The sequence below is a fragment of the Coregonus clupeaformis genome, chromosome 36 (assembly GCF_020615455.1).
Source record: "Coregonus clupeaformis isolate EN_2021a chromosome 36, ASM2061545v1, whole genome shotgun sequence".
Classification (NCBI taxonomy): Eukaryota; Metazoa; Chordata; class Actinopteri; order Salmoniformes; family Salmonidae; genus Coregonus; species Coregonus clupeaformis.
Genome location: NC_059227.1, coordinates 16,854,301 through 16,915,248, shown reverse-complemented (window position 1 = coordinate 16,915,248; position 60,948 = coordinate 16,854,301). Strand labels below are relative to the sequence as shown.

General features: G+C 41.4%; 4 protein-coding genes across 5 annotated transcripts in view; all 4 read left to right on the top strand.

The window, feature by feature from the left end:
- Positions 1 to 847: 847 nt before the first annotated feature.
- Positions 848 to 18,719, top strand: LOC121552382 (cAMP-dependent protein kinase inhibitor beta). Of its 2 annotated transcripts, none has more exons than XM_041865267.2 (3): positions 848 to 1,010; positions 15,772 to 15,931; positions 17,888 to 18,719. In XM_041865267.2, exons 2-3 carry the CDS (start codon positions 15,799 to 15,801, stop codon positions 17,974 to 17,976), a joined length of 222 nt encoding a protein of 73 aa, XP_041721201.1. In that variant the 5' UTR covers positions 848 to 1,010; positions 15,772 to 15,798; the 3' UTR covers positions 17,977 to 18,719. The 2 variants fall into 2 exon arrangements, with proteins under 2 accessions (XP_041721201.1, XP_041721202.1); XM_041865268.2 differs by lacking the exon at positions 848 to 1,010 and adding an exon at positions 8,655 to 8,846.
- A 1,140-nt stretch (positions 18,720 to 19,859) lies between these two features.
- LOC121552679 (fatty acid-binding protein, brain) lies at positions 19,860 to 21,672 on the top strand. Its single transcript, XM_041865689.2, has 4 exons — positions 19,860 to 20,027; positions 20,183 to 20,355; positions 20,805 to 20,906; positions 21,382 to 21,672. Exons 1-4 carry the CDS (start codon positions 19,955 to 19,957, stop codon positions 21,430 to 21,432), a joined length of 399 nt encoding a protein of 132 aa, XP_041721623.1. The 5' UTR covers positions 19,860 to 19,954; the 3' UTR covers positions 21,433 to 21,672.
- Positions 21,673 to 32,393: 10,721 nt separating this feature from the next.
- Positions 32,394 to 38,681, top strand: LOC121552338 (acid sphingomyelinase-like phosphodiesterase 3a). Its single transcript, XM_041865186.1, has 8 exons — positions 32,394 to 32,586; positions 32,936 to 33,149; positions 34,380 to 34,524; positions 34,793 to 34,889; positions 35,089 to 35,252; positions 35,474 to 35,654; positions 37,075 to 37,199; positions 37,875 to 38,681. Exons 1-8 carry the CDS (start codon positions 32,484 to 32,486, stop codon positions 38,175 to 38,177), a joined length of 1,332 nt encoding a protein of 443 aa, XP_041721120.1. The 5' UTR covers positions 32,394 to 32,483; the 3' UTR covers positions 38,178 to 38,681.
- A 17,164-nt stretch (positions 38,682 to 55,845) lies between these two features.
- The window catches only part of LOC121552381 (clavesin-2-like), a 20,780-nt gene continuing 15,677 nt past the window's right edge, over positions 55,846 to 60,948 (top strand). The window contains exons 1-2 of the mRNA XM_041865266.2: positions 55,846 to 57,179; positions 57,883 to 58,057. Coding sequence (XP_041721200.1) covers positions 56,791 to 57,179; positions 57,883 to 58,057 — 564 coding nt within the window. The 5' untranslated portion in view covers positions 55,846 to 56,790. The remainder of the gene's footprint in view (positions 57,180 to 57,882; positions 58,058 to 60,948) is intronic.

Sequence of the window (60,948 nt, the reverse complement as noted above, 5' to 3'; positions counted from 1 at the left end):
AGTCTAGGTCCATAAGGCTTCTTAACAGCTTCTACCCCCAAGCCAGAAGACTCCTGAACAGCTAATCATGGCTACCCGGACCATTTGCATTGTCCCCCCCCACCCCACCCCACCCACCCCTCTTTTACGCTGCTACTACTCTGTTTATTATCAATGCATAGTCACTTTAACTCTACCCACATGTACATATTACCTCAATTACCTCGACTAACCGGTGCACCCGCACATTGACTCTGTACTGGTACCCCCTGTATATAGCCTCCCTACTGTTATTTATTTTACTGCTGCTCTTTAATTATTTTTTACTTAACTTTATTTTTCCTAAAACTGCATTGTTGGTTAAGGGCTTGTAAGTAAGCATTTCACTGTTGTATTCGGCACATGTCATTTGGCAAATACAATTTGATTTGATTTTATCCTTACTCCCCCACTCCACTCACTGCAATGCAATACACGGTATATGGGATACTTATTGGTTTGTAGAGAAAACACTTTTCTACCTGTCTCAGCTAAAGTGGGGTGGGACATAGTAGGTAATCTACTAACCAAATCTGTGTAGTTTTGGAGGGGGACTGTGTCATACATATCCAGCAGCACGTGGTTCTCTACCACTTCCATAGCCCCCAATGAAATACACTGTAATAGACTGTACATGGGATACATATTAGCTTGTAGAGAGAAAACATTTCTAGCTGTCTCAGCTAAAGTGGGGTGGGAAATACTCAGTAGGGTCTCTACTAACCAAATATGGCTTTTATTTGGAAGGTTTCCTCATTACCGAAAGAACGTGACGTCATCATTTGTGCTGCTGGCAAAATACTAGTTCTATGTGATGTCATCGCTGCGGGGATAGTTATCCTCGCACTAGAATAAAAAGAGTAGAGGATATCACGATGAGGTCGGACTGTGCGCACGGAGTCCTGTCAATGGGTTATCGATGGTGAAATATCTATTTCGGTGGAGCGCAATTAAAAAACATTATCGTAACAACCATTTGTTCTACATATTGGGTAAGTAGGTGTCCCAATATTTCTTGTTTTGGCAGGCGTCGTCAGGTTGTTGCCAAATGCCGACAATTAGCCAATAAACTGCTGTAGCCTAATTTATGCGCAAATTATAGGCTACGGTTTTAAATTCAGCTAGTTATTATTGTCATTGCTTGTTGTTGAAACCTGCTGCCAAAAAATGTTAGTCATGTAAATTCAACACATGACCATGCTGTATGCAATGTAATGCATAAAGGCTACAATGCACAGATGTGTGAGAGCAACCTTTTTGTCAATCGATGGATCTGTTGTACATGTATTCCATTGTTATGGAAAAAACATGTTGTATATGATGCAGAAGAATATCAACGAATATCAGTCATACATATGCCACTTGGATTGATTGATTATCAGGATCATTAAAAGGCATATGTTATTAGTTGATCATAAAGGCGTTGTATTTGAATGACACATCCTCCTCTCCATTCATCCCGATGACATTTGCCTTTGATGACTATTGAATACTTGAAAACCCTGCATACCTATCTCCAATACAATGGTCTGTCCCTCTGTCTACCTGTCCATCTGCCTGGTTGTTTTTCTTTAAAGCCATAAATAGCTTATTTAAATTACCTGACTGCAGTACAATCACAAGGAACAAACATGATAATATTAATCAATGTTTCCTTATACCGTTTGTTGATATTCTCCCGCTGATTAAATAAAGCATGGTCATATAAACATGGGTCTTGTCTATTGAATGAGCTGTTTTCGATGAACGTGACAGTCAGCCAGCAGCTTTCTTATTACAAAATTCAACCCTATGGTTTATAATAGTGTTTGGCCTTCATGCATCATGCAGTAGGATGTTGTAGTTATGGTGATCTCCAAGCACTAGGTTTATTCCTGATTGCAGCATGCATTCCATGCCAGTGCTCTGACTGCCTAGTGCCTGCTGATTAGAGGGTAAGCACCATGCTATTCCCTCCACACCCACCATCAACACATCTACCAGTCAACACCTGCCCTAAGAGACCACATGCCTGGCAGAATAATGAGCCATCCTGGGGAAATGTGTTGATTATGAGATGGAGAACGAAGAGACTGCAGACACATTCTAATCTTAAATCTGTTGACTGCCTACTCTATTTAGAATCCTGTGTAACATGTAATTTCCAGACCCTCTTGTACAATCTGTCTGACCTTCTCCATCATACTGTAGTGTAGGTGTCATTTTACCATCCAAACAGTGCCACTCAGCTTGGACCAGGCTGTTGTTGTCTACTTACTGCTGTATTTTTTAAAGAGGATACTAAAAGTAGAAATGAGATGTTGTTAACACATATCCAGAGTGACATATTAAGTTGCAGGGGACATAGCATTACACCCCTCTGCTTCCTTTGGGCAGTACTTACTCAAATAGACTCAGCAGCGCGCCCCTTCACCTCACAACACTATATAGTTATTATTATTCTCTGGAAAGGTAAAGAGGAAGGTGAAGAACGCTGTTACCCTTTTAACTTTAGAGGTGGGGTTTGTCTGTTTCTAGCTGGCTGCTGCCTATAGGCTTATATTGCTGCTAATTGGAGGTTGTCCGGTGTTAGATATGCAGTTATTACTATTCATTGTTCATGTGTACTAGTGTCATACATCATCTGCCAGCCTGTCACTCAGGATCTAAATGTCACAGTAGGTAATTCCAATATGGTCAGTCGTGACTGTACTTTAAAAACATATATTCAGTTAATGAGCTTAGGAAGATCCAGGTGCCTCCCATTTGTATTATCCTGTTAATTGGCTGAGTTGATGACAGAGAATTAGTAATGGTGTCTACCTACTAGTATGTGTAATTGCACACATGGGAGTGAAAAGTGCAGTTTGGTACCACTTATTTTCCTGTTGTCACATTGTGTCTTGTCTACACATGAATTGTTTTTCTCAGGCATGTCTGTTAAAACAAATGTGGAGAGAAACTGTGCCTGTTATTGTATCAAACAAAGAAAGTGTAAGGTGTAAGCTAAATCAGTTTTGATCAGAGTCTCATCAGGAGTGTTTGATTGAAGACACCCCTACCTGAAAGCCCCAGAGACCAACATAGTCTTTTAAAGATTATGTCTGAAGGGATTAGTCAGGTGAACACTGACAATAGGTGGTATTTCAATTTGGCCATCCTTAACTACCCTCTGCCTGTGAGCTGCGACTCAGGAAATACTTTTTGTAACAGTTCTGGCTCATTCTGTTTGAAGTCATTTTTTTCATCAAGTGTCATCAAGGTGCCTGTGATTGCCTTTGACAGTTTCTGTGCTGGTATTTCCATGGTAATGCCCCAGGAGAGATCATTTTTCCCATCATTCCTCTTCTGCCCAGCTCTCTCTCAGCTCAGTCAGCACCACAGTAATTGGCTCTTGTGAAACCGGCTCAGTTTTAGCACATAGCCAAGCATGCTCTCGCTACTCTCACTGTTGAGTCAATAAAATTATCACAAATCTGGCCCTCTGTGGAAGACTAACAGGCCCTTGTGGGGGTGTGTATGTATCAACATCTATCACATTGTCACGAACGTTGAGAGACGGGTCGGACCAAGTTGCAGCGTGAAAAGCGTACATGTAATTCACCCAATAAACATACAAACCAAAACAAGAAACAACGTAACGTGAAGTCCAAAAGGCTATACACACACCAGCCTAACAGGAACAAGATCCCACAATACACAGTAGGCAATAGGCTACCTAAGTATGATCCCCAATCAGAGACAACGAGCGACAGCTGCCTCTGATTGGGAATCACACCCGGCCAAACATAGAAATAGAATAACTCGAACATAAACATAGAATATACAACATAGATACTCACGCCCTGACCAAACCAACTAAAGACAACCGGCCTCTCAAGGCCAGGGCGTGACACCCATTGGCATTCTGGACCACTCTGCCAGAGCCAGAACAGCTTGCAGAGACTGCTGCACACATATGTCCTCTCTGTGACATATTGAAAATAAGACAAAACTATTTTGGGATGTATTGCTTTATCCATGTTACTGGGTCACATTTGGCTCTTTTTAGCCCCTTAAACCCTCTGGCATTTTGGTAATGAAAGGAGCCATGGGTTATGTGGTTAAACAGCAAAGCAATAAAATCCCATATTGTTGTGCTTATTTTGCGTACTGTAGTAGAGTGTTAAGGTCATCCCCTAGATTAGGTTTTTGGAGTAAATCTATCTTTTGGGGATTAAAGCTCCACTACACTGTTGTTGCCACGCTGAATTAGAATCCAAATGTGCTGATTGGCCCATCGACCCACTGTGAACCGTGGTATTCCTCAGAGGTTCCTACCCTGTGGGTTTGTCCATGTTCATCCGTCTGTATCTAAGTCCCTTTGGGTCACCAGCTGCCAGTTTGTCACTGACAAGAGGACAGTGGAGTACTATAATGTTGCAGTGCCAGTATTGCATGACACACATGCAGGAACCCCACGAGTGTACTTAGCTCTCACTGGTAGTACACACAATTACGCTACTCTAGTCTACACAGTGCAGTGGCGCATCCCAGCAGAAGTCATTTTAAAACCACAACACAGGTTGCGTTCCTTGTTCCTAGGGCCACAGATGGCAATCCGTACCAGACATTGATTTTCATTAAAACACAGATAAACTACATTGTAAATCTGATTATTACCATACACATAATTCACAGAGCACACACGGTGACAGGTGACGAGCCCCACAGACACACAGCTCTGAGGCCTAATCCTTGTCTTTATCCAGCCTTGTGTAAAGTCTGAGTTTTGGGCCAATAAAACGACCAGGATCGTGTTATTTTAAATCACTGGATTTTAACCGAGTTATCACAGAGGCTAAAAATAAACCACTAGCAATCTAGGCTGTACTCCTTGCCCTGCTTTATATCCTGTGTTACACTGAAAATAAATCTGTGGTTGAACGAGAGACTGTACGAGGAATAACAAATATGAGACAGACCGCCAAGCTGCTATTGTTTGGCCACAACTGACCGCACAACTGCCTGGTAAACTCTTCAACAAGGCGGTTGTTTATTCTAGACTGCCCTATGTGTTTTGATGAAATAGCACTCTCATTTCCTGCTAAACAAACTGCCTGTCTGCTCATGTAGTCTGTGACACATATGGGCCGATATGAAGACAAGTGTTGCATTCACAAAGAGTTTGTTATCAATCTCTGGCAGGAACTCTCTCGGATGTGAAGAAACAAATGATTTATTAAAGCCCATAATTAATGGGGATGATTGTATGTGAAATAAACCTTGTTCATCTGGATTGTTTTAAACAACATTTCTGTGGAAATTGGAAAGATAAGTATTGATTGACTGATTATAAATGAGGGTATTTAGGCCTACTGCAAATGTACAATTTCACATGAAGCCAAATAGATACACTACATGGCCAAAATTATGTGGACACCTGCTCGTCGAACATCTAATTCCAAAATCATGGGCATTAATATGGAGTTGGTTCCCCCTTTGCTGCTATAACAGCCTCCACTCTTATGGGAAAGCTTTCCACTACATGTTGGAACATTGCTGCGGGGACTTGCTTCCATTCAGCCACAAGACCATTAGTGAGGTCTGGCACTGATGTTGGGTGATTAGGCCTGGCTCGCAGTCGACGTTCCAATTCATCCCAAAGGAGTGCTCGATGGGGTTGAGGTCAGGGGTCTGTGCAGGCCAGTCAAGTTCTTCCACACCGATCTTGACAAATCATTTCTGTATGGACCACGCTTTGTGCGTGGGAGCATTGTCATGCTGAAACAGGAAAGGGCCTTCCCAAAACTGTTCCCACAAAGTTGGAAGCACAGAATCATCTAGAATGTCATGTATGCTGTCACGTTAAGATTTCCCTTCACTGGAACTAAGGGGCCTAACCTGAACCATGAAAAACAACCCCAGACCATTTTTTCTTCTCCAACAAACTTTACAGTTGGCACTATGCATTCGGGCAGGGCTCTAGAATACATTTGATGAACTAACTTGTTGGAAAGGTGGCATCCTATGACGGCGCCACGTTGAAAGTCACTGAGCTCTTCAGTAAGGCTATTCTACTGCCAATGTTTGTCTATGGAGATTGCATGGCTGTATGCTTGATTTTATACACCTGTCAGCAACAGGTGTGGCTGAAATAGCTGAATCCACATACTTTTGGTCATGTAGTGTAGGTGAGTCATTATAACTCTTTGTAGAGAATGGCTGTGCATGTGTGTAAATATATGCAGTACAATATATGAAGATTTCCTTCAAATATGTTTATGTCATTAATTATGCAATTATATTCACTCTTGCGTGAGCAAAGAGAGCTGTTTTTATTTGATAGGGTCACTGTCAGTCAGAGCACTTAATGTTGAGGCCATCAGACCTGCCAGAGAGAGGATTTACAGTGTTGGGGTGCCTGCCTCTTCTGGCAGGTGTGTGTAATGAATCGGCTTTCAGGTGCATTTCCTCTCTCTGAGTCTTGGTCTCCCAAACATTAAACTCCTCATAAATCTTCTCAAGGTGATTTTTCAACAAAGCGTGGAGGGAGGAGGCCTTCTCAAAGTCATAGGCTGCTTCCTGAGGTAGAGGGCCATAACTTTAAAGCTGCCCTTGGCAACACGACGGGTCACAGCATCAACCAGCATCTAAGATATGCATTCATTGTAATTATAAACTGGGTGGTTTGAGCCCTGAATGCTGATTGGCTGAAAGCCGTGGTATATCAGACCGTATACCATGGGTATGACAAAACAATTTTCTTTACTGCTCTAATTACGTTGGTAACCGGTTAAAATAGCGATAAGGTACCTCAGGGGTTTGTGATATATGGCCAATATACCACGGCTAAGGGCTGTGTCTTAGCCCTCCGCGTTGCATCGTGCATAAGAAAGGCCCTTAGCCATGGTATATTGGCCATATACCACACCCCCTTGGACCTTATTGCTTAAATATAGCCTTGTTCAGTTTCAACCCAGCAAACCAAAATTGGTTCAGTGAACATTCCCAAAACATTCATTATGTTGCCCCAAAAGTTATAATAATACAAAAAATTCTGCTTGTGCTGATGATCATACAATGTTTGTATAAAACATTCACCTGATGTTGCAAGAACATTTTCCAGAACACATGTTGTTATTACATTACCTGGAAACCTAAACAACCTTAGGGGAATGTTCTGTGGTGGTTTTTACAGATGTTGTGCACAACATTTTAGTGAATGTTAGGAGAACATTCTAAGGATATTTAATTTAAAATATTTTCTGGGGGGAAAAAAAACATTATTTGAATGTTTTTGGGATGTCATCATCCTAATGTCAGATAAAATCATAACTAGACCTTAATGGGAATGTTAGTTAATGTCCTGGGAATGTTCCCGGTTTGCTGGGAACCCACTGGTGTGAGAGGAATTTTAATTGCTGATTAATGGTTTGGGTATTTATACATTTTGTGGGACTATTTTAGGCATCTAGGAGACTTTATAGATATAATGACTTTTACTGAAATATTAAGTGAAAAATGCATTTTGTTCTGCAAATGCTCAACTTCAATAAGATATCAATGTATTGTATGTATTCTATAAATTGCCAACTCAGCCATGTGCAGCTGTTTTCCAAGGCTCTGTTGTTGTAGAGTCTTATTTCAAAAGCAGATACTGGCTTTCTTCACTTCAAAGCACATAAGAAGATATCCAATTGACTATCCAGTTCAAAGGATTTTAGTAAAGCCTGGAGGGATTTGCTTTGACCAGCGCTTTGAGTGTGGATAACCATTTTATTTGTGCTATCAGGAAGATAACTGAATATGAAGGGGAATAAGACAATGATTTGGTCTGCATGGAAAATATACTTATCTGTTTATTGCGTTATTACGTTGCATTTTCTCTTCTATGGATGTTTTATGTGATGTTCTGATTACAGTATTTTAGTGGGTATGAATTATGAGTTATATCATTATAGCTGATTGTATTTGCTAGCTGTCTGAATTACTGGTGATTATAATCAGTCCTGATTGAGATATACTGTACGTCTGGCTTGGTCTGCGTCTTCAAAACAAAAGGAAAGCAAGATGCAATTTCCACCTCCGATTTAGTCTTCTACATTGTCTCAATAGGCGATAGGCTTCAACATGGCAATCGTTTTTAATAGCTTACATTATGTACTATGAATCATGGTGTGAGTCAGCACAATAGACGTGTGGTAGGCTACATGTTATGACTGAAAGATTTATATCATTACTGAAAATATGTTGTGGTTCACTTAGATGGTGCATGACTTCTATTCTTCATCTGCACTGTCAAATCCCTGGTAGCAATCCAGAGAGGGGATTTGGGGAAGAGGGACAGTGTCTCCCCAAACACTGCTGGATCCCACATATTCACTTTGGCATCTCCTGCCATTGAAACAACATCACTTCAACAGCACAGCCCATGCAGTCTTCTTGTGCACCATGATCATATGTGCATCCCAAATGGCACCATAGAGCCCTCCAAATGGCACCCTAGAGCCATATGGCCCCTGGTCAAATGTAGTGCACTGTATGTAGCCTATCAGGAGGATGTCTCATGTTTGTTTGATGAGGCAGGCTGCCAGCAGGACAGGCATTCTCTAAGGACGGCCTTTCTCCCTCCTTCTCTAAAGGGAGAACGACCGTGGTCCCTCCTCTCCAGTGGTCAGAAGAAGATAAATCACATCTAATCGGCTCATTGTCTTCTATGCAGCCCACTCGTGTGGTGTAGGCTTTGTCCCATTGCCTCTCTGCTCTGTCTCATTTCCATCTCTCCTCGCTCCTCTTGGCTATAAATAAGGAAAGATTAAAACCTCTCATCCGGCTAACCTGCACAACATCTTCAACTCGCCTGGCAAGTATGTTAATGGTTTTCTCTTTCTCCACTGCTTATAATATGTATTCTCTGAGCACTGGGGGTATTTATACAGATCGTTTATGAGTTCATATCAGTGGCTTTTAGAACTAATCTGTCTGAGCAGATGTGACACTATCTACACTAATGTAGGAGATTTATGAGAAATGGCAACAATAATTTACAGATGGGACTATGAACTGAAGAGATGATCAATCAGGCTTAAGAATCTCTCTATTGGAAATACATTGGAGGAGCCCTAATCAGCTATTTGAACAAAATATAAGCTTTTCTGCCTTTTGAGTGCACTGAAGTCACTTGTCAGTTTGGTGCTCTGACATTTGAACAACCCTGGGAGGTGTATCCTCTAAAGCCCATTCAGCAGGAGGTCGCCTATCCAAATATAGCCCTGTATGGAAGAGGGGAGCTCTCTTCTCATCCTGGCTGCTATGGGAGACATTTACTTAATTACCCTTCCTATGTTTTAAAAATATGGAGACCGCTTTGTAGGCTTTGTTTCAAATGTCGTCTTTCCAAAGCAAAAATACAAATAGCAGGAAAATGAGGTGGAAAAAACAAAGGAAATATTGTGGCCTCCCCCACTGGGATATATTTCTGGCTAGAAGAGGTCCAATGAGCAGTGTAACATGATCAAATGGGCATCTGCTGTCAGAAGCCTTTATAGTAACACATGAAATAACATTGTCTCTGCAAATACTGTACTGCCTGTGATTAATTTAATTGCAAGTTTTTGCAATATAATGTGTTTTCTTATCAGTTACGTCAACAAGCATTACGCTCCTGCAACATTGAAAGAGATTTTCTCCATAAATGGCTGTTACGAACGTGTTTGTGTTTTATTTATGTTCTGCAGTGCCATTGTCAGAGGTTATCACAGTATTTTTAGGTTATGTTTGGCAGGCGTCCCCGGTGCCTTGGTGGGGTCTCTCTGTGGTGGCCATCTTATCTGACCTCTCGCTCGGTCACATGCTGCCCTTTTGGACAAAGGGGTGCTGGGAAAAGCCTGTGAGCCTGCTGAGAGGGACAGACCGAGGACGGGCCAGCCTTCCACGCTGTCACTCACAGCGACGTCAACAGCTACCACTGGGTTGGATAAAGATCCCAAACGGGCAAGATACAATACTCTTGGATAGCCATCTCTCAGATATAAATAAGGCACTGTCTCTTGGATGGCCATTTCTCTTCTATGTAGAAGAGTATCTGGGATCTGTCATTTGTGGTAAATCATTGTTTTCAAGAATACCTCAGTGGACAATTAGATAATGGTGCCAGATCAATTATGTAATTTTATGCTTTGCACTGCTATATGACAGGGTAACAGTGGGAGTAACAGTGGGAGTGGAGAGGCAGGTAGATCCCTCTGCTCTGTGAGCAGGACTCTTGTGTTTGTGTGGGGCTACAGTTATGAGAGGCCCTGACCCACCAGGCCTTCCTGAATAGTGAACAGTCAACTGTTCATTCACAATGCTGCCATGTGACTTCATTCCTTGAAGTTTCCCACTGAACACGGCTCATTATCGGATTTTGGGAGCTCTCTCTTTTCTCAGTGGAGTGGAAGGAAGAGGAGGACCCAGGGACAGGGTCTTGGTTGGGCCATGGTGGAGTCGTCTCAGGCCTCTTTCTCTCTCCATGCGGACATACGTATACAGCCGGGTAAAAACGTATCACAACAACGGCCTTCATGACAGCTGGTTGAATGTAGTTTATGGTGGACTATTAGCTAACAAGAGAGGAAATACTATAGAAGGTTCTAGAAATAGTTGGTTGAAATAGAAAAGTATGCACTGAAGTTTTCTACGTTCCTTTATGAGCTCATGCACATGTTGACACTGCACCCCGTGTCTCATCTGAGCTGTTGTAACAGCTCCACTTTCCCTCACCTATCAAGCCTCTTACCACAGCCGGAGAACCCTTTTGTAACCCTTCTTTCAAATAGTGTGTAGATTAATAGGTGGAGGGGCTATTGAAAGCTTGTTAAATTCTCCATAGAATATGAGGCTATGAGGAGGATAAATTAACCTTGTGGCTGGCAGGGTGTGTGATGCTGGTGATGAGTGGTGGTGGCTGTTTGAGCTTGAAGGTCAGCCTAGCACAGAGTAATCAGCAATTTCACATGGCATGGTTCTCTTTCAAGCCATTGTCACTGAGTAAATTGGCTGGGGTGGCTCTGTGTGTTGTTTACTGTGCTGACACAGGAGGAGGAGCTTCCATGGCCGTTACCCTTATCACACTCAGCCAAGCTGCTCTAGGTCATCACTCCACATTGGTCCCACCAGCACTGATGGACAGAGGGAGACTCTATACCGTTTTAGCCATTAGTTCAAGTGACAATTCAAGCCACTAAAATGACAAAGATTTGATAACAAAGGTTGTGAGAGCAGACTACATGACACAGGGACGCAACTTTGGTTTTAGAAGTGTGGGGGGGGGGGGACATTATATATATACATATATTTTTTAATCCGGTCGGATAAACACTCTAAACAGCCTACCCGACCGCTCGGAGGCACCCGCATGGTCCACCATTGCCTCGTTTTGTATCACATTCCAATGATAAAACTGGGGGGACAAAAATGCAATTTCAGAAGTTGGGTGGGTGGGGGTGGGGGGGGGTTGCGCCCCAGTTGCGCCCCTGACATAACAAACTTCAATTACAAGGACAGATTTCCATTACAATGACAGTAAGATCATCCAGATATATAATGGGCACAAACGTCAATTCAGCGTCTATTCCATGTTGGTTCAACGTAATTTCATTGAAATTACATGGAAACAACATTGATTCAACCCGTGTGTGCCCAGTGGGTATTTTCCATCTCCTTATGTTGGAGTTCTGCATTGAAACATTCTCAGTAGCGGAGTAGCAAATCCTAGTTAGGTGTGTTTACTTTTGTGCAGAGTGTTAGTTTTAGTCTGTAAAGTGTCTCCTGGAAAATGCCATGTGAATGGAATGGCGTTGTGGCACAGTGGCTGTGCAGATCTCATCCCTGGTCCGTAGAGCAGCGATGATTCACTGAACTCAAACATGTTTTGCTTATCTTGTTTGTTGGAACGTAAATAGAACCGAAATGCCCTGAGGGTTCTACAGTATGTCCAATAAGGTTTAAACCTGATCATTATTTTCCCACAGTTTTATACACAGTATGTTTCTTTTCATGCTTCATAAAATGTTACATAAAGTAGAGTGGTCATACATCATAGATATTTCATCGTATGTACTGTATAAGTGTCATATAAATAAGCATCTGTATAGTCCTACTGTCTCTATAACCAATCCTATGTTTTAAAGGGACGGCTCATTTAGTCAATAAGATGGGCGGAGTATTTTAAAGCTTGTTTTTCAAATGGGTTTGAAGTAGTCAGTCCATTACAACTGATTGTATCTTTTCATACTTAAAGTAAGTTGCATAAAACATATTCAGAGTTTTAGCGTGTGATTGGTTCACTGTAAAGATCAAAGACAGGAAATGAATCACTCATCTCCCAGGGTCCATTCCAAAGTCAGCCATTTAGACAGAATTTTGCATATTTATGTACATTGATGTACTTCACATGTAGTGTTACCTTGTATAGTTAGCCTTGACGTCCCTGAAATGGAAGACAGCTCTCTCTGTTGTTGACTAAAATAATGTCATGTTTTTTAGAGATATTCCACATTTATGTTTGCAGTTTGTAGCCTAACTGTTAACTTTTTAAAATGTTTTTATCAAGATTGTCCATCTTTATCAAAATGTAGTTCTGGCCACCTCTGATGGAGAGATGTCAGTCATCTGGGCTGGGCTCAGTCAGTATATTTGTCCTATATTTGTCCCTTCAATCCCATCCCCCACTAATCACAGAAGAGATCATTGAGCATTCCTACAACTAGACATGAAAATAAATGCATTCGGGGAAGAGGGGATTTCTCTCCATTAACAACTTCTTGTTGTCCTAAGTGGAAAGTTGTTGAGTATTAGAAGGAGGTAAGATGATGTGCTGCACCAATGTTATTTAGGATTAAGACAGATCAAGACTGGATTAACAGTCTTTGTTTTAGAGGGGTTGTTATTAGGTAATGTCTGTGTTGAAGTGTTGACTTCAAGATATTTGACTTCCTTTGCATACTTTCGAGGGGAATATGTTTGCTAATTAACTAGGATATTTTAGTCTTTAGTGGTCTTAACTGTGATCCTTTCTGATTGTGATAACAACACCTACACCTTTCAACCCACATATGCACATGATGCTTTACGAAACCCTCCTTGCTGCAGTGTGTGATCAAGCTCAACCGTACGGAGACAAGCTTGTGTTTCTAACAGCAATGGGCGGGTGATGTTCTCAGTCAAACACACACAAGCTGATGCCTCCCTCTTGCCTTCTGGCACTGGGCTCTCTCTCTCGTTGGCTGCTTGGAACAGGGGCCTGCTGGCCTGCTGGCAATGCACACAGCTCCTTTTATTCCAGTGGACGTAGATGAGTGGAAGACTACAAGGAGGAGAATGCCAACACCAGTTCCTGCTGCTCCCACTCTGCGAGGGCACTGTTGGTTCCACTGCTACCAAGAGCCTTCTGTTGTACGGAGCCAAGTCCAAATACAGCAGTCTCTCTGTAGTCACACACAGTTATGGATGCATGTGTTTAGCAGTGGGCCTTTAAACATGCACTCCTCAGGGCATCTCAGCACACACAGGGCCTTTAGGGCCACACTGCTTAACCAGCACAACGCATCTTCTAAAGCTGGCCACAGATAAAGGAGAAGGAGCAATGAGGATTAGAGGGCCCATTTTATAATTGTTGTTCACCTAGTAAATGTTAACATAACACCAAGTCAAGACAATTCAATGTTTTGTCTAAATGGCCCTGCTTGGCTCTGGCCCTGCTTCCATCTTTCACCGGTGCCCCAGGTGTTATGCTGGAGCCCTGGTACAAATAGCCACAAAGCTAATCCAAGAATAGCCTGTGTTGACTAAGGGGTTTTTGATTAAATTCTAAATGTTGTGACATCCAGCGGGTGCTTATCATCTACGGGACTGATACTCCCATTGGAGGCGATGCACCATCTGTTGAATGATGGCTAGTTTTTTAGGCACTATCTGTGTGTGTGTGTGCGCGTGTGCATGTGTGTGTTGTGTTCTTGGAGGTAGGATATGTTTCCTTTGGAAATGTATAGGCTGTCTAAATGTGTATAGTATTGTAGCAAATTTAAGGGGTAGCCCCAACCGGGACTCGAACCCGGGTCAAGCGACTGGCAATATTATTTCTGGTATTAAAAACAATTTGTAATCCAATTAAAGAAAGTGAATAGCCAGGAGAGACTATGATCCAATGAAAGACAGTGAATAGGCCAGGAGACTGTAATTCAATCTCTGAGTATGTTTTCTTAGCATTAATAAAGCTTCAAGATGGAAGGAGTTACTCCCTGTTTAACATGCACGTCTGCTAAATGACGTAAATGTAAATGTAAAATGCACAGTAGATTAGTAATTTAGTCCTACAGTACTGTACCACTGTGAAATGAGCCCTCTGCTGGTCAAATTGTACACTACATTGCATAATATTTTGACTCTTACTGGTTGTCTGTCTGTTACTACATGGGGTCTCATAATGTAAAAGGCAGGGTTGTATATTTAAAGGGGAAATAGAGCTGCAGTAATGACATGCAGGAAAGGTTGCATAACACATGGTTAAGTATTGATCACATGTGTACTAATGTCCCTGTAGTAATACATTAGTACCAATCAACAGCCATTAGGCCAAGGTAACCAAGATCCTGGATATTTAGACTAGAACTAAGGGACCAAATGTCCTTAGAGCAGGGTATTGAGGCAAGCAGTGTTCTTAGTGAAAGCACTATGGTCTGTTATAGTGCTCATATTATGATTCTGTTTGTAGAGTTTACAATACCAGGGTTGAGGAGAAATTGACTACCTCTTCTAGTCTTTAAGAAACGTGTGTTGAAAATCCCTATCCACTTGCATAATTTATTTGCATACACTTCAAACAGACATACATATCCCACCAGACACGCCACTATGGGTTTCTTCACGGTACCCAAACCAAAAACAGATTTAATGCATCGCTCAGTTATGTATAGATCCATGTCATCGTGGAATGCTCTGCCACCAGAGGATACTCAGGATAAAAGCAAGTTTAGCTTTAAAAAACGGATTAAAAAAACATATTATTATATTATATTATTAAATATCTATTTTTACTGTACTGTATATAACAATAAGAATATGTATATATTCATATTGTGTAAATAATATTTTTGTTGTCTTGGTGTCATTCAGATAACTCTTATTGAATTTAATTTTTTGGAATTTAATGTAATATCTTGTGTTGTTCTTGTCTATTACTGTTCTGTACTTTGTCATGTATTTGTACGTTTTATGTGGACCCCAGGAAGACTAGCTGCTGCATGTGCAGTAGCTAATGAGGATCCTAATAAACCAAACCATACCATACCAGATAGATTTAGTTAAAAGCATGACACTTTCTCAGACAAAAAATGATGCACTGATTTGTTCTGATCATTATCATTAATAAAATAGACCTATTACTGCTTATTATTATACGTACTGTACATGTATGTCTTGCAGCATACACAATACATTGATTACCTCTGTAATGTGCACAGATATATTCTGTTGGATCGTAATATCTGACGGAGAGAGAGTGAAAGCCGTGTTATAGTATACCATGGGTATGACAAAACATTTGTTTTTACTGTTCTAATTACGTTGGTAACCAGTATATAATAGCAATAAGGCACGTTGAGGGTTTGCGTCGTGCCTAAGAACAGCCCTTAGCCGTGGTATATTGGCCATATACCACATCTCCTCTGGCCTTATTGCTTAAATATGACACAGTTATCAACCATGTACAATATGTTTAGACATAAATTACACTGTGTTGTTGTGTTCCAGAATATGCTATGAGGACAGGGCCCAGCGATGACTGATGTGGAGCCTGTTGTCACTGACTTTGTAGCCACGGGGAGGACTGGCCGGAGGAACGCTGTACCTGATATCGCTGGGGCAGGGCCTGCTGACCTGTCAGACAAACTAGCAGAGCTCTCTGTTGTAGGTAGGTAGTGAAATTTACTATCAATTACATACAGTACTTCATTGCAAATTTTCTGCGATATTTACAATCATTTACATAGGCCTACAGTGCATGATTGCATGCTTTCACTCTGTTATGGATTAAGATGAATTGTACAATTGAAGGTATTTTCATCTCAACATTTCATTTCAGAAACAGTATTTTGTGAATATTAAAGATGGTACTCTGTCTGTTTTTTATTTTATTACCATAGTCATGCAATTTTCCATAACAATACAATATCCGAATCTAGCCATTATGGAAAAAGCGTGGTGGAGCAACACTTAATAAAGCACTCTGTCATTAAAGAAACACTACTCAGATGGTTGAGTGCTTTTGTGAGGCCCTGCCAGCCCAGTACCCATCACCATTATCAAGTGTCTGTCTGGACAGACAGTTTTTCTTTAATCAAGCAGGGTTTAGTGGAAAGGGCATCTGGACGTTAACAGTATGGAAAATGAACCACAGCTTTAACTGTTTAAATGGAAACAAATGAAGGGAACAGCCATCTTTCTCTTTTGGTAACAGCTCAAAGGCTGTGAGGGTAGTTTGGTAAGGGCTAACTATCTATCAGTGAGGGAAAGGCCAGGAAGTTTGGACTCCAGGAAGAGAAGCTGCTGTCTTGGCTATATACTAAAGCCGATACACATATTGCTTCATAGGGAGGAGGGGAAGTCATTGTTAGTTGGAGGCCTCTGTTGATGTATAACTTTTTTACTCAGCATTGCTCCCTTTCACTTCGTGGCTGCACTGCAGTGTTACAACCTTCAACTATAACGACTTGTCCATTGAGCATTAATGTATGGGTCAATAACAAGATTATGCTTTTCAAAACACGCACACGCACACACGCACACACACACACACACACACACACACACACACACACACACACACACACACACACACACACACACACACACACACACACACACACACACACACACACACACACACACACACACACACACACACAGACACACAGACAGACAACAGCATTGCTCAGCATTTCTCCCTTTCACTTCGTGGCTGCACTGCAGTGTTACACCCTTCAACTATAATGACTTGTCCATTGAGCATTAATGTATGGGTCAATAACAAGATTATGCTTTTCAAAACACGCACACGCACACGCACGCACACACACACATACACACACACACACACACACACACACACACACACACACACACACACACACACACACACACAGACACACAGACAGACAACAGCTTTGCTCAGCATTTTATTCCTTTCACTTCGTGGCTGCAGTGCAGTGTTACACCCTTCAACTATAACGACTTGCCCATTGAGCATTAATGTATGGGTACAATAACAAGATTACACACACGCTGCATGCACAAACACACACACACACAGACAGACAAACACACACACACAGAGAAACACAAACACACACACACAGACAGACAAACACACACAAACACACACACACAGAGAAACAAAAACACACACAGAAACACAAACACAAACACACACAAGGGGTCAAATGGTCAAACAACAGCTTTGATGAAAATACTCACATTGACCATTTTATGACTTGATGTAAGCAGATGTAACCAACCAGCAGCATATACTGTAGATCCTAATGTTATAGAGAGCATGAACCAGATATAGCACAGTTGCCTGCAATTTGCAATATAAATCCCTTATACAATATAGGAAGGAAGTGTCTGTTGATATTCAAGGTGTCAGCCAGCTATGTGCTGAGGTTGACAATCTCATATTCCCTTTATCTTGTAAATGCAAGATACTGTCTCTTCCATGTCTTACAAACCAACACAAAATAGGGGAAAGTATACACTGCAGTTTGGATTGTGAATGGAATGCAGACATTCTCAACTACATGGGCATTGAGGCATTTTCAATTAAATGTTCCTGACTGAAATGATGAATGTTGTTCTGTGTGTTACTCAGATGATGGAGGAGAAGGCGGAGAGGGCTCGTCCTCTGGAAGCCCACCGAAGAGCCCTATAGAGGGTGAGGAGAAGGACGAGGGGACGTAATGGGGCCGTAGTCTCTGGCTAACCGACTACAAGAGAAGATGGAGAACAAGAGAGAGACTGTCTCTACCATGGCCCACTTCTCCTCAAACAAACCCCATTGACCAGACAACTGTAATCGTCATGCACCGTGCTATGCAACATCAGGACACCTACGATGGAAACTTAAAGAGCTGGATGAGGAAGGGAGAGCTCTATAAACAGGAAAAGGCTGTTTCTTTATAAGTTAAGGGGGTATTCATTCAAGATTACCCATAATTCATTACATGTACAGAGAATGATCCTGCACTTATGTCCTGTTCATGTTAGCATATGCAGTGAACTGGTGAAGTGGCTGACAGTTGGGCATGACTCTGAAAAATGTCATTTCATATTTGAGCAAGAGGGACTTGTACATACGTTGCATACGGAGGTGTTCCAATGAAAGCATTTTTTCTAAGAATGTCAAAATGTAGTTGCAGGAATGTCTCTTTTTGCACAACAAAAGTATAAACATTCCATTTGGTGATGTAAGTAAAATGTGTATCTTAAAATTGTGGTTGATTAGAGTGCTACAGTGCAACCTCTACCTTGTGTGTTTTTTACTGTTAAAATATACATTGTTAACAACTGAGTTATTAGAAGTAAAACAAATATATATGTATTTTCGGTCTGTAAATAAAGTTTTACATTATATTTGCCACCCATTAAAGATGCATTTCAATGTCCACTGCAGCTAATAAACATAATGCTTTATGTACGGCATTGTTTTGTAGCTTTTCTTAACCATGGAACCAGAATATTGTTGTATGTTGTTTGCCACCAATGAAAGGCTACAGTGCCTTGAAAAATGTTGTTCGTTTTTGTAGATGTATGTCTCTCCTTATACTGTACCATAGTGTCTGGTGGGGACTGATTTGGCCAGAGGAGGGCACCAAACATGTATTTCACACCAACATTAATGGATCTTTTACAAACTCCACTGGGAAATATACATTCTGTTTTTTATAACACACTTTTTTATTGTCATGAAATATATAGCAAGTTATTAACTGAATATAGATATTAAAACAATACATCAAAGATACATATTTCTTCAAATATGAAGTATTCGTGTTACTGTAATAATACATCTACATTCTATTAGGCTACACATGTAACAAAAAAATTATCATAATAATCTAAAGCTCTGTATCAAATTTCTAAGCTCTTGGAAATAAAGCACTGAACATTATGTTGAAAATCTTTAGAGGGCCAAGTTAAAAAGATGATCGTCTCCTAATAGTATTCATACATGCATATCAAACGTTTTTATCATATATTGAATCAGAATAGTCAAAACCTGATCATATGGAATAATTACTGTAGCCATAGCCTACCCAAGACATAAATGTTCGATTTTTATTTTCCTTCAGATTTAGGATACTGAAAATGAAGAACTATCTTTGGCTGAAACAAATACATTGGTACTTGAATGCACACAGAGTGCATAATAACTGTCCTCAATGCAGAAAGCCCATGGGACTGTTAGAGTGGATTAATCCACTTAATGACAAAGAATTGTCAAACAAACTCTGATTCCAGTTGGGTGGTTTCTCAGCCCTAGATATGACACATTCCATTTACCGTCTGTCTTGCAGAGCAAGGACAGTGGTTAGTGTAGCGAATGCATATGTTTACTCTAAGTCACAACAAGACTGATCTGCAACTGCAATCAATGCACAAGCAGTTGATAAATAATATGTGTATTCTGCAATAGGTGCGTCAAATCATGGCATGTGTACGCTATGTAAAGTCAAAGCTTTACAAGCTCTCACCACCAATCAGAAGACAGAGAGAATCTCCTGAGCCAATGGGAAGTAAGTATCCGCCCCCTACGGGCATATTAATAAGCCCCAGACAAATAATGAAGGTGTAGGTGAAAAAGCTCATATTGACTCCAGCACAATCCGTATCAACTTTACCTCAGTTCTCTTATTGCACGGTCCTCTAACTCTTCATCATGGTTGATGCCTTCTGTGCCACCTGGAAACTGGTCGACAGTGACAACTTCGATGAGTACATGAAAGCACTTGGTGAGTTTTCATGACTTTACAATTATAACCTAATTATAAGAAAAGTTAGTTATTACCTGTAGATTTGTTCAATGACATAATGTACAGTAGTTCGCGTCAGGTGATTCGTTTTGCATGATCCCACGTCTCATTGCCTTTTTAAATTACTTTCACAGGTGTTGGTTTTGCAACAAGGCAGGTCGGAAATGTGACCAAACCAACCGTTATCATCGCAAAAGAGGGGGACAATGTGGTCGTAAAAACCCAGAGTACTTTCAAGAACACTGAAATATCCTTCAAACTGGGAGAGGAGTTTGATGAAGCCACTGCAGATGACAGAAACTGTAAAGTAAGTGCTACAGTATGGGATTTATGGAAGAAAATAAAATAAAAGGGATATATGCACTTGAATATAGGCTTTGTCAGTTAGAAAAGGTCTTATATATTTCACTGGGTTTGAGGAGCCTGTTACAGAGCCCAGTCCGAAGTTTTCATTTATTTTTTCCAGTGTTTAATAATGCATTGACTAACATGTTACTTGACCAATTTCATTGAATTTGTTTACATTTAGCCACATTATGAACATCATACATTTTGGTCCAAAATTACTTTAATACAAATATAGGCTATTTGTAAGAGTAATATGATCTGGATTATGTTTTGGATGTTGTATGGAAACATTGGAACTTTGGAAGTATTGCTTCTATTTCTTGATAGAAGGTACAATAATATATTGTAACTATATTTAACTTGATGTTGAGAGCAATAGTCTGACCTATTTGTCCCATCTGGTTGCAGTCCACTGTGAGCTTGGATGGAGATAAGCTTGTTCACGTTCAGAAGTGGGATGGCAAGGAGACCAAGTTTGTGAGAGAAATCAAGGATGGAAAATTGGTCATGGTAAGAGCCTTCCTAAATGTATTCTGTTAGAATTAGAATTCCTGGGTAATATGGATGTTGAAACAAGGCGATGGGGAAGCAAGGCTACGCCAGTACTAGTACTAGTACTGTCGGAGAGGGTATTTATATGCTGAAAGCCTTTATGCTGAAGCTGGTACTGCTGAGCATAGTAGCATAGTTCTCAGTGTAGAGATATGTGCAAATAAGTAAAGAAAATGTGCATGGTCCTCATCAGTTTAACATTATGACTCTAGTTTTACATTTCCCACAAATTGTAGGAGTGACCTCTAATAGTCCATATTATGCAATTATATGTTCCGGTCTGACCTGATGAGATATAGGAACTGGACTCTTATTTTAAGAGTCCAACAAGCAATATCTTACTTTTAATGATTATGACTGTTATTTATACTGTATTTCATGTTTGATGTCCTCATTGCACAGTGATTTATTTGTTATTTTGTCTCATTCACAGACTCTCACATTTGAAGACATTGTGGCAGTGCGTACCTATGAGAAGGCATGAGCTGGGAGACATCACTAGTTAAATCATTTGAGTCCATTTTACTGGACTACAGCCAATAAGTGTTTTTTTTTTTTTACTGTATGCTGACCTTTGCACTTCATCCTTCCAAATGTTTTACAACATGGGCTGGAAGTCTTTTTTGTAAGACATTTTTATATACATTTCTTTCGTGATAGCTCATCTGTTGTAAACCTGTGTGAAACAAACTCAAATAAAAAAACATGCACTCAAAAACAAAAATATGTTTTTACTCTATTATGTAAATGACTGTTTGATACCCATTGATTGTGCAATTTCCTCAAAGTCAACATATTCACTCAATCAAGGATTGGGTATGCCTAGGCTGGGTTAGTATATATCTCACAGAGAGTAAATCCTTAAACCACTAGATACTGTCATTTTTAGGCTTTTGTAGGCTACCTATCTGCAGTCCTACTGCACAATAATAGGAGATACATTAGTTCACACATTTAGTGTTAGTAAGTGTTATGTAACATGTTACATTGAGAAAATATGACCTAATCAATCCACTATAATGGTGTTACAAACTTGCATCGAGATTGAAACATTAATGTTCAGCCAAAGTAACAGGTGTCTGCCACAATGTATTCATGTTATGACTATTCGATACAATTTATCAGCAGAACTCAAGCTCCCATCCCTTGGAAGTCCATGTTGTAACAGTGTTGCGAAGGGGCATTTGTCTGTGCGGCTGTGTCTGCGTGTGCCAAATATTATTTTGTAGATCTGCGCAGGGTGAACTTAATAGAGCTCGCCAGCCTGTAGTCCTAAAAACCGTAAACGATTTACTTCTGTTTCGTCATCACATTCCTATGGGGAAAATAAATGGTGAAAGAATACGGTTTTGCGATAAATAAGGTTAACACAGGTTTGTTTAGGAGATCTTATACGTTTTCTTCTCTGAAATAATATCAGTCAGTTAACATGACCATTATAAATTATGAAGCCTTTATGTGCTTTGTGTGCTTTTTTTATTACATAAATGCCTCAACATTCAGCTGATGAAGATGAACTCATAGAACAAAACTTAGAAGATCCCCAGGCTAAGCCTTTGTTTACCGCAGACTTCATTTTCTGTGTTTATACAAAAACCCTACAAAAACTCAATTAATTCCCCCATAGGCTTTGGCCAAAGAGCCATGGAGTTAGTGCCCGCAAAAATACTCTAATGCTATTGCTCTCTATGGGCCCAATTCAGACAGAAAATGTATGCCTTTCCTACTTATGCTTTTCCTATGCACTTCTTATGCAGGTGCTTAACTGGCTCTGCATCTGTGGTTCCATTGCATGCGCTGGATAAATGTAATTCAACCCACTTGCTGGCCAACATATTTTCTCATGGTGTTTTCATTCAATAGCATTTTCAGTACATTTATTTAAAACCATACCTTTACATTTCCTGTACATTTAATTAGATTTTTTTGACACACTCGCAAGAATATATGGAGCGAATGTTTAGAATATTAGGGATCAATGAAAGAAAGCCGCAAATACACACATATCTCCTTTTCAGCACCAACTGGTAGATAAGAAAATACTCTGACCTTGTATATTATTTAGGATCAGGAAAGTATTTAGGAGAAAATAAAACAAAAACAGGTTTGGAGAGCCTTTATGCACTATATATACACACAACTTTTCAAAAGTTTGGAGTCACTTAGAAATGTCCTTGTTTTTCGACAGAAAAGCATTTTTTTTGGTCCATTAAAATAACATCAAATTGATCAGAAATACAGTGTAGACATTGTTAATGTTGTAAATGGCTATTGTTGCTGGAAACAGCTGATTTTTTATGGAATATCTACATAGGCGTACAGAGGCCCATTATCAGCAACCATCAGTCCTGTGTGCCAATGGCACGTTGTGTTTGCTAATCCAAGTTTATCATTTTAAAAGGCTAATTGATCATTAGAAAACCCTTTTGCAATTATGTTAGCACAGCTGAAAACTGTTGTGCTGATTAAAGAAGCAATAAAACTCTCCTGCTTGAGACTAGTTTAGTATCTGGAGCATCAGCAATTGTGGGTTCGATTACAGGCTCAAAATGGCCAAAAACAAATAACCTTCTGAAACTCGTCAGTCTATTCTTGTTCTGAGAAATGAAGGCTATTACATGCGAGAAATTGCCAAGAAACTGAAGATCTCGTACAATGCTGTGTACTACTCCCTTCACAGAACAGCGCAAACTGTCTCTAACCAGAATAGAAAGAGGAGTGGGAGGCCCCGGTGCACAACTGAGCAAGAGGACAAATACATTAGAGTTTCTAGTTTGAGAAACAGGCGCCTCACAGGTCCTCAACTGGCAGCTTCATTAAATAGTAGCCGCAAAACACCAGTCTCAACATCAACAGTGAAGAGGTGACTCCGGGATGCTGACCTTCTAGGCAGAGTTACAAATAAAAAGCCATATCTCAGACTGGCCAATAAAAAGAAAAGATTAAGAGGGGCAAAAGAACACAGACACTGGACAGAGGAAGATTGGAAAAAAAGTGTTATGACAGACAAATCGAAGTTTGAGGTGTTCGGATCACAAAGAACATTTGTGAGACGCAGATCAAATGAAAAGATGCTGGAGGAGTGCTTGATGCCATCTGTCAAGCACGGTGGAGGCAATGTGATGGTCTGGGGGTGCCGTACCGTGTGGACGGCGCTTGATTGGAGCCAATTTCCTCCTAAAACAGGACAATGACCCAAAGCCCAGCTCCAAACTATGCAATAACTATTTAGGGAAGAAGCAGTCAGCTGGTATTCTATCTATAATGGAGTGGCCAGCACAGTCACCGGATCTCAACCCTATTGAGATGTGGTGGGAGCAGCTTGACCGTACGGTATGTAAGAAGTGCCCATCAAGCCAATCCAACTTGTGGGAGGTGCTTCATGAAGCATGGGGTGAAATCTATTCAGATTACCTCAACAAATTGACAACTAGAATGCCAAAGGTCTGCAAGGCTGTAATTGCTGCAAATGGAGGATTCTTTGACGAAAGCAAAGTTTGAAGGACACAATTATTATTTATATTAAAAATCAATATTTCTAACCTTGTCAATGACTACATTTCCTATTAATTTGCTATATTTCCTATTCAAACTCATTTCATGTATGTTTTCATGGAAAACAAGGACATTTCTAAGTGACCCCAAACTTTTGAATGGTAGTGTATATATACAGTGGGGGAAAAAAGTATTTAGTCAGCCATCAATTATGCAAGTTCTCCCACTTAAAAAGATGAGAGAGGCCTGTCATTTTCATCATAGGTACACGTCAACTATGACAGATAAATTGAGAAAAAAAAATCCAGAAAATCACATTGTAGGATTTTGAATGAATTTATTTGCAAATTATGGTGGAAAATAAGTATTTGGTCACCTACAAACAAGCAAGATTTCTGGCTCTCACAGACCTGTAACTTCTTCTTTAAGAGGCTCCTCTGTCCTCCACTCGCTACCTGTATTAATGGCACCTGTTTGAACTTGTTATCAGTATAAAAAAAATCTGTCCACAACCTCAAACAGTCACACTCCAAACTCCACTATGGCCAAGACCAAAGAGCTGTCAAAGGACACCAGAAACAAAATGGTAGACCTGCACCAGGCTGGGAAGACTGAATCTGCAATAGGTATGCAGCTTGGTTTGAAGAAATCAACTGTGGGAGCAATTATTAGGAAATGGAAGACATACAAGACCACTGATAATCTCCCTCGATCTGGGGCTCCACGCAAGATCTCACCCTGTGGGGTCAAAATGATCACAAGAACGGTGAGCAAAAATCCCAGAACCACACGGGGGGACCTAGTGAATGACCTGCAGAGAGCTGGAACCAAAGTAACAAAGCCTACCATCAGTAACACACTACGCCGCCAGGGACTCAAATCCTGCAGTGCCAGACGTGTCCCCCTGCTTAAGCCAGTACATGTCCAGGCCCGTCTGAAGTTTGCTAGAGTGCATTTGGATGATCCAGAAGAGGATTGGGAGAATGTCATATGGTCAGAAACTCAACTCGTCGCGTTTGGAGGACAAAGAATGCTGAGTTGCATCCAAAGAACACCATACCTACTGTGAAGCATGGGGGTGGAAACATCATGCTTTGGGGCTGTTTTTCTGCAAAGGGACCAGGACGACTGATCCGTGTAAAGGAAAGAATGAATGGGGCCATGTATCGTGAGATTTTGAGTGAAAACCTCCTTCCATCAGCAAGGGCATTGAAGATGAAACGTGGCTGGGTCTTTCAGCATGACAATGATCCCAAACACACCGCCCGGGCAACGAAGGAGTGGCTTCGTAAGAAGCATTTCAAGGTCCTGGAGTGGCCTAGCCAGTCTCCAGATCTCAACCCCATAGAAAATCTTTGGAGGGAGTTGAAAGTCTGTGTTGCCCAGCGACAGCCCCAAAACATCACTGCTCTAGAGGAGATCTGCATGGAGGAATGGGCAAAATACCAGCAACAGTGTGTGAAAACCTTGTGAAGACTTACAGAAAACGTTTGACCTGTGTCATTGCCAACAAACGGTATATAACAAAGTATTGAGAAACATTTGTTATTGACCAAATACTTATTTTCCACCATAATTTGCAAATACATTCATAAAAAATCTTACAATGTGATTTTCTGGAAAAAAAACATCTCAATTTGTCTGTCATAGTTGACGTGTACCTATGATGAAAATTACAGGCCTCTCTCATCTTTTTAAGTGGGAGAACTTGCACAATTGGTGGCTGACTAAATACTTTTTTTCCCCACTGTATCTGCCTATTGGTGTCACCTGTGTCAATCTGATTCACTTGTGTATTTATGCCCTCACTTCCCTGTGTTCCCTTGCTCAGTTTTCTCTGCTAGTTCCTTGATGTCAAGCAGTACGTATCAGTGTCGGATCACGTGACGGAGTTACAGGTACTTGAGAAGTGTTCTCCCTGTGTCATTGTGTTTTTCCAGTCATAGTTAATAGTTCGTATTGTTTGCTGTCAGCCTGTTTTTTGGAGACCTATGTGCTCCTCATTTGTTTCGTGAAAAAAAAATATAAAAATATATATATATAAAAGGCAATGACACAGGTCAAACGTTTTCTGTAAGTCTTCACAAGGTTTTCACACACTGTTGCTGGTATTTTGGCCCATTCCTCCATGCAGATCTCCTCTAGAGCAGTGATGTTTTGGGGCTGTCGCTGGGCAACACAGACTTTCAACTCCCTCCAAAGATTTTCTATGGGGTTGAGATCTGGAGACTGGCTAGGCCACTCCAGGACCTTGAAATGCTTCTTACGAAGCCACTCCTTCGTTGCCCGGGCGGTGTGTTTGGGATCATTGTCATGCTGAAAGACCCAGCCACGTTTCATCTTCAATGCCCTTGCTGATGGAAGGAGGTTTTCACTCAAAATCTCACGATACATGGCCCCATTCATTCTTTCCTTTACACGGATCAGTCGTCCTGGTCCCTTTGCAGGAAAACAGCCCCAAAGCATGATGTTTCCACCCCCATGCTTCACAGTAGGTATGGTGTTCTTTGGATGCAGCTCAGCATTCTTTGTCCTCCAAACACGACGAGTTGAGTTTTTACCAAAAAGTTCTATTTTGGTTTCATCTGACCATGTCCTCTTCTGGATCATCCAAATGCACTCTAGCAAACTTCAGACGGGCCTGGACATGTACTGGCTTAAGCAGGGGGACACGTCTGGCACTGCAGGATTTGAGTCCCTGGCGGTGTAGTGTGTTACTGATGGTAGGCTTTGTTACTTTGGTCCCAGCTCTCTGCAGGTCATTCACTAGGTCCCCCCGTGTGGTTCTGGGATTTTTGCTCACCGTTCTTGTGATCATTTTGACCCCACGGGGTGAGATCTTGCGTGGAGCCCCAGATCGAGGGAGATTATCAGTGGTCTTGTATGTCTTCCATTTCCTAATAATTGCTCCCACAGTTGATTTCTTCAAACCAAGCTGCTTACCTATTGCAGATTCAGTCTTCCCAGCCTGGTGCAGGTCTACAATTTTGTTTCTGGTGTCCTTTGACAGCTCTTTGGTCTTGGCCATAGTGGAGTTTGGAGTGTGACAGTTTGAGGTTGTGGACAGGTGTCTTTTATACTGATAACAAGTTCAAACAGGTGCCATTAATACAGGTAACGAGTGGAGGACAGAGGAGCCTCTTAAAGAAGAAGTTACAGGTCTGTGAGAGCCAGAAATCTTGCTTGTTTGTAGGTGACCAAATACTTATTTTCCACCATAATTTGCAAATCAATTCATTAAAAATCCTACAATGTGATTTTCTGGAGAAAAAAATTCTCAATTTGTCTGTCATAGTTGACGTGTACCAATGATGAAAATTACAGGCCTATCTCTTCTTTTTAAGTGGGAGAACTTGCACAATTGGTGGCTGACTAAATACTTTTTTTCCCCACAGTAATTAGTCCCGACTGTGAGTGAGGAAGTGCCTATGGTTGTCAGAGGATGACACCTAGTGGGTCGCTCCGGAACTGCGACCCACTCCTGTCACACACACACACACACACATATATATATATACAGTGGGGAGAACAAGTATTTGATACACTGCCGATTTTGCAGGTTTTCCTACTTACAAAGCATGTAGAGGTCTGTAATTTTTATCATAGGTACACTTCAACTATGAGAGACGGAATCTAAAACAAAAATCCAGAAAATCACATTGTATGATTTTTCAGTAATTAATTTGCATTTTATTGCATGACATAAGTATTTGATCACCTACCAACCAGTAAGAATTCCGGCTCTCACTGACCTGTTAGTTTTTCTTTAAGAAGCCCTCCTGTTCTCCACTCATTACCTGTATTAACTGCACCTGTTTGAACTCGTTACCTGTATAAAAGACACCTGTCCACACACTCAATCAAACAGACTCCAACCTCTCCACAATGGCCAAGACCAGAGAGCTGTGTAAGGACATCAGGGATAAAATTGTAGACCTGCACAAGGCTGGGATGGGCTACAGGACAATAGGCAAGCAGCTTGGTGAGAAGGCAACAACTGTTGGCACAATTATTAGAAAATGGAAGAAGTTCAAGATGACGGTCAATCACCCTCGGTCTGGTGCTCAATGCAAGATCTCACCTCGTGGGGCATCAATGATCATGAGGAAGGTGAGGGATCAGCCCAGAACTACACGGCAGGACCTGGTCAATGACCTGAAGAGAGCTGGGACCACAGTCTCAAAGAAAACCATTAGAAACACACTACGCCGTCATGGATTAAAATCCTGCAGCGCACGCAAGGTCCCCCTGCTCAAGCCAGCGCATGTCCAGGCCCATCTGAAGTTTGCCAATGACCATCTGGATGATCCAGAGGAGGAATGGGAGAAGGTCATGTGGTCTGATGAGACAAAAATATAGCTTTTTGGTCTAAACTCCACTCGCCGTGTTTGGAGGAAGAAGAAGGATGAGTACAACCCCAAGAACACCATCCCAACCGTGAAGCATGGAGGTGGAAACATCATTGTTTGGGGATGCTTTTCTGCAAAGGGGACAGGACGACTGCACCGTATTGAGGGAGGATGGATGGGGCCATGTATCGCGAGATCTTGGCCAACAACCTCCTTCCCTCAGTAAGAGCATTGAAGATGGGTCGTGGCTGGGTCTTCCAGCATGACAACGACCCGAAACACACAGCCAGGGCAACTAAGGAGTGGCTCCGTCAGAAGCATCTCAAGGTCCTGGAGTGGCCTAGCCAGTCTCCAGACCTGAACCCAATAGAAAATCTTTGGAGGGAGCTGAAAGTCCGTATTGCCCAGCGACAGCCCCGAAACCTGAAGGATCTGGAGAAGGTCTGTATGGAGGAGTGGGCCAAAATCCCTGCTGCAGTGTGTGCAAACCTGGTCAAGACCTACAGGAAACGTATGATCTCTGTAATTGCAAACAAAGGTTTCTGTACCAAATACTAAGTTCTGCTTTTCTGATGTATCAAATACTTATGTCATGCAATAAAATGCAAATTAATTACTTAAAAATGTGATTTTCTGGATTTTTGTTTTAGATTCCGTCTCTCACAGTTGAAGTGTACCTATGATAAAAAATTACAGACCTCTACATGCTTTGTAGGTAGGAAAACCTGCAAAATCGGCAGTGTATCAAATACTTGTTCTCCCCACTGTATATAGTAACAGTCAAAGGTTTGGACACACCTACTCATTCAAGGGTTTTTCTTTATTTTTACTATTTTCTACATTGTAGAATAATAGTGAAGACATCAAAACTATGAAAAAACACATATAGTAGTAGTAACCAAAAAAGTGTTAAACAAATCAAAATATATTTTTGATTTTAGATTCTTCAAAGTAGTCACCCTTTGCCTTGATGACAGCTTTGCACACTCTTGGCATTCTCTCAACCAGCTTCATGAAGAATGCTTTTCCAACAGTCTTGAAGGAGTTCCCACATATGCTGAGCACTTGTTGGTTGCTTTTCCTTCACTCTGCGGTCCAACTCATTCCAAACCATCTCAATTGGGTTGAGGTTGGGTGATTGTGGAGGCCAGGTCATCTGATGCAGCACTTCATCACTCTCCTTCTTGGTCAAATAGCCCTTACACAGCCTGGAGGTGTGTTGTCCTGTTGAAAAACAAATTATTGTCCCACTAAGCGCAAACCAGTGGGACTGGTGTATCGCTGCAGAATGCTGTGGTAGCCATGCTGGTTATGTGTGCCTTGAATTCTAAGTAAATCAATGACAGTGTCACCAGCAAAGCACCCCCACACCATCACACTCACACCTCCTCCTTCATGCTTCACGGTGTGAACCACACATGCAGAGATCATCCTTTCACCTACTCTGCATCTCACAAAGACACGGCGGTTGGAACCAAAAATCAGACCAAAGGACAGATTTCCACCGGTCTAATATCCATTGCTCGTGTTTCTTGGCCCAAGCAAGTCTCTTCTTCTTATTGGTGTCCTTTAGTAGTGGTTTCTTTGCAGCAAGTCAACCATGAAGGCCTGATTCATGTAGTCTCATCTGAACAGCTGATGTTGAGATGTGTCTGTTACTTGAACTCTCTGAAGCATTTATTTGGGCTGCATTCTGAGGTTCAGTTAACTCTAATGAACTTATCCTCTGCAGCAGAGGTAACTCTGGGTCTTCCTTTCCTGTGGCGGTCCTATTGAGAGCTAGTTTCATCATAGCGCTTGATGGTTTTTGTGACTGCATTTGAAGAAACTTTCCAAATTCTTGAACTTTTCCGTATTTACTGACCTTCATGTATTAAAGTGATGATGGACTGTCGTTTCTCTTTGCTTATTTGAGCTGTGATTTTCATAATATGGAGTTGGTCTTCTACCAAATAGTACTATCTTCTGTATACCACCCCTACTTTGTCACAACACAACTGATTGGCTCAAAGAGGAAATAATTAAGAGGAAAGAAATTCCACAAATTAACTTTTAACAAGGCACACCTGTTAATTGAAATTCATTCCAGGTGACTACCTAATTTATACAATGTAGAAAATACAAAAAATAAAGAAAAACCCTTGAATGAGTAGGTGTGTCCAAACTTTTGACTGTATACAGTACCAGTCAAAAGTTTGGACACACCTACTCATTCAAGGGTTTTTCTTTATTTTTACTATTTTCAACTATTGTTCTACAAAAACCCTTGAATGAGTAGGTGTGTCCAAACTTTTGACTGGTACTGTATATATATACGCCATAAGAATGCTGAACAGTTCATGGCTACCAGGACTATTTACATTGACCCCCTTTATTATTGATTTATTTATCTTATTTGTTTTGCACTGACTCTCTTGCGCTGGCTCTATGCACACTCACTAGACTCTACCCACACACTCACACATACTACAATGACACTCCAACACACACACACACACATACATGCATATTGACGCCACACACACACACTCACACATTGACACACTTTCACACTTCACATATGCTGCTAGTTGTCATGAACCGTGCACCAGGTTTAAACTGCCACATATGGTCTGCATTCCATAATGATTCAAATAGTCTACATGTCCAAATTATTGCACAACTTGTAATACGTTAGCCTAATATGATCCACTATTGCTAGCGATCCTCAGGAACAACCACATGAACGTGACAGAGGAAAGAAAGGGAAACCAACGATGTAATGTAATGATGCAAAATATAAGGAAACTAGCACTAAAGTCAGTGACAGTTATTAATGTATGTAGGTATAACTGACGGTGGCTACCGATAGTGGCTAATATTTAACAAGATACAAACGGTAAGAAATACAGTGAAAAGTCCTGGCATATAATTAAAACGTTCAATAAATAAATCAGCTTGGTAGGTTTGTGCTATACTGTCATTTGCGCATGGCTACAGAAGCCTATAGCTTCACTGTGGAAAAGGTGATAGGCTATGTTGATATGCTTCAGTTTGCTGGCATTCATCTGGTTTCACATTTGTCACCAGTGATCATAAGGTAATATAGATCTAACAATTTTCATTTATATTTACAATCCCCTTATCCAAAGGTTTACTCATTTACCCAGCTCTATCAATAGCTCTTATCAATTTGTAAATTACAGTGCATAGAGAATGGTGTTATTTCAATTGGAAAAAATAAAGTAGATGTTGGTCCACTTCTAACCAACAGGTTGTTAGACCATATTGAACGTTTCATCTCGCAAAAAGATGGTGGAATTATGAGAGAATTAAATCAGGTCAGAATACAGCATATCTGTAGACACCTCTGCCACACCTTAATTTCTTTGATCTCCACCCGCAACGAATAGCGGGTGAATGGCATGCTATTCTCATGTTAAAATTCATGGTCATAATACAAGTAGAGAGAAAAGTGCATAAAAAGGGAATTAAGTTCCATTTATGCGCGTTTAACTCGGGACGGAATTCCCCCCTATGTGTTCTCTTGACTCGCTTTGGAATTTATCACGTGACCCTACTTATTGTTTCTGACCCCGACAAAGTAGTCACATGACCGCCGTACTTCCTGTGTGTATCAGTTGAGAAAACCTCAATGACATAACCAAACGATTGCATTTTCTCTCACAGTTTTTTTGTTTAATGTGACAATATGCGCGTCGTGTCCCATCTTCTAGTTGGGCAGCTCTTCAATGTGCTACTGATTTACGCTGCGCCTCTTGCACCTGTAAATAGTGTTCACCTGCCAAGCATAGGTAAGTTGTTTATATGCATTCATTGCACCCATTAATTATTTTTGAAGCAGATTGCTGAGCTGTCAAAATCATGTTGCTTAGAAAATGAAAGCGCATGCTGGTATTTGCCGTTTCTAATTTATTATGTTCCATTCTATTATATGTGTTTAACATCTAAACCAGGTTTTACTTCAGAAAAGTTGTATAACCTAACCTCCTGCACTTACATATTAAGTTGCAACAAAAAAAAATGATATAGTTACCTATAGTTAATAAGTCCTGGTCATTTGATGTGACTAGCTTGATGTACATCATCCCCTACATGTTATAAAGTAGATTGATAACATGCCCAATAATATTTCAATTTCAGGGAGATTCTGGCACATCTCTGACCTGCATTTGGACCCCACATACCATGTGACTGATGACCATACCAAAGTGTGTTTCTCCTCTAAGGGTGTCCCAGCCTTAAACCCTGGTCTGTTTGGAGATTTCATGTGTGACTCTCCCTACCAGCTCATCCTGTCAGCTTTCCAGCACATGAAACAAGTGGCCCCACAGCCAGAGTTTATGATTTGGACAGGGTTTGTAGCATTATATGTTATGAAGAACAATATGTAGTGTGCCTGCGAATTTGTATCCCTGTTTCATATACAACAAAATTGGAGAAGTACAGTTTGAGAGGGTTAAAAAAACGAACAATAGTATAATGCTTCCTCTTTCCTTTCATTGGATAACTAAAAATGATCTTGTCACAGATGGAATTGTTGTAAAATAAGCAACAAATCAGTGATCTGTTGGAGTTCAGTGAAGCGTAATCGATGTCTGTATAGCAGGGCTGCCCAATTCCGGTCCTGGAGGGCCTCTCCTTCTAATCAGGGACTAATTCAAACCAGGGACACCATGGGAGTGCAATTAACTACCAGGTAGAAACTAAAACCAGAAGCTTTTCAGCCCTCCAGGACCGGAATTGGGCAGCCCTTGTATAGTGTATCGTCTTGAACACTGGCGTAGCACACACTGCCGCAGCCTACGCAAGGCGAGCCCACGATTGCATATGAACACGTCATAAGCCATGATTTTTTTGGGGGGAATTACAGGAAATTAGCTTTAAAACATAATTTTTTTTTTATCTCAACCTCATGGCAAAATGTGTTGAATAGCACAAGTTAGTTCTAAAACAGCACCATTTTTTCTCAGCCTCATGGCAAAATGTATAACGAATGCTTGGACCTTGTGCTATGCCACTGGTCTTGAATCAGCTCTAGGCTGCGTCTCAATCCAAAATAAAATAAGTAATTTGCACATGCAGCCAAATAAACCATAAATCATCCATACAAGACCTTCTGCTGATATGAAAATAAAGTGGTATAAAGTCATTATGCCAACGTGCAACAGCATCAGATAGGTGTGCATACAGTATGATTAGAGTGAAGAGCAATGCATAGTAAAGGCTATTAAACATGGACTAAATGCTAAGCTTATGCCTGAAAATATGAATCATACATCACATGAAGGGATATGTACTGCATGTGCATGGTGCTATGTCAGTTCAACTCATACATCTCCAGTTAATCAGTTAAGCCTGACATTTTATTGGCATGTATAATGCGTGTTAAGCAGAATTAATATGCTTTTGTGAAAGGCCACTGCACCTATATTAAAATGTTTTTAAAAAGCCAACCCCTGGATTACAGGGATTTAGGGGTAATACATGAGCAGATCTTTGTTTTATTTGATTAATTCAGTCCTGGGTTGTAATAAGTTATTAGAACAGGCTTATTCCTCTCTTTCTCTCTTGCTCTCCTCCCCAGAGACAGCCCTCCACATGTCCCTGCAGGGGAGCTGTCCACGGACGTGGTGATCCAAGTCATCAGCAACATGACTCAAACCATCAGGGAGTTCTTTCCAGACATGCTAGTGTACCCCGCTCTCGGGAATCATGACTACTGGCCACAGGTATTTGATCTATTCCATCTATGGGGAGGTGATGGGGTGGAGAAGACCCGTGATGCATAGTCATCAGGGAGAGAGACTCTGGGTCAAACCAGAGATTGAGTCTGTACATCTGAAAGATGAATGTTTCCTTGAAATAAATGAATTTTTAGCATAAATGAAAGATGAGCAGCAGCGGTTTGTCATTTTCTCTCATAAGAATGTTTCTGTTTCATTTTTGTCAGTCTATATGCCTACTGTATTTCCATAATACAGTGAACATTCTTTTCAGGATCAACTTCCGACCGCCACTAATGATATTTACCAGGCTGCAGCCAAACTGTGGGAGCCTTGGTTAAAGCCAGAAGCACTTGTAACTCTCAGAGAAGGTAAGCTGCTTGTGTTTAGAACATGAGAACTAGTTTTAGGCCTGCTGATCAGGCCTCTTGGTACCTGGTATTACTCTGCAATTGCATTGTTTTTAATGTACATAAACATTACATATTGATAACCTTTGCAGAACTCAAAATACCTTGACACAACACACAATAACCTTACTTGACCCTGAATTTTGTGTCTTTTGTAAAGGTGGATTTTACTCTCAGTTGGTGCACCCCAAGCTACGACTGATAAGCCTGAACACTATCCTATACTATAGCCCCAATAAAGTGACAGTGAATATGAGTGACCCGGCAGGACAGTTCCAGTGGCTGCAGGACACCCTGGAAACATCTGCTCAGAGCATGGAGAAGGTAAATAGGTCATGGCCACATTACTCTGTAGAAGGAATATCTCTCTGTCTATCCAGGTGAGGATGGCTTCTGAATAGGCCTGCATGGATCCTAAGCACCCTTATACGGAAGACAGGATACTATACAGCATATAACATGGAAGACTGATTATATCTTTTTAAAAGCAATATTATTCTCTTATTGTGCCTTAACATGCTGTTCCTCCTGTCATCCCTCTGTAGGTCATTGTCATTGCTCATGTTCCAGTGGGTTACTTGCCCTTTGCCAGGAATACCACAGCCGTCAGAGAAGCCTACAATGAGAGACTTGTGAAGATCTTTCGTGACTACAGTGACATCATCTCAGGGCATTTCTATGGCCACACTCACAGAGACAGCATAATGGTCTTGCAGGACCAGCAAGGTGAGTCACTGGCTAGTGTCAAAGCTATGCGTTACTGTCATCAAGGGATAACTGACTGGGTCAGGACGAGGTTTGAACATAATTTTTTATCTGAGATCAAATGATTAAATCTCCATCCTACAAATCAGTTTTCTGACGACTCATACTGAATTTAATTCCACTGCTCTATCTATCACAACATACATTCAGTCTGAGACTGCCATCGTAGAAGTCCTTTCTACTGACATCAAATTGAGGGGCGTTTTACAAAACAAGTGATCAGCGATTGGATTGTCTTTAACCAATCAAAATAAAATAAAATAAACACTTGAGAGTTAAAATGGTAGAATACATAAGGTGCAATTTCAAAACTTTGTTGTGCATCAGCAGTTTTCCTCTTGTTATGTCACTCACTGACAGTCACTCAATTAGCCCTTGTCAGTTAAAATTTTTTAGATTGGTAAATTAGTCTAGCCAGCGATCTAAACTTGAAGTATTCATGGCTAAGTTACGTCCAATTACCTTGCCTCCAGGGGGCCCCCATTGATTTTGTTAGTCACTCTCACTCAGATATATCACATTAACATGGCATAAGTCATTGCAAAATGTGTAGAATTGAAGGAAATTAGCTTTTAAAACTGCAAAAATGTCTCCCTACCCCATGGCAAAATGTGTAGAATTTCAGGAAATTGGCTGTAAAACTGCAACAACAAAAAAGTTATGTAAACAAATGTATTTGTTTACCTTTTGTTAATAAAATACTTATTCTGCTAACAGATCCCTCTGTACGTTTTAAATGATAGGTTTTAATCCTGGTTCTGTGTTAATGTGTAGTGGCTAATTTTATTGCTTATAGGCTATGTGTTTGTAGATTGACTGAGGTGAATAAAGCTATAGCATCTAATGGGATAATGGCTGGGGTAATTTTTACTTGTTTTTGCTATTCTCCAAATAGCATTTTAGACCTCACTATAACTCAGACCCTGGCTACGGCCCTGGGCCCAACCCATTTGTTTCTGGGACCAATCCGATCGGCTTGAATGTGATCGCATTCGAGAAGTCGTCAGGGAGGAGAACAAATCCAGAATAATCGTGGAGAAGAAACGTTAGTGGGCGTGGCGTTTGGCCGGAGCAATGTGAATTGGTAGCCAGGCAAACATATCACCGTGTGAACGAGGCATCATACACTGAGTGACCTTTTGTACCTTTCCAGCTATAATGACACATTTAGATCATGTTAAACTCCACCTCAAGTTACTCAGACAATCCAAATCCACCTTTCATCTCCTGTGGGTTCAGTGTTACAATGACTGTCAGTGTTGGCTAGAATCCCCACAATGTTTGTCTAACTAGCTTAATGCAATGGAGGAGGAACTGAGGACGGAATGCTTTTAGCCATGTATTTATTGACACAAATCATCCTCATTTGTTTGCTTTGAAGGGGAACCGGTTAATTCCCTGTTTGTCACACCGGCTGTTACTCCAATCAAGAGTGCAGAAGAGGCGTACTCCAACAACCCAGCCTTCCGCATGTACCACTATGACCCACAGGACTACGGGCTGCTGGTAAGTACAACCACCATTATCCAGGGGTTTTGGACAATTCCCTTTCATTTGAATATGTTTGGAATGATCCATTCATAATGTATTATCATCCTCATGTCTAACATTATTAACACTCTCAAGGTGATGTAGGTAGCCAGAACAATTTTTGTCATTCCCATGCAGAGGCTAATTCAGTTCTGCATTTTCACTTTCCCTCTTATTATTAAGGTCCACACTGATATGTCCTTGTCTTGGTTTATCAAAGTACAGAAATCCCAATGTGATTCACGCTCATACAGCATAGAGCTCAGAGTAGCTTACAGGTGATTTCAGCATCCCCCTTAGACGGGAGCTGGAACATGTTAGCACCGCAGTAAGTTCCACAGTCAACATTGGGGAGGGCTTAGCCCTTGAAAATCTCTAGTAGCTCTACTTCCTGGGGTAATCTGTTAAGAAAAGGCCAGGTGGAAAATAAGAGAGAGTCAGAAACATCTTGACTACACTTGTTAAAATGTGGAGCATTCAGGTCAACGTCATTAAGGTAAGTTAACTCTCAACCGCTTAACCAGACCCTAGACCCACAGCAATGATGTTCCTTAATGATTAATGGTGCTGTCACACATCACTACTTCTAATCAAGGTACTCTCTGAGCGGGGGTTTAACATGGTTTTGAAATAGTCTATCTCTCTCTGAAGGATATTTGGCAGTACTACTTGAATCTCACCGAAGCCAACCAAGAAAAAAGATCTGACTGGAAACTTGAATATGTAATGACTGAAGCGTTTGGATTAAAGGACATTCAACCACACAGCCTGTTTAAACTTGTCTTGAGTTTTGAAATGCAGCAAAGCAAAGCATTTCAGAAGTATTTTAGCCATTTTATGGTGAGCTATGATGATACCATTGTGTGTGATGGGGCCTGCAAGCTGACTCAGGTCTGTGCGGTGCAGTTCTTGGACCATGCCTCCTATTCCAAATGTATTGAAAAGGGACACTAAAACAAGGGGCATTTTTTGTGTGTGAGTTAATCTGAAAATTCAGGGATTTTATTCATGTTGTAGGGATATTTCTTATGTTTTCACATGACCATGAAATGTAAATGTATTTTTTTAAATACTTTCAATTTAATGATTACAATTGAAGCAACTCTGAGGTCGAAATATGTATACGATACCTTGAAATGTTGATGATTATATAATTGCAAAAGGCCAGATATTTTGACAAACTTTTGTACTTTGTATTGATCTCTCTGTGAAATGTGGAAATCAAAGGGATATATATAACTAACTGCTATGCACATTGTATGTTTATTGCTTTGAAAATATCTGGCAGTTATTGAATAAACTCTAAATTGTGAATTGCCTTGCTTGCAGTACAAAGCAAATTAGCTCTAAGTGAAACTGTTGCATAGAAAGTGAGGGCATTCATGAGAAAGATGCTTTTTTATTTCAATGCACAGCTTGTTTATTTTTTTAACAAATAAAAGATGGCACAACAATTTACTCTGCATTTGTAAGTTGTTGTGATGTTATTTATCTGAGACACTATCAGTTTCTCATGTTACTGAGATCAAACGCTCTGGATCAAAGGGGCCCTAGTTCAGAAATTGTTTTCTCAGCTGTAATGCTGCAGTTCTTCTCCCCCTCTATAGCTGTACTGTGAGAGAGGTTAACGCATGACCTTGCTGGAGAAAATGAGAAGCTGGGAAACGCCTCTCTAGACCAAACCACTCCTCTTCCCTCTCCTCCCTCCTCTTCTCTCTTCTCTTCCCCCCCTCTCCCTCTCCACACACAATCTACTCCATGATGACTATCTGCCCTTGCCTTTTGGAATTGGGGACAAAATCTTTGCACTCATATGCCCTCGACTGAGTTTAGTCATTAGCATTCAGGGGCAGAGAGTCTGGAGGAGCCACAATACCCGGTGGAAGGGACTGTGGAAATGAAGTTAGCGGTTGACATGGTGATAAAGACGACTCCGGGGTAACTGCAGCAGAACTCTGGCAGGCCTCATTAATGACTGTGAGATCCACTAATGAGCGTGAATCACTGGGCTGCCAATCAGACAGGCTGGTTCCTCTCAAAGAACCAGCCACTGATGGCGCGAGAAAGAGAGAGAGAGGTCAATATTTTCCCCGTCGTTGTGACTCCATTTGAGAGTAGAATAATAGGTCTCTTGCTCTTCAGTCTTCACTCCCCCGCTAGCCACCCAGGGTTGTCCTGAGTTCAGGCCAGGCTTTAAACAACAATATAAATCTAGCAGGAGACAGTGACTGAGGGACCTCCTACGGTGGGCAGTAGTAGTGAATGCCTGGACTGGCCTCCTCCACACTGAAAGAGAGGCAACAATACCAGTTCTTATACACCTTCTGAAAAAGGCTATGGGTAGGGTGGAACTGAGGTGAGATGGGGATATGGCTGAGCCCTTCAACTGTCAGCAGCATTCTAGGCAACTTATGAGAAGGGAGGCACGCTTTCTCAGAAAGCCTCCAAGCCTCTACATTTCAAACCAAGAATCCACACAGACAATAGCGACAGGCTGAGTTCTTAAGCCTAGGTGGACTTAATGCCATTATATGCCTCTCTGACCTTCATATTGCCTTACAGAGATACGAGGAACTCAACAGCCTGCCTTGCTTTACATCTTTTCAGTGATGTCATGTAAATAGTCTATGCTATAAAATGTACAAACCCTCAACAGAACACAAGTTCTATAGGTCCATGTTTCTCTATCTGAATTGGATTCTGTTCTGTACCTGTAGCCAATTAAGAAGGTAATAAGGCATGGTTAATGCTGTCACGTGTGCTTAGGCCTTGTAGAGTGCTCTTTGCTTCCTGAAAACCTTAATAGCTGTAGTTGTGAGGTCAACGTGAGGGACCCCAGCAGGTCAAGTCTATGCTAATTACCAGGCCTCATTATGGTCAAGCAGACTGTCATCAGTCGCCACTCCTCACAGCGCTTTTATTTCTGCTGGCTGGGCTTATGCCGCAGAACATTTAATCTGTGGATTACTGTCAAGATCGTGTACCTGGGCAGGCCCCTGAGGAACTGGAACCTTTGGAATATGACTGTTAATTTCAGGGGATGGAAGCAGAGCACAGAACACACTCAATACAGATTACACTGTGCCGCTTTGATCAGGGAGACTGTTACTTTAGAGGCTTTTATTCAACACGGAGAGCAATGACACAATGTTAGGTAAGGATGTCATACCCAGTCTTAATCACCTAGAGCATCTGTTCAGTTATTGAGGAGTCCCTATGGATTATTAAAAACGATTTAACATCCAAACATCCTCATGTCTCTAATAATAATAATAATAATAATGATACATGAGATTTTAAGTGCCTTTCAAAAAAAAAAGCAAGGACACAACAGCAAAGATTATAGAATAAGACAATCAATTGAATAAAAGCTACTTAGCTTAGCTAGGGCTGAGTGAGGGGGGAGCTAAACGGAGGAGAAAGCCAGACTGAACAGGTGGGTTTTAAAATAGTTTCAATTAGATTACCTCACCCTGCCCACAGTCTTTCCATCTATGGCCATGGCAACTGAAGTGTTATGTGTTAGAGCCAGCTGTGCATTGTTTTGCTGTCCCGTTTATCTTGGCTGTGTCTCCAAGACGCTCCAGGGTTGTGGAGGAGGCGTAGTAGCCAGTAATTAACTTGTTCAGGCATTAAAACTGCCACTGGATGTCTAGTAACCATTGCAGTGAGTGGTTGTAGTGTGCATGGTTATTATGTGGAGGTGGCGTGTGAACGGGTCTCATACCCCAGGTCAATATTTCACACCCTCAGTCTAATGAAGAGACAAGCCATAAGCCATCTTGGTGAAGACTAGTGCTTATCAGTGACCTGTCCTCGCTTACCCTCCTCTCTTTCACTTGATTTCAATATAAGAGAATCTGAAATTGGGGCCTGATCTCATTTTAAAAGAACTTACTTTGCATGCAGCGACTAAAACCTAACAGGGTGCCATTTAAAGTACAAAATAGCCTAAATACCAGTGGGTCTATTCCAGCAACAAGTACTTTGTGATTGTAGACAATAAATGATGTCTCAAATCAATGTTGCAAGTTGTAACATTGTTGAATGACTCAGCTATGACTTTACATTTTAGTCATTTAGCAGACGCTCTTATCCAGAGCAACTTACAGTTAGTGAGTGCATACATTTTTATTTTTTATACTGGAATCGAACCCACAACCCTGGCGTTGCAAATGCCATGCTCTACCAACTGAGCTAGATCCCTGCCGGCCATTCCCTCCCCTACCCTGGGCCAATTGTGCGCCGCCCCATGGGTCTCCCGGTCGCGGCCAGCTATGACAGAGCCTGGATTCGAACCAGGATCTCTAGTGGCACAGCTAGCACTGCGATGCAGTGCCTTAGACCACTGCGCCACTCAGGAGGACTTTACCACAAGATACCAGCCACTTCCAGTTAACTGTACAGTCAGCCTGTGGAGTCCCATTACAGCTAGTATAGCTGCAGGGACGGTTAAAATACGAACCCCTTGAATCCTATGAGTCATGAGAAGTATTGTATTACATACTGAGAGTGAGAGATGGTCTGGATAGATGGTCAGACCTTTTCATAGTCACACCTCTCTGTTGAGGTTCATCTTTAGGAGCTCTGTCATCAATGCATAGCCTTGGTGCTGAATCTGTCAGCAAGGACAAGAGAGGTCTGGTCTGTGACTGCTAAGTAACCTTTCTCTCCCCAGCCTGGCAATCCTCCTGTGGGAAATGCCTGTGGTTTGTAAATACTGCTTACAGTTCTGCTGAATGGCCAGTTCACTCTGTCCTGCTCCCAGCTTTGTGTTTTTTTCACCAGAAAGTAATTGATACTAGTATTGTTGGCCTACAACAAGGCTCAACACTGTTTAAGTGTTGCTTTGTTCCATTCAGTATGGACTTTGATTAATCACTTTTTACCTTAACTCACAGAAAGGTGAAGCATGGTCGTCTAATGATTTGTTTACATTACAGGAGGTTGGAAAATGTTGTAAATTCACAGGAATGGCAAGTGTTTTATTGTTTTTACATGGTGAAATGCAAGATAGCCATTGCAACTTCTACAAGCATTTAGTAAATCAAAAGTACATCTAAAGTCTAATATCTCTTCGCATAGCCAAATTCCCTTGTGGACAAACACAATATTCTATTCATAGAGTTAACCTCATGTGATGCTAGCTCTCACACCCTACTCCTTTGCATACAGAATATAAAGAGACTGAGTGAAACAGATTTTCAAAGCCAAACTTGGCACAGACCAGCCATTGAGAGGGAGGCATGGTGATTGTGCAATCCAGCCTGTTTCCCCAACGATGGGGGTAAGAGGGGGGGTCTTGAAGGGGGAAAGGGCCAGGGGTGAGAGAGAGCAGGGGAGCAGGCAGAAACCCGACCGGGGGGGTTCCTTTCGTCTCATGCGTCAGTGGCAATTTGTCAGCCTGCATGAATGGCCTCCTTTATGAACACACAAGACAGCAGTCGGGGTTCAGATCTGATTGAGCTCTAAGCCGATTGTACCCTGTTCCTTTGTGGGCCGAGCATAGCCCGTTCCGCCTCAGCCAATGGTCATCCAGCTAGGGCATTACCTCACAATCATATGATGTCTATGCCAATCACCCAGAAAAACACTCCCTCTTTTCACGTTTGAGAGGAAGAAAGGCACTCTGGGAAAAGAATGGAACTCCATCAGGCCTTCCATGAGAACCACTCTCTTCAGGAATACACTGACAACGGAGTGTAGAGAGAACAAAAGACAGATTTCGGCAGGGAAATATTTTACAGTGGCGTGTAGTCAGTGATGAATGAGGGAGTGTTTGGAAGTAGGCCAAACGTACAGGGAAGATCACCATTATGGAGACTACTCCCAATTAACATGTTCCCCACTGGGCTCGGGTTGGAGATTCCCATGTTACACTAGGGTTAAGCTATTGTCTTCAGACACAAAGCTCTGATTATGGAAGTGGGAGCTGTAGGTATGCGTGCAAGAGACAGTGGTCTGCAAGAGTGTACAAAAGTACACTGATGTGAATTTAAGTTGTTTCATTTGGAAATAATAAAACAGACATTATTTTTGCGTGACAGAGTGAAAATAAAACTAAGAGGTGTGACTGTAGTTCTCGAATCAATTTGTGGATTGTTTCTTGCTTCATTAACAGTAGGGTTTAGACAAAAGTGAATAAATGACATGACACTTACTACAGTATATTTCCAAAATATTTTGTGAGACTATGGACAGTAGCTGAATAGTTTTCAGCCTAACATCATCTGAGAACAACATGGTAGATATTAATTAATAAATGACCCATAGTAGGAATGACCAAATCCTTGATAAATGTATTCCTTGTTGTGATTTGCATCCATCTGGCGTCCTATGTTTATTTCCCTCACCAGAGGTGATTTTCCTAACAAACAGACTAACAATATATTGGATCATGCTCTACCTACCCCCCACCCTGTAGCTTCATCAAAATACAGTGCCTTCAGAAAGTGTTCACAGCCCTTTTTCCACATTTTGTTGTGTTACAGCCTGAATTTAAAATTGATTAAACTGAGATTTTCTGTCACTGGCCTATACACTGAGATTTTCTGTCACTGGCCTATACACAATAACCCATAATTTGACATTTTTACAAATTAATAAAAAATGAAAAGCTGAAATGTCTTGACTCAAGCATTCAACCCCTTTGTTATGGCAAGCCTAAATAAGTTCAGTAGTAAACATTTGCTTAACAAGTCACATAATACATTGCATGGACTCACTCTGTGTTTATTAATCGTGTTTAACACAGGGTTTCCCAAACTCCGTCCTCAGGACAAATAATAAACTAATCATCCAGCTTTGATAATTTGAATCAGCTGTGTAGTGTTAGGGCAAAAACCAAAACGTCCACCCCTTGGTGTCCCGAAGACCGAGTTTGGGAAACGCTAATTTAATATGATTTTTGAATGACTACCTCATCTCTGTACCCCACACCTACAATTATCTGTAAGGTCCCTCAGTCGACCAGTGAATTTCAAACACAGATTCAACCACAAAGACCAGGGAGGTTTTCCAATGCCTCACAAAGAAAGGCATCTATTGGTAAAAAAAGCAGAGATTGAACATCCCTTTGAGCATGGCAAGGTTTTTAATTACACTTTGGATGGTGTATCAATACAGCCAGTCACTACAAAGATACAGGCGTCCTTCCTAACTCAGTTGCTGGAGAGGTAGGAAACCGCTCAGGGATTTCACCATGAGGTCAATGGTGACTTTTAAACAGTTACAGAATTTAATGGCTGTGATAGGAGCAAACTAAGGATGGATCAACAACATTGTAGTTACTCCACAATACTAACCTAATTGACAGAGTGAAAAGAAGGAAGCCAGTACAGAATACAAATATTCCAAAACATATTGTTTGCAAAAAGGCACTATAGTAATACTGAAAGAAATGTGGCAAAGCAATTAACTTTTTGTACTGAATAAAAAGTGTTATGTTTGGGGCAAATCTAATACAACACATTACTGACTACCACTCTCCATATCTTCAAGCATATTGGTGGCTGCATCATGTTATGGGTATGCTTGTAATTGTTAAGGACTGGGGAGTTTTCCTGGATAAAAAATAAACGGAATGAAGCTAAAACAGGCAAAGTCCTAGAGGAAAACCTGGTTCAGTCTGCTTTCCACCAGACACTGGGAGATTAATTCACCTTTCAGCAGGACAATAGCCTAAAACACCAGGCCACATCTACACTGGAGTTGCTCACCAAGAAGACAGTGAATGTTCCTAGGTGTACGAGTTACAGTTTTGACTTAAATCTACTTGAAAATCTATGGCAAGACCTGAAAATGTTTGTCTAGCAATGATCAACAACCAATTTGATAGAGCTTGAAGAATTTAGAAAATAATAAAGGTCAAATGTTCCAGGAGTGGAAAGCTCTTAGAGACTTACCCAGAAAGACTCACAGCTGTTATCGCTGCCAAAGGTGTTTTTACAAAGTATTGACTCGGGTCTGTATTTAATTTTCAATGCATTTGCTAAAATGTCTAAAAACATGTTTTCACTTTGTGATTATGGGGTATTGTGTGTAGATGGGTGTGTCACGACTTCCTCCGAAGCTGCCTCCTCTCCTTTTTCGGGCAGGCTTCGGTGTTCGTCGTCACCGGCCTTCTAGCCACTGCCGCTCCTCATCTCATCATTCCATTTGTTTTGTCTTGTTTATTACACACACCTGGTTCATATCGCCTCATCAGTACCTGTATAAGTGTTCCCTCTGCCCCCTTGTCTTTGTGTGTGATTGTTTATTGTGGAGGTTAGATTAGCTCGGTGGAGCTCTTTGTATTTTGTATCGCCAGGATATTTCACCCATGTGCCTTGTTTCCCAGTGCTCCTGATTTACGCACTGGAGTGTTTGACGCATTGCTGCTTACCGCTGTGTTTTCGGAATAAACCCTTTTATTCTGTGATTAACCCTCCTGCGCCTGACTCCGTCAAAATCACTCACTACAGGGTGAGAAAAAAATCAAGTTAATCCATTTTGAATTCAGGCTGTAACATAACAAAATGTGGAAAAAGTCAAGGGGTAAATACTTTCTGAAGGCACTGTGGACAGAAGGACATATTTCCAAGTCAGTAATGATTTTCTAAAGACAGGCCTAAGCCGATTGTGTGCCTTTGCTGCAGGTTTCCTTCCTTGGCTTTATACTTGGTTTGTGGTGCGGCAGGGCCTCAGTAGGCAGCAGTGACTAGTTCAGGGTCAATGGTTTTGCCCAGGATGGAACATGTTGGCCAAGGTCTTTGATCATGGTGGAGCCTGGGGGTCGAGACCCCTTTTATTCCACATGATAACAACTGTACTGACCCATGATACTATGTTTGCGTTCCTAATGGCACCCTATTCCCTATGTAGTGCACTATGTTTGACCAGGGCCTGCACTATGTAGGGAATAGGGTGCCATTTGGAACACACATAGTCCAACAGATGACCCCGCCTGCAGCTTAGTGCACTGTCGGGGCACAGCGCTGGTTCATTTCTAAAGGCAGGTTTGCTCATTACATTTAGCCCCTGCTAACTGCCTTTTGAACTCTTGATGTTCACTATTGTTACATGCATTAACCAGGCTAGTTTGATATGGATATGAACAATTGCTCTGAGAAACACTGTTCAAATAGTACTTGAAATAATTCACAGTAGAAACACTATTCTGATAACCTCAATATTATCAATTTGACTTTGAATTCCCAAGATATTGTTACCCCACCTTTAGTTTACACAGTCCACTGTTGTATGCATGAAACACTATATTGCCATCTTCATTGCAATGTCCTGATGTGCTACAAAAAAATGGATGGAGATGAGGTGATGTGTGAAGGTTGCCAGGACAAACTTTAACACAATCAGACCTGACCCATGCATTCTGCTCATGTGGAAAATTGATGTCTGTTGACACCTCAGTTTTGACAGAGACAATCAATATGATGTGACTATGACCTTAGTCATTTGACCACTCAGTATTGACTGCACAGAGGGCAGATACAGGCCCACAAAACGAGTATTAATGTAGTTTGCTACTATCAACCCACAGGCTAGGTTTAGTTTTAAACGGACTATTCAATTGTTTAAAAGCACTCATTATGATCATCTTCTGTGTTATCATATTATCATTCAAACTGTGAAAGCTAGCCATAGCTGCTGACCAAAATGCAATAGGCTACGCTATGGCAAAGGGGTCTGAAAGGGTGGTAGACTGCAGATTAACTGCTACAACAGTGCCATCATCTGGCATTGTATGTTCATTGCATCCTTCTGAAGAAAATCCTGCTAACAGTTTTGCACTTTTGATTGTGGAGTGCATGGGTAATCTGAAAATATGGTGGTGTGCTTTTTACTGAATTAGGTAGTTTACCATTGGAAACTTGTGATGTGACCTGACTGAACATTTAAATGAATGGAATCATAAGAATAACAATAAACATGTCAGAATGGTATGTGTACCTTCATATAATTTAATTACATTCCTCATATCATATAAATCGTCTGTTGAATTATCTTATAGTTAATGTGACAAAGGAGGTCATAACAAGGCAAGTGCTTTTTCAATGAAAGGTATTTAAAGATATTAAAATAACTAATTGAAAAAGCTCTTCCCTCCCACATAAGATTATATAGGTGATTCTGAGGTAAATGTAGATAAAGTGATATATAACCTACATTTAATCCCTAATGTTCCACAGAGAAAACCATGGTATTCAAACATATTTGTATATTTTGTAACATAATCAGTGAACATAACATTATTGGTCTCCTGGGGCCTCATTTATCATTCATGTGTAGGCACAAATCTGTGTGTTAACAATGTGTGGGATCATTTCCACGCAAAGTGTGAGATGTATCAATATGAACATAGGCTTGAGAGTGTGCCATGACCATGCGTACAGTACCAAGGGGTAGAATAAGGGAACTGTTTGTCAAGCATAGAATGGGGAAAATGTATGTTCAAAATGTGTGAAACTGTGAGAGTAATCATTAAATCGTTTTTAAATGTAATTGTATCATATTTTGACATGCTATATAATTTGACGACATCAGTGCATTTGTTGCGATAGTACTCCATATAAAGTATAGGTAATTTGTTACATTAGAGGTAGGCCTACATGTGAAAGTGCACCCATTGTTGAAATACTATAAAATACTGAGATAATGGGAAATCAAATGAGAGATGGCTGATCTTGCTCCGGTGGGAGAATTGGCATCATGTATTTCGCAGAGAGCGCGTTTTTAGAGACAGGTGGGACTTTTTCTGCAGAAAGTACAGATTGGGTCATCAGATATCGTTTCCCAAAACCAATTTTATAAGATTTTTGCGAGGATTTAAGACCTACTTTAAAAAGGCAAATTCATGCCATTCCGGTGCACATCCAAGTGCTATCCACCTTCGGGCTTTTGGCAACCGGCACTTTTCAGCGGGAGCTTGCCGATCGGCATCTCACAACCCTCGATGTAACACATATAATTTCCATAAACCATCGCACAACAAGTTGACGTCAAGAGGGGTATATTTGCCATGATGCCATCAATGGGTTCCCAAACACGAACGGAGCAATAGACGGCACCCACCACATCGCCATAAAATCACCATCCCAAAACGATTTCAACAATGTGAACAGTAAAGGCTTCCACTCTTTATGTGCAGGTGATAGGTTATGCGATGCGCAAAAGACGCTGCTGAATGTTGTTGCAAGGTGGCCAGGTGAAACGCACGACTCGTTCATTCTAGTAAAGTAAAGTACAGATACCAAAAAAAACTACTTAAGTAGTACTTTAAAGTATTTTTACTTAAGTACTTTACACCGCTGTGTATAGGCTTACAGAAGGGAGCTGTTGAGGATGGAAGGCTTACGCAGTAACTATATTTTGCCATTGCTAAAGCATCTTGAATTGTCCTAATGGTCCTCTCTTTGTAGCTATGTTTTTATTTTTATTGGGCAAGCCACAACTGAGCGAAACAAATAAAACCTTTTGGTTGTACTCAATCTCTGACATTAGCACAATTTCAGTCTCGGAAAAGTTTTTTTTTTCTTAGCGTTTTTTTGGTTCCGCGGTTATATTTCATGGTAAGGAGTTGTATAATCCCCCACTGGTTAAGGGATGATTTTGACCACGTGGTTAATTAAGGGCGTTTCGAAAAATACAAACAACTAAAGTCGTGTACGAGCACTGAGGCTGAGAACAATTGGTATTTATTTATCAATGGTTATCTCCTACCGGTGTGCGTATGATGCTCCTAGGATTGTTTGATAAATACAATTAAATAAAATAAAAATTGTCACATGCGCCGAATACAACCGGTGTAGACATTTACATTTACATTTAAGTCATTTAGCAGACGCTCTTATCCAGAGCGACTTACATGAGCAATTAGGGTTTAGTGCCTTGCTCAAGGGCACATCGACAGATTTTTCACCTAGTCGGCTCGGGGATTAGAACCAGCGACCTTTCGGTTACTGGCACAATGCTCTTAACCACTAATAAAGTCAAAAATAAAATAAAAAGTAACACAATAACAGAACAATAACGAGGCTATATACGGGGGTACAGGGTAGTCGAGGTAATTTGTACATGTAGGTAGGGGTAAAGTGACTATGCATAGATAATAAACAGCCAGTAGCAGCAGTGTAAAAACAAATGGAGGGGATCAATGTAAATAGTCCAGATGAACATTTTATTAATTGTTCAGCAGTCTTATTGCTTGGGAGTAGAAACTGTTAAGGAGCCTTTCGGATCTAGACATGGCGCACTGGTACCACTTGCCTTGCAGTAGCAGAGAGAACAGTCTATGACTTGGGTGACTGGAGTTTGACAATTTTTGGGCCTTCCTCTGACACCGCCTAGTATATAGGTCCTGGATGGCAGGAAGCTTGGCCCCAGTGATGTACTGGGCCGTACGCACTACCCTCTGTAGCGCCATATGGTTGGATGCCGAGCAGTTGCCATACCAGGCGGTGATACAACCAGGAAGGATGCTCTCGATGGTGCAGCTGTAGAACTTTTTGAGGATCTGGGGACCCATGCCAAATCTTTTCAGTCTCCTGAGGGGGAATAGGCATTGTCATGCCCTCTTCACGATTGTCTTGGTGTGTTTGGACCATGATAGTTTGTTGGTGATGTGGACACCAAGGAACTTGAAACTCTCGACTCGCTCCACTACAGCCTGGTCGATGTGAATGGGAGTGTGTTCGGCCCTCCTTTTCCTGTAGTCCATGATCAGCTCCTTTGTCTTGCTCACGTTGAGGGAGAGGTTGTCATCCTGGCATCACACTGCCAGGTCTCTGACCTCCTCCCTATAGGCTGTCTCATTGTTGTTGGTGATCAGGCCTACCACTGTTGTGTCAATGATTTTGTAAAGTATAAAAATGAGCTGCAATTTTTCAATAAAAGAAACTGCTGTTCCAATTGTGTCCACTGGATGGCGCAATAGCAATTGTGTTAAGCAAGCAAACTGTTTATACCGGGGCAGAGCAAATAGGTCAAGCAAGTGCAGCCAGTCCGGATGAGCTACTTTGTTTTGCCCACGATATTTATTACGGCTTCTACTTTTAACATTATGTGCTTTGGCACCCTCATTGCCCCAATATGTCTCTGTCAAAAAAGAGAAAAGTGGACGCAGAGTGCAGAGTGTTCCAAGAAAAATTGTCATCCTTCTATTTATTCACGGAATTGAATGGGAAAGCTGTATGTTTGGTGTGTTCACAGCATGTTGCAGTGCTGAAAGAATATAACCTTCAGTCGCCACTATGTGAGTCTTCATGCCGACAAATATGACAACTTTCAAGGACAGCGGAGAAGAGAGAAGGTGAATGAACTGTTGGTGGGTCTGAAGAAACAGCAGTCTGTGTTTACTCACAGCCGAGACATCAGTGACGCTGCAGTGAAAGCTAGCTACCTCATTGCTAATGAAATCGCAGTGGCTTCAAAACCATTTAGTGAGGGTGAATTTGTAAAAACATGCATGATGAAGGCAGCAGAGATTGTGTGCCCTGAAAAGCACCAGGCTTTTGCAAATATCAGCCTGACAAGAAACAAAAAGAAGCAAAAAGTAAAGTCATTTATTGCGTTTTCGGTTGCAATTGATGAAAGCACGGACATTACAGATGTTGCACAACTGGCCATTTTCATCCGCGGAGTTGATGACACATTGACCGTCACCGAGGAGTTCGTGGAGTTGGTGCCGATGACAGATACAACGACAGCAGCTGATATTTTCACTGCACTCGTCGGTGCGCTGGACAGGGTCGGAGTGGACTGGTCTCGCGCTGTCAGCCTGGCTACAGATGGTGCGCCCTCAATTATCGGGAAAAAAGCAGGCGTTGTGACAAAGTTCAGAGAGAAAGTGCAATCTGCAAATGGAGGACGTGATTTTTGGACTTTTCACTGTATTTTGCACCAGGAGGCTTTGTGTTGCAAGTCATTAAAGATGGATAACGTCATGAAGGTGGTCATCCAAACTGTTAATTTCATCCGATCCAGAAGCCTGAATCACCGTCAGTTTGACAGCCTTCTCAGAGAGAAAGACCACATCTATGGCCTGCCATACCACACTGAGGTAAGATGGTTAAGCCGAGGTGCTGTGCTGAGGCGTTTCTTTGATTTACGAGAAGAAATTGAACAGTTAATGGAAGAAAATGGCAAATCAGTGTTAGAATTTAATTCCGCAGAATGGATGCAGGACCTTGCATTTATGGTGGATGTTACAGAGCACCTGAATAACTTGAACAAACAGCTGCAAGGGCGCAACAAAGTTGCCACGCAGTATTATGACAGCATACGTTCTTTCAAGTTGAAGCTGTCATTGTGGGAGACGCAACTCGCCGGTGGTGATGCAGCTCACTTCCCCTGTCTGAAAAATGTGTGCGCGACCCAACATGTGGCAGACATGAAGCGGTTCAAAGATAAAATAACGGAACTGTTAAGGGAGTTTGAGCAACGCTTTCAGATTTTTGGTGAACTGGAGAAAGACTTCAACGTTTTTTGTTTGCCATTCACCGTGAATCGCTCTGATCTGCCCGTCAGCATCCAACTTGAAATAATAGACTTGCAGTGTGACTCGGATTTGAAGGGCAAATTTGCCGCAGCTGGCTTGGACACATTTTATCAGAATCTCTTGCCAGGTTACCCCAACTTGACAGCCCTCGCTGCAAAGCTGTTGTGCATGTTTGGAACCACATATCTTTGTGAGCAAGTTCTCTGTAATGAGCATAAATAAAACAAAGCTGCGCTCAAGGCTCACGCACAAGCACTTGAATCACATCCTGAAGTTGGCTGCCACTCAGGATGTGACGCCTGATATTGATGCGCTGGTGAAAGCTAAAAGATGCCAGGTATCAGGAGTCAAATAAACTATGCAACCCCACTTAAAGTGCTGCATGAGACACCCTGATATAGTTCTGTGATCTGTGATATACTTCTGTGAATCACTGAGGCATTGTGTGTTTGTGTGTTGTTTGTCCTCAGAATTTCAAATAACTTGAGGTGTTTTATGATTAATAGTGATGTTGTGCTTTTGGACACACTGTCCTCAGACTCCAGCTTTATGTTTATATGTTTTTATGTTGATGTGCTATTGTTTTTAATTGATTTTATTTTATTTGCATATTTAACCTATTCTTGACTCTGTGGTTCTTGCACTTGTTTGGGGAACCGGATTTCATTATTTGTATCTACATTTCTGCCTGAGAAATGACACCCTGATATAGTTCTGTGATCTGTGAAACAGTTCTGTGAATCACTGAGGCATTGTGTGTTTGTGTGTTCTTTTTCTTTAGAATTGTCAAATAAACTTGAGGTGTTTTATGATTAATAGTGATGTTGTGCTTGTACTATTTTGGATACACTGTCCTCAGGCTCCAGCTTTATGTTTCATGTTGATAGTATTAAAACAAAGAAAACAATCTGAAGTTGTTGTTTTTAAGTTATATATACCATGATTTTACCGGTCCGACCCACTTGGGAATAGATTTTCCTCCATGTGGCCCCTGAGCTAAAATGAGTTTGACACCCCTGGTCTAGGGTTTCCGGGATGATGGTGTTGATGTGAGCCATGACCAGGCTTTCACACTTCTTCAATGCATAGGACCATTCTAAATCCCATTCATAAGTATTAGGCTATTTTAGAATAGTTTCTACGCAATATTGATAAATGAGCCCCCTGGACCTGAGCCCAGTTATGACAACATCCCTCAATCCCTAGACTATTAATTGAACCTGTCGCCACTAATAACACCATGTAGGCTGCGTCTGCCAAGATGTCAGATAGTGAGATTGGTTCAGGCCTTAGCCACGGGCCGGCGCCCCATATGGTTTGTAATTTATCATGAGTTATACCCTACAGCAGCTCAACCATATTGTTCCATCTGAACATTAGCGGACACGCAGCGACCATATTGGCAACGCCCCTGGGTAAAGTTCCTATAAACCATCAACACTAGTCCATTAGGTGGCATCTGAATCACTGTCTGTCTGGCGAATGAGCACACCATGCCTGGCAGAACTGATGCTACTTAGCACTGTGAGCCATGTTGAACCCACTCACCCATTTCTCTGAACTTGCTGGAACGGGCAACAGGAAGGCTAAGAAAAAAAAAAACGTTTTAATGAAAAATGTTCTTGACAATTATCAAGAATGTTTAATTAAACGGCAATTCGGGTAATTTGCTAACATGTAAGTTGTATGACTAATAGGCTACGTGCTCCCATCCCCCCATAGCTTGTTCAGAGATAGTTTTCCCTCCACCATCTGGCTATTGAGATAAGCTGCTGGGCATCGGCTTGATGGGCGCCTGCCCTGTCTAATATTGAAGCAGTACCAGACCAGTGGTTTTCACACAAACATGCTTATGGACCAGCCAAGGTCAGAGGCAGAGGCCCCGGGCCTATGAGGAATTAATTTAATGAATTAACTTGACTGTAAAAATCACAACTCAAACTGATAGCACTGTCTTTGCATTAAGATTTGCACTTGAATCACGCCACCACTTGATATTCGAGATGAATAGGCCTACACTCTTTTTTTTTTAAATCATGCACTTTACAAAATAGGCTAGTATGCAACTCATGGCATCTTTCCATGCACTGATGGATTTGTTTTACTCACGCTTACATTTAGGCCTAAGCATGGTGACTTGACAGCATGCCAAAAAGTGCCCATTGTCAAAATAAGTGTTCTGGACTATATGGTCCTGTGGTGTTTAGCACGTAGCCTGTTTCGTCTCACTACTGTATATTTGGGATGTTTTAAACTTTACATCTACACCCCAATGTAAACATCTAAAATAGTGTTACATCACCCTCATTTATACCAGCGACACCAGTTTCCAAATACCCGTCAACAAGGCGCTGTCCACTCACGTGGTGCTGAAACGGCCACCGGCAGCACTGGAGTTTCATGACACTTTTGTGATCACGCTCTGTAATATTAACCATTTTGTAAATATCCAACTTGTCTTACCAGCTGCTGAAGCCTACATCTCCAGTTTTTTGTAGATAGGGGTAATTTCCATCGAGTATAGATAGTCTAATGTCATTCTGAATGCCATCATGCACCAATACAAATACTGCAAACTGAGTTCTAACATTTAACGACATCTATCATTAATCAAGGAATCAACCGAAAGACCAAATGGCCTATTCACAGAACAACGTGAGTGAGCACTTCAGAATGACAGCTGCGCCTTCACAACAAAGGTAATTTGCTATGCAGGTCCGTCCATTCAATTCATTTCCTCCACACACCCGTCAGAACAGAGTGTAATTATCGGCTGCCCATTTCCCTCTCCCCCGGGAGTCTGTTTTTCCTCCCTTTCACTGCTCAGCTGTCAGTCCCGTGCTCCCTCTGGCCCATCACGCTACATCAAATTATCCACGCGTTGCCCCTTATCTTCCGCCACATCCTCGCCAGTGTCGAGCTCGAGCTGGGGGATCGGTTGAGTGATGTCCAGCATACCTGATGTTTAACTAACACTATGAATCAGTTAAGGAAATAACCAGTTAATAAACCCCACACAAGCTCTGCAGAATAAGTGACTCCAGAGGAGATGCACAAGGAACAATGGGGTTCCACTTTGAGTGAGTGGGAGGACATTTTCTTTGTTGCACTAGGTTGATACGCTCTGAAAATGGAGCCTTTTATATCTATAAGACATTGAACTGAATGTCTCATCATCGCATATGGCACAACGAAGCGTATGTGAATCTCAGTCTGTCTCAGACAACAGCACCTATGATTATTCTCCAGGTTGGCAATTATAATATAGGCATACACACGGAGGTTTGCGCACCATTATACGGGCTCAACTCAACAGCCATGATGCGGATGGTACCTCAAAAAATCACATTGATTGGACCCCTGTCAAGTCAAGGGGTCCCCCGCTGTGTGTGCGCGCGCGTGTGCACCTGTGCGCATGCCAAGTCCTCCTCAACAGTGTGCGCTGTTGATCTTCGCTCTCAGAGCTTGGCAGCAATTTGGGCAACCTTTGTAACACAACTTGTAATCACATTTGTTTGTCCAGGGGAGAGAGCAACAAACGCAACAAATGCTGGACCAGACAGGTTGGTATTTATTATTCAGTTGAGGGGGCTCTGGCCCCGCCCTGAGTGGGAGGACCAGGAGGACAGTGTGCAGCCGTAGACATAATTAATTGCCTTACTGAAACAAAGCCCATGTCGGGATGCTCCTGCAATCAATTAAATAGATCTATCAAACCAATTGTGTTGCCTATTTGTTGCGACATTGTATACATTTTGATGTAAAGTGTCACAATAATGAAAGGTAGGGCCATAGGAATAAACTATTTGGGGTAATGTAAAGAGAATGAAAATTACCCAATAAGTCATAATAACACGTGCATTGTTTTCTGTTCTAAGCCTATAGCCTAACGCAGAATTGGTTCCTCAATGCAATGCTAAATGGCATAAACATGAAAGAGACTGAAAGAGACTGCATGGTTGGAGGTCGGTTCAAAAATATAATTGACACAGCACCAGAATAGCCTATATGCTAAAGTGAAATGAATAATTCACGCCCCACAAATTGATGACAGACTGAGATTGAGACGATGATAGAGGAGTAATCAGCATAAATTCGGATGTAAAATCAGAGTGGGGAGACTATGTCTGGTCTGGTCGCAGCCAATGAGCAGGTGGTGTTTGGGTGTGATGAATAGAGAGAGGAGAGAGGGTGATTCTCCCTCCTTCACCATGTGATGACTGCCAGAGTGACTGTATCACCGGAGCGATGTTTTTTTGTCACTTTCAACAGCAACAAAACGGCAACAGCAGCACTGACGTACAGCAACCGCAAAAAAATCCCGGAGCACTACCGCGCTCAGAACAACGTGACTTGGATTTGGTCATACAATATTGGGACCAAAACACACAGAATGGAAATAGACAGCATGCTGGATGGAGTGAGGATGTCGACGGAATATGACGCCTTGATTCTTTGACTGTAATTTCTAGCAGTCGGTGACAGCATCTTTCTGATTCTGAATTGCAATGCATTCGGTAAGGAGAGTTATGACAAGAGTTGCTGCAGGGTGCCGCATTGCCTGACCGCTTGATGGTAGCATAGTGTAATCCTTTTATGGTCATTTTAATGTTAGAGTATTTTGGGTGGGGATGGATGATAACGGTTGTCTCACAATTGTGTGTTTAGGCTTCCACCATAGCCAGGTTAGAGATGCAATTGGTAGCTGAACATAGGCTATTCATAGACCTATTTGGGAAGTCAGCAACAGCCAGTATTGCGACTGATTTGAGAGCTATAAATGTCAAAATATGAAAAGAAAGTTGGAAACAGAAGTCAAATGTTAGATAGGTACAGGTGGAATCATAATGGCGCTGTCCAAAAAGTGAATACAGCCTATGTTGCACCTTCTATCATAGGCCTACTCAGGAGGACCCAGGACGATATCTGAAGTCAGGCTTTGATTTTAGGGAACTGATTGAGAGGGTCCAATAGGCCTATACGTGACGCATTCATTGTTGGAGGTTTTGGCTCCTTCGACGGTAATATTTTACCTACCATTCAATATTGGCCGTGGACGTTGAAGCAAGGACGATGGCTCACTTACAAGCGGGCTTGTCCCCAGAAACCCTGGAGAAAGCCAAGGTGGAGTTAAAGGAGAACCCCGAAACTCTACATCAGGACATTCAGGAGGTGAGGGACATGATCATCACCCGCCCAGACATTGGCTTTCTTAGGACAGAAGATGCTTTCATCTTGCGCTTTCTCAGAGCGCGGAAATTTAACCATTTCGAGTCGTTTCGCCTCTTGGCCCAGTATTTTGAATATCGTCAGCAAAATCTGGATATGTTTAAAAACCTCAAAGCAACCGACCCGGGAATCAAGCAAGCCCTCAAAGACGGATTTCCGGGGGTGCTGACCAACTTGGACAGATATGGCAGGAAAATACTGATTCTCTTTGCTGCTAACTGGGACCAGAGCAGGTAATGTCCGTCTGATATTTGGGAGCTGTCCTTTCAGAACTACTGTAATGCCACTTGACAGTTTGCTTGCAGTCGACCCTCTACATATTTTTCACAAATCTGTGGCATTGGCTTTGTTGTAGCCTAGCCTCATGAATTTAACCAAAACATAAGCCCCATCAATTGAATTATTAACCCCAAGGCAAGCCCTGTCAGTGTCTCATGGATGTAGGCCAGGGAATGGGCCTAGACTAGGCTGCACATGTCAGTAACAATGCTATCACCTCACTAGTGAATGATGAATGTAAGGATAAGAGTGTCTGCTAAATGACTAAAATGTAAATGTAAATGTAAGTGTCGAATCAGATATAATCAAATTACGTTTCACCACATTATTTTATTGCAGAGATTTGAGTTTGTGATCTTTTTACTTTAGGGACCCACTCATGTGATCTCCATAGTCACAATGACAACACATTAGTAATTTCACACAATAGCAGGGTGTGAAAAACACACAAAAGGCCATCAGCACTCATACAAGTCAAGTTGTCTCCGCAATCTGGATCTCTGTGTATTACTCTCCTGAATTAAAAGGTTAAAGAGTCACATTCTGTATTTACTGCCAAACAAGGGTATGCTGGTGACATTTCATTTTTACAGTTAACTATTTAACTGGGATTACAGTACTAGAATAGTCTCCTAATGCTTTTGCTCACCTCTATAGGTATACATTTGTGGATATACTGCGATCTATTCTGTTGTCGCTGGAGTCCATGATAGAAGATCCAGAGCTACAGGTGAATGGATTTGTCCTAATCATCGACTGGAGCAACTTCACATTCAAGCAAGCCTCCAAACTAACACCGAGTATGCTGAGACTGGCCATAGAAGGTCTACAGGTAATAGTCTCAACATTCTTCTAATCCTTCTATTAGCTACTTTTGACACTTGACTCCATTTACTGAGATTACACAGATTACTCCTAATTTAGATGGGTTTGCTACATTTAATCATTTTAGTCAAGCCTAAAACAAAAAAGTCCTTTGGGGATTTTTAATACACCAGACACTTGTCAGTCTTGCAGTGTTGAAGTGCAGATCTTCATTGTTGTTATGGTCAGTTATAGAAATATAGCACTACTGCTACTAGTTTATATGGGGTGAACATTAGCAACAAGCTATATTTCAACTGCTTACCACACATGGTCCTGCACACCTGGGATGCTTGCTGGAGTAGTGGGACAAGTCCCTGAATCTTCATGAGAAACTGTTTCTGACCAAATATCTTATCATTCTCTTGGTGATGTGACAAATTGTTCAAATGTAAAAGCACATCCACTCAATAATCACTCCTCTGTACTCTCAAAAATGACTTTACAATCAAAGACTTGCATAAGAAATGAATAATGACATTGCCATTTTGATTACTGGTGGTGTGGGACTATGATTGTAATCTTCAGCAGGTGATGCAGAGACTCAAATTTGAACAACATTCCTTTGACCCTGTTCAATCATTTCTAATGGAATACAAAAAGACAAGGTCTCTGTCCAAGTGCATCCTTTGGGAGGTGGCAAACCAAAATATAAATATGATGTATAGCCAATAGCCTAATAACAAAATGCATACAGAAATTATTCTCAATGTCCTTGCTAATTAATTTTTTGTCATTTAGCAGACACTCTTATCCAGAGCGACTTACAGGAGCAATTAGGGTTAAGTGCCTTGCTCAAGGGCACAGACAGATTTTTCACATAGTCGGTTCTGGGATTCGAACCAGCAACCTTTCGTTTATTGGCTCAACGCTCTTAACCGCTAGGCTATCTGCCGCAAATTCCTCTGTAGTCCATCATTCAAATTTCAATGTATAGCTGTGTAGCCATGTACTATGTAGCCATGTAGAGCATAGGCAGTTATCACCAGAAATGTTTGTTGACTTAATATCAATGGAGGACCATGATGAGGCCGTTGCACATTCCACTGCCTCTCCAGACACAGATTAGACTGTGAGTAATTGATCACTGCTATTAGTATCTCAGCCTCCCAATGTGCCGCTAGCAAATCGTGTGGGAACACTGTTGTCATCCTTTGAACAGAAAACAAAATAAAACCCAACAGAAACATTGTACTAACTAATGGAGTCAACCACAGAATCAACAGTTACTGGCTAAATGTTTCTCCCTGTCTGAGTCGGAGAGCTCCAACTGAAACCTATTTCAATCTGAGCAGGTTTATATCTACAGTACATAATATATGTTTGTCAGCTCTACAATAGTAGATACTTCATAAGGTATGTATGCTATTTATTACATGGTATGGTATCCTCCACTACTGATTGTCCACCTCAGACACAAAATGTGTTGTCCAGTGCCTGACCCCTCTCCTCATAATGCTTCTCTCCAGTGTAATGGATAGTGGTGACATCCTATCTGTGGGCCCGCTTGACACTGAGCACTGAGAGCATCTCAGGGAGTTGTGGCCCTCTGGTGGGTTTTGTAATGACATTGAGGGGCTCTTGTGTGCCAGCACGCCTCATGATTCACTATGCCTGTCATGAAGGGCCTGAGCTGCTAAAGAAATCACACACAAAGAAAAGCACATTCAAGACATCAACATTAGGTTTTCATCCTCAGCTAAGGTTAACACTTGTTGCCTCTATGGGTATAGATTTTTGATATTGCCAAGACTTCAAGATGTTCTTTTTTTTGTATTATATTGTGAAGGACATGTTATAGCTAATGATCTATCCATATTACATATCACTTGTACTTGTATCAGGTGCAGCTCACTGTTTGCTGCCCACCAGTGTGTGTGTGTGAGTGTGTGTGTGTGTGTGTGTGTGTGTGTGTATGTGTGTGTCTTCAGGATCTCGGTTCAGCTTCTTTATAATTTCCTGTCAGTACATTTGTTAATGCACGTGGGTGGTATGTTCAGAATAACGTGATTAATTTCAACATTACAGACAACAATGCAAAAAAATTTTTTACACTACCACTGGCAACAATGAAAACACTGCTTGCAGAATTTTAAAGAGATTATGGAAGATTCTGAATCTTAACAGAAAAATGTAAATTCACAGAAAATCTGAACATACCCCATAAGGATATTTCAAAACGCATCTCCAACTGTGTCTGCTAAATGACGAAAATGTAAATGTCAATGTGTAATAATTTAGTTTCCTTTTCCCAAACTGACAGTCACATCTATTGTTGTTGGAATAGCTAATACAACAGAGCACAAACTCTAGTACAGATTTCATTGTGTATTGGAAAACAAAGAGAAAGAAATTAAGACGTGTTTAGAGTGTGGGTATTCTTGGCAAATCAATACCAACAAAAACAAATGCTTGGAATGAGTAGAACACTCCATGCTGGCCCTGCTTTCCCCAAGCTATGCTTTGTTATCTTAGAGCCTCTTCCTCTCTCTCTCTCTCTCTCTCTCTCTCTCTCTCTCTCTCTCTCTCTCTCTCTCTCTCTCTCTCTCTCTCTCTCTCTCTCTCTCTCTCTCTCTCTCTCTCTCTCTCTCTCTCTCTCTCAATTCAATTCAAAGGGCTCTCTCTCTCTCTCTGTCTGTCTTAGCCATGCCTTTTGTCCCTCTTAGTCTAGAGAAATAACCTGTGTTCAGCAGCCAATCACAAAAGGCCAGTCTTCCCCATCCCATCCCACACTGAGTTTCCGTGGCAACCTGTCCAACCGCCATGCTATGTACTCTCCAGATGGACTGCTAGATGAGAGAAACACACTTCTGCCATTCTCCCTCATTGTGGGTGATGATGTGTGCATTGTTTCTGTGG

Coding starts and splice junctions, on each gene's coding strand:
- LOC121552338 (XM_041865186.1), top strand. CDS start 32,484: ATGCGCGTCGTGTCCCATCTTCTAGTTGGGCAGCTCTTCAATGTGCTA. Junction 35,655..37,074: donor GGTCTTGCAGGACCAGCAAG/GTGAGTCACTGG, acceptor TTTGCTTTGAAG/GGGAACCGGTTAATTCCCTG. Junction 37,200..37,874: donor CACAGGACTACGGGCTGCTG/GTAAGTACAACC, acceptor CTCTCTCTGAAG/GATATTTGGCAGTACTACTT.
- LOC121552679 (XM_041865689.2), top strand. CDS start 19,955: ATGGTTGATGCCTTCTGTGCCACCTGGAAACTGGTCGACAGTGACAAC. Junction 20,356..20,804: donor CAGATGACAGAAACTGTAAA/GTAAGTGCTACA, acceptor ATCTGGTTGCAG/TCCACTGTGAGCTTGGATGG. Junction 20,907..21,381: donor AGGATGGAAAATTGGTCATG/GTAAGAGCCTTC, acceptor TCTCATTCACAG/ACTCTCACATTTGAAGACAT.
- LOC121552382 (XM_041865267.2), top strand. CDS start 15,799: ATGACTGATGTGGAGCCTGTTGTCACTGACTTTGTAGCCACGGGGAGG. Junction 15,932..17,887: donor AGCAGAGCTCTCTGTTGTAG/GTAGGTAGTGAA, acceptor TGTGTTACTCAG/ATGATGGAGGAGAAGGCGGA.